Source organism: Gorilla gorilla, chromosome 13, assembly GCF_029281585.2.
Source record: "Gorilla gorilla gorilla isolate KB3781 chromosome 13, NHGRI_mGorGor1-v2.1_pri, whole genome shotgun sequence".
Lineage (NCBI taxonomy): Eukaryota > Metazoa > Chordata > Mammalia > Primates > Hominidae > Gorilla > Gorilla gorilla.
In genome coordinates this window covers 17,042,289-17,114,377 of record NC_073237.2, presented here as the reverse complement: position 1 = coordinate 17,114,377, position 72,089 = coordinate 17,042,289, and positions in this window count along the sequence as shown.

Below are 72,089 nucleotides of genomic sequence, written 5' to 3'. Positions count from 1 at the left end.
ATAGGCTATTGGTGATCAACTCCACCTGAGGCTCTCAGCCCCCCCTGGAAATTGGGGTTGAGGCTTTGCCATTCTCAGTCTGACTGAAAGAATTTACAAAAACGGAATTTCAAAACAGATGAGCACAACTGGAATCTTAATTAGATGATTGGATTACCTGGAGCCACACCTTGATATTCCTAACCCGAGCACCCTCAGCCAACGAATGCTCCACCCAACAGGCTCCCAAGTCTCTACGTGGTTCCAGAGCAAAAGAATGTTTCCACAACGCATATCTCCACCTTTTCTTCCAAGTCTTTTCGCTTACACGGAAAGACTTCTTAAACTGCCATGCATCAGGGTCAGGGGGAGGTCTTGTTACAACGCAGATCTGTGGATCTCCGGGGTTTGATTGTTGCAAGGATGCTGCTGGTGTCAAAACCACAACGTGGGAACCACAGAACCACTAGTTGGTTTTCCGTGTTTCAGTGCATACAATTCCTGAGTTATCTGTCCAAGAAAACTTGTAAGTTCTTAGATTGTCCCAAAGGTGGCGCATGAAATCTAAGCATGAGAACAGTTTCCTACGAGGTGTAGCCTGGGAAAGTTGGGGGTGACTGATGGAAAGGAGGAGTGAAGCTCCGCCCTTTCCGCTGCTAGGCTGCGCCCGAGGCTATTTAAACCCGCCCTGGCTGGCCTGTACTCAGATCTTCGCGGAGCGGATCAGCGGCCGGAGCGTTTGGTGGACTCTGCGTGGACTTGGAGCTCACAGCGTCTTGCGACTTGGAAGCGGATTCAGAGGACAGGACAGAACACTTGGGCAAGTTAATCTCTGTCTGTCTGTCTGTCTGTCTGTCTGTCTCATTGGTTGGTTGATTTCCATTTTCTTAAGGGACACATACCTCACACCGCACACACACAAACACACACACACACTCACACACACACACACACACACACACACACACACACACACTCCTTCCTTCTGCGAGTTAGAAAGTTAGTAGGGGCCCCTGGGCGCTGCAGGCTTCCTAATCATGTCTGCACCTAAGAACAGTAGGGTCTTGTCTGGCTCTTCTTATGAACGGTCCCCCAGCCCGGCCTCCCCAAGGTCCATGCCAGCCTCACCCAGCTTCTCCCTCTCCCCTCTCAGAAACTCAGGCTTAAGGGGAAGCTCCTCACCAGGGATCCGGAGCTACCATTCACCATCCCCTAGGGCTTCACCACACTCACCTCTGTCATCACCAAAATCCCACAAGCTCCCATTTCCCTGTCCTCACCGTGATGGGCAATCAATGAAGCCATTGGGCTCTCCCGTGTCCTCCTCTGAGGATTCCTCAGAGTCCCCACGTTCATCAATAATATACCGCATGTTCGTACTGCCATCACCCAGCTGCTCACCCTCAGCTCTCGGGGGGTCTCCTGTGTCTCCCAGCTACTCTCCAAACAACCCCAGATTTCAGCTGGAGTCAGCCCCCCACACCCAGGAATCACCAACAAACTCACGAGCCTCACAGTGCTCCACCCCTGTGTCTTTCATCTCTTCACCCCCAGGCCTCAGGGACTCTCCTGTGGCTCCCAGTTACTCTCCAGCCATCCCCAGGTTCCTGCGGGTGTCAGCCCCATGCACCCAGGAGTCCCCCAGACACTCACAGGTCTCGGGAGAATATGAGCGGTCCCCCAGCCCTGACTCCTCAAGATTCATGCCTGCCTCACCCAGCTTCTCCCTCTCCCCTCCCAGAAACTCACACCCAAGGGGCAGCTCCTCACCAGGGATGTGGAAGTACTCTACATCATCCCACAGGGCTTCACCACTCTCACGTCCATCATCAGCAGAATTCCACAACTTTAAGTTTCCCTTTCCTAACCAAGCAGGACAGTCACTCATGTCATCGTGTTCTCCCGTGTCCTCCACTGGAGATTCTTCACAGTCACCTCATTCATCAATAATATACCATATGTTCTTACTGCCATCATCCAGCAGCTCACCCCCAGCCACCCATGACTCTCCTGTCTGTCCCAGCTACTCTCCAACTACGCCCAGATTTCAGCGGGAGTCTGTACCCCACACCCCAGAAACACCTACAAACTCACAGACCTCAGTGAGATCCTCGCCAGTCTCTCTCACGTCTTCACCCCCAGCCCTTACGGACCCTCCAGTCTGTCCCAGCTACTCTCCAACCACGCCCACATTTCAGCGCGGGTCAGTTCCAGGAACCCAGGGATCACCACCAAGCCCGCCACTTTCACTGAGTTACTCCCCAGTCTCTAGCACGTCTTTATCTCCAACCCTCAGGGACTCGCCTGTGTGTCCCAGCTACTCTCCAAACACGCCCACACTTCAGCAGGAGTCCGTTGCAGGCACCCAGAAATCACCACCAAACTCACCAATTTCACGCGTTACTCCCCAGTCTCTCTCATGTCTTCACCAGCCGTCAGGGACTCTCCCGTCTGTCCCAGCTACTCTCCAACCACGCCCACATTTCAGCTGGAGTCAGTTCCAGGCACCCCGGAATCACCACCAAACTCACCAGTTTCACTCAGTTACTCCCCAGTCTCTAGCACGTCTTTATCTCCAACCCTCAGGGACTCTCCTGTGTGTCCCAGCTACTCTCCAACCACGCCCACACTTCAGCGGCAGTCAGTTCCTGGCACCCAGGAATCACCACCAAACTCACCAATTTCACTCAATTACTCTCCAGTCTCTCTCATGTCTTCACCAGCCCTCAGGGACTCTCCTGTCTGTCCCAGCTACTCTCCAACCACGCCCACATTTCAGCTGGAGTCCGTTCCAGGCACCCCGCAGTCACCACCAAACTCACCAGTTTCACTGAGTTACTCCCCGGTCTCTCTCATGTCTTCACCCCCAGCCCTCAGGGACTCTCCTGTGTGTCCCAGCTACTCTCCAACCATGCCCAGATTTCAGCGGGAGTCAGTTCCAGGCTCCCAGGTATCACCTACAAACTCAGCAGTTTCACTGAGTTACTCCCCAGTCTCTCTCATGTCTTCACCCCCAGCCCCCTGGGACTCTCCTGTCAGTCCCAGCTACTCTCCCACCACGCCCACATTTCAGCGGGAGTCAGCCTCCCACACTCCGGAATCACCTACAGACTCACTGACTTCACTGAGGTCCTCCCTGGTCTCTCTCAGGTCTTTGCCCTCAGCCCACAGGGACTCTTGTGTCTCTTTCAGCTACTGTCAAAACTTCTCTAGATTCCAGCTGGAGTCAGTTCCAGGCGCCCACGACACACCACCGAACTCGTGAATTTCACTGACTTACTCCCCAGTCTCCCTCATGTTCTCACCCCCAGCCCTCAGGGACTCTTCTGTCTCTCTCAGCTACTCTCCAGCCATCTCCAGATTTCACCTGGAGTCAGCTTCCCACACCCAGGAATCACCTACAAACTCACGGACCTTACTGCAACCCTCCCCCATTTCTTTCACCTCTTCACCCCCTGCCTTCAGGGACTCTCCTGTGTCTCCCAGCTTCTCTCCAGCCCTCCCCAGATTTCTGCCACAGTCAGCCCCAGGCACCCAGGACAACCCTAGACACCCACAGGCCTCACGAGCCTATCTCCCTATGACCTGGACCTATACAGGGATGGCTCCCACGCATCCCTCAGTGACCCCAAACCCATCTCCACTTACACTCAGACACTCCCAGGGCCTGACAGCTACTCCCCGTTATTGTCCTTCAGTTCGAAGCCCTGGCCAATCTACTAGCCCACGTGACGCAGTTACCTGGCCATTTCTCCACAGTTCCGGTGAGGGCCCCACACCCAGCCGCAGAAGAGCGCCTCCTGCATTCCGTCCTCACACGCAGGCCTGTCCCTCTACTTGCTACTGTCACACTCTTGCCAGCAGAAGAGGCCCCTGTCATGGCCGATATCACCACCCAGTCTATCCTCACCCCACAGCTGAGCAGTGGGACCCTCCTGCTGGCCCACGTGGCTGCCAGAGCCCATGCTGGCACGACGCTCCAGCATGTCGGCGTCCCTGCGGGCCACGCTACCGGTGACACGGCTAGCATGACCCTCCTTCCTGGCAGTGACACTGTTGATGTGAAACCCAGTTTCACATCTGTCATTTGTAAATAGGACCATTTGCCCTTTTCGCTCTCCCTTCCATTCACAGGGCTTTACATTCTCTCTGTTTCTGCCTCCGTTTCAGATATTTACTCACCTTTTTCTCTCTCACTATGTCTGCCGTGGTCTCGATGAGAGTGCGCCACATAAGATTCCCCCATTAAAAGTCATGAATTGAGTGGCTTTTAGTATACCTGTGGTTGTGCACATTCCCTTTTAATTCGCAAACCATTGTAGAACGTCTTATCACCCCCGACCAGAGAAAAACCCTGTAGACAATAGTCACTCCTCATTCTGTCTCAAACCCTCTCCCTGACCCTCAGCCCTAGGTAGCAACTACATAGTGCGATCAACCCCATATGCATAGATTTCCATATTGTGGACAATTCCTATAAACGGCATTGCACAATAGGTGAGCTTTTATGACTGACATAACACGTAGCACAATATTTTCAAGATTCATCCACATTGTAGGCTTACCCACAGGGGGAAACCAGTCTTTTTGGGGTTTTAGTAACACCGGGTGTTTTCTCCTTCCTTCCGTCCTTCTTTCCTTCTTTCCTTCCTTCCTTCCTTCCTTCCTTCCTTCCTTCCTTCCTTCTTTCCTTCCTTCCTTCCTTCCTTCCTTCCTTCCTTCCTTCTTTCCTTCCTTCCTTCCTTCCTTCCTTCCTTCCTTCCTTCCTTCCTTCCTCCTATTTCTCTCTTACTCCTTCTGCCCTCTCTCTTTCATATGCCTTAGGTGCATCCCACATTCTGCGTTTTTTTGGGGAAATCCTCCACAGGTGCAGGAAAATTGTGTTATTGTAACTATTTACCGCTATCTCTCTTTCACGACTCTCCATCAGTTGTGAACATCTATTGATTTATCCCAAGTCACTAGGCATATTTTAATTAGGTACACCTGTTTTTCTTTATACAGCTGTTTCTGGACTATAGGGTCGCATACTCCTAAACCAGTGTAACTCAGAAACGCATCTAATATTCCAATAAACCCATCATAACGTTGAAAAATCATAAATCATCCATCCTAAGTCACGGTTTGTCCGTGGATATGGGCGTCATCAATTCCATTGTATTCAATAATGCTGTACGCCATTAACAATGGCAGACTGATTGGGAGTGGAGATTGATAGCATTATAAAAATCAGTTATTAGAGGGATACTTCTTTAACCTGACTGAAGAACTGATCTAATGGCTTTAGTACAGTGCATGATTATGTGAGATGTTTTGAGACACAGTAGTACATTTGTGAATGAAATTTTATGGCTTTTTTTCACTTAGTAGGAACCATTGTGTGTGGCAAAGTGAGAAAATTGCTTTCTGCTGTAGAGTCCGGCATTCATTGTAGATTTAAGCTTCGTTTTCTGTGAGCAAATCTTATTCAATAAAATACTACTCTTTATAATAGAAAACAAAAGCACTGGTGATGTGAGGTCATTATCCTCAGCAAACTAATTCAGGGAAAAAAAATCAAACGCCACATTCTCACTTATAATGGGAGCTGAAAAATGGGATCACATGGACACAGGAAGGGGAACAACACACACTGGGGCCTTTCGGGAGGCAGAGCGTTAAGAAAAACAGCTACTGCACGCTGGGCTTAATACCTAGGTGATGGGTGGTCAGGTGCAGCAAACCACCATGGCACACGATTGTTTACCTTAGTAACAAATCTGCACATCCTGCACATATACCCCACAACTTAGAAACAAAACGAAACAAAAGAAAAGGAAAAAGCAATAGCAAAACGCTAAAGGCAAAATAAAGTTTCAAACTCAGAAAGTGACAGACCAATGTTTGCTTCCCATCATTGTTCTCAACCCAGGTGTCATAAGGTCAGGATAAAGAATTTGATTACATATTGTAAATAAGACATGCAGCAAATGACCAGAAATATTATTCTCAACATATGTGTGTCTTCTAATTCAATGGTGACGCTATCTACCGGGACATAGCATTAGATTCCAAAGGGCCGAGTCCTGCCAGACAGGCCTCCCACAATAATAACAATGGGAAGCCCTACGTTGTTTTTCCTGTGCTTCTCAGCAACTGGCTAGAAATCAGGTTGCCACCACTCCCAGATTTATTTGCTTTCATTTGCTGGAAGAGCTCACAGCACGCAGGGAAACACTTACATTTGCCTTTGTATTTTAGCGGATATTGCAAAAATTCAGAAATAAATTTGTGGCCCGGCATGTGGGGAGGGGCGCACTGCCTTCCAGGAAGTGTTATCCAGAAGCTCTCTGAACCCAGTCCTTTTGGGTTTTTATGGAGACCTCATTCTATAGGCATGATGGGTTAAACCATAGGCTATTGGTGATCAACTCCACCTGAGGCTCTCAGCCCCCCCTGGAAATTGGGGTTGAGGCTTTGCCATTCTCAGTCTGACTGAAAGAATTTACACAAACGGAATTTTAAAACAGATGAGCACAACTGGAATCTTAATTAGATGATTGGATTACCTGGAGCCACACCTTGATATTCCTAACCCGAGCACCCTCAGCCAACGAATGCTCCACCCAACAGGCTCCCAAGTCTCTACGTGGTTCCAGAGCAAAAGAATGTTTCTACAACGCATATCTCCACCTTTTCTTCCAAGTCTTTTCGCTTACACGGAAAGACTTCTTAAACTGCCATGCATCAGGGTCAGGGGGAGGTCTTGTTACAACGCAGATCTGTGGATCTCCGGGGTTTGATTGTTGCAAGGATGCTGCTGGTGTCAAAACCACAACGTGGGAACCACAGAACCACTAGTTGGTTTTCCGTGTTTCAGTGCATACAATTCCTAAGTTATCTGGCCAAGAAAACTTGTAAGTTCTTAGATTGTCCCAAAGGTGGCGCATGAAATCTAAGCAGGAGAACAGTTTCCTACGAGGTGTAGCCTGGGAAAGTTGGGGGTGACTGATGGAAAGGAGGAGTGAAGCTCCGCCCTTTCCGCTGCTAGGCTGCGCCCGAGGCTATTTAAACCCGCCCTGGCTGGCCTGTACTCAGATCTTCGCGGAGCGGATCAGCGGCCGGAGCGTTTGGTGGACTCTGCGTGGACTTGGAGCTCACTGCGTCTTGCGACTTGGAAGCGGATTCAGAGGACAGGACAGAACACTTGGGCAAGTTAATCTCTGTCTGTCTGTCTGTCTGTCTCATTGGTTGGTTGATTTCCATTTTCTTAAGGGGCACATAGCTCACACCGCACACACACAAACACACACACACACTCACACACACACACACACACACACACACACTCCTTCCTTCTGCGAGTTAGAAAGTTACTAGGGGCCTCTGGGAGCTGCAGGCTTCCTAATCATGTCTGCACCTAAGAACAGTAGGGTCTTGTCTGGCTCTTCTTATGAACGGTCCCCCAGCCCGGCCTCCCCAAGGTCCATGCCAGCCTCACCCAGCTTCTCCCTCTCCCCTCTCAGAAACTCAGGCTTAAGGGGAAGCTCCTCACCAGGGATACGGAGCTACCATTCACCATCCCCTAGGGCTTCACCACACTCACCTCTGTCATCACCAGAATCCCACAAGCTCCCATTTCCCTGTCCTCACCGTGATGGGCAATCAATGAAGCCATTGGGCTCTCCCGTGTCCTCCTCTGAGGATTCCTCAGAGTCCCCACGTTCATCAATAATATACCACATGTTCGTACTGCCATCACCCAGCAGCTCACCCCCAGCTCTCTTGGGTTCTCCTGTGTCTCCCAGCCACTCTCCAAACAACCCCAGATTTCAGCTGGAGTCAGCCCCCCACACCCAGGAATCACCAACAAACTCACGAGCCTCACAGTGCTCCACCCCTGTGTCTTTCATCTCTTCACCCCCAGGCCTCAGGGACTCTCCTGTGGCTCCCAGTTACTCTCCAGCCATCCCCAGGTTCCTGCGGGTGTCAGCCCCATGCACCCAGGAGTCCCCCAGACACTCACAGGTCTCGAGAGAATATGAGCGGTTCCCCAGCCCTGACTCCTCAAGATTCATGCCTGCCTCACCCAGCTTCTCCCTCTCCCCTCCCAGAAACTCACACCCAAGGGGCAGCTCCTCACCAGGGATGTGGAAGTACTCTACATCATCCCACAGGGCTTCACCACTCTCACATCCATCATCAGCAGAATTCCACAACTTTAAGTTTCCCTTTCCTAACCAAGCAGGACAGTCACTCATGTCATCGTGTTCTCCCGTGTCCTCCTCTGGAGATTCTTCACAGTCACCTCATTCATCAATAATATACCATGTGTTCTTACTGCCATCATCCAGCAGCTCACCCCCAGCCACCCATGACTCTCCTGTCTGTCCCAGCTACTCTCCAACTACGCCCAGGTTTCTGCGGGAGTCTGTACCCCACACCCCAGAAACACATACAAACTCACAGACCTCAGTGAGATCCTCGCCAGTCTCTCTCACGTCTTCACCCCCAGCCCTTACGGACCCTCCAGTCTGTCCCAGCTACTCTCCAACCACGCCCACATTTCAGCGCGGGTCAGTTCCAGGAACCCAGGGATCACCACCAAGCCCGCCACTTTCACTGAGTTACTCCCCAGTCTCTAGCACGTCTTTATCTCCAACCCTCAGGGACTCGCCTGTGTGTCCCAGCTACTCTCCAAACACGCCCACACTTCAGCGGGAGTCCGTTGCAGGCACCCAGAAATCACCAGCAAACTCATCAATTTCACTGCGTTACTCCCCAGTCTCTCTCATGTCTTCACCATCCCTCAGGGACTCTCCCGTCTGTCCCAGCTACTCTCCAACAACGCCCACATTTCAGCTGGAGTCAGTTCCAGGCACCCCGGAATCACCACCAAACTCACCAGTTTCACTCAGTTACTCCCCAGTCTCTAGCACGTCTTTATCTCCAACCCTCAGGGACTCTCCTGTGTGTCCCAGCTACTCTCCAACCACGCCCACACTTCAGCGGGAGTCAGTTCCTGGCACCCAGGAATCACCACCAAACTCACCAATTTCACTCAATTACTCTCCAGTCCCTCTCATGTCTTCACCAGCCCTCAGGGACTCTCCTGTCTGTCCCAGCTACTCTCCAACCACGCCCACATTTCAGCTGGAGTCCGTTCCAGGCACCCCGCAGTCACCACCAAACTCACCAGTTTCACTGAGTTACTCCCCAGTCTCTCTCATGTCTTCACCCCCAGCCCCCTGGGACTCTCCTGTCAGTCCCAGCTACTCTCCCACCACGCCCAGATTTCAGCGGGAGTCAGCCTCCCACACTCCGGAATCACCTACAGACTCACTGACTTCACTGAGCTCCTCCCTGGTCTCTCTCAGGTCTTTGCCCTCAGCCCACAGGGACTCTTGTGTCTCTTTCAGCTACTGTCAAAACTTCTCTAGATTCCAGCTGGAGTCAGTTCCAGGCGCCCACGACACACCACCGAACTCGCGAATTTCACTGACTTACTCCCCAGTCTCCCTCATGTTCTCACCCCCAGCCCTCAGGGACTCTTCTGTCTCTCTCAGCTACTCTCCAGCCATCTCCAGATTTCACCTGGAGTCAGCTTCCCACACCCAGGAATCACCTACAAACTCACGGACCTTACTGCAACCCTCCCCCATTTCTTTCACCTCTTCACCCCCTGCCTTCAGGGACTCTCCTGTGTCTCCCAGCTTCTCTCCAGCCCTCCCCAGATTTCTGCCACAGTCAGCCCCAGGCACCCAGGACAACCCTAGACACCCACAGGCCTCACGAGCCTATCTCCCTATGACCTGGACCTATACAGGGATGGCTCCCACGCATCCCTCAGTGACCCCAAACCCATCTCCACTTACACTCAGACACTCCCAGGGCCTGACAGCTACTCCCCGTTATTGTCCTTCAGTTCGAAGCCCTGGCCAATCTACTAGCCCACGTGACGCAGTTACCTGGCCATTTCTCCACAGTTCCGGTGAGGGCCCCACACCCAGCCGCAGAAGAGCGCCTCCTGCATTCCGTCCTCACACGCAGGCCTGTCCCTCTACTTGCTACTGTCACACTCTTGCCAGCAGAAGAGGCCCCTGTCATGGCCGATATCACCACACAGTCTATCCTCACCCCACAGCTGAGCAGCCGGACCCTCCTGCTGGCCCACGTGGCTGCCAGAGCCCATGCTGGCACGACGCTCCAGCATGTCGGCGTCCCTGCGGGCCACGCTACCGGTGACACGGCTAGCATGACCCTCCTTCCTGGCAGTGACACTGTTGATGTGAACCCCAGTTTCACATCTGTCATTTGTAAATAGGACCATTTGCCCTTTTCGCTCTCCCTTCCATTCACAGGGCTTTACATTCTCTCTGTTTCTGCCTCCGTTTCAGATATTTACTCACCTTTTTCTCTCTCACTATGTCTGCCGTGGTCTCGATGAGAGTGCGCCACATAAGATTCCCCCATTAAAAGTCATGAATTGAGTGGCTTTTAGTATACCTGTGGTTGTGCACATTCCCTTTTAATTCGCAAACCATTGTAGAACGTCTTATCACCCCCGACCAGAGAAAAACCCTGTAGACATTAGTCACTCCTCATTCTGTCTCAAACCCTCTCCCTGACCCTCAGCCCTAGGTAGCAACTACATAGTGCGATCAACCCCATATGCATAGATTTCCATATTGTGGACAATTCCTATAAACGGCATTGCACAATAGGTGAGCTTTTATGACTGACATAACACGTAGCACAATATTTTCAAGATTCATCCACATTGTAGGCTTACCCACAGGGGGAAACCAGTCTTTTTGGGGTTTTAGTAACACCGGGTGTTTTCTCCTTCCTTCCGCCCTTCTTTCCTTCTTTCCTTCCTTCCTTCCTTCCTTCCTTCCTTCCTTCCTTCCTTCCTTCTTTCCTTCCTTCCTTCCTTCCTTCCTTCCTTCCTTCCTTCCTTCCTTCCTCCTATTTCTCTCTTACTCCTTCTGCCCTCTCTCTTTCATATGCCTTAGGTGCATCCCACATTCTGCGTTTTTTTGGGGAAATCCTCCACAGGTGCAGGAAAATTGTGTTATTGTAACTATTTACCGCTATCTCTCTTTCACGACTCTCCATCAGTTGTGAACATCTATTGATTTATCCCAAGTCACTAGGCATATTTTAATTAGGTACACCTGTTTTTCTTTATACAGCTGTTTCTGGACTATAGGTTCGCATACTCCTAAACCAGTGTAACTCAGAAACGCATCTAATATTCCAATAAACCCATCATAACGTTGAAAAATCATAAATCAAACCATCCTAAGTCACGGTTTGTCCGTGGATATGGGCGTCATCAATTCCATTGTATTCAATAATGCTGTACGCCATTAACAATGGCAGACTGATTGGGAGTGGAGATTGATAGCATTATAAAAATCAGTTATTAGAGGGATACTTCTTTAACCTGACTGAAGAACTGATCTAATGGCTTTAGTACAGTGCATGATTATGTGAGATGTTTTGAGACACAGTAGTACATTTGTGAATGAAATTTTATGGCTTTTTTTCACTTAGTAGGAACCATTGTGTGTGGCAAAGTGAGAAAATTGCTTTCTGCTGTTAGAGTCCGGCATTCATTGTAGATTTAAGCTTCGTTTTCTGTGAGCAAATCTTATTCAATAAAATACGACTCTTTATAATAAAAAACAAAAGCACTGGTGATGTGAGGTCATTATCCTCAGCAAACTAATCCAGGGAAAGAAAATCAAACGCCACATTCTCACTTATAATGGGAGCTGAAAAATGGGATCACATGGACACAGGTAGGGGAACAACACACACTGGGGCCTTTTGGGAGGCAGAGCGTTAAGAAAAACAGCTACTGCACGCTGGGCTTAATACCTAGGTGATGGGTGGACAGGTGCAGCAAACCACCATGGCACACGATTGTTTACCTTAGTAACAAATCTGCACATCCTGCACATATACCCCACAACTTAGAAACAAAACGAAACAAAAGAAAACGAAAAAGCAATAGCAAAACGCTAAAGGCAAAATAAAGTTTCAAACTCAGAAAGTGACAGACCAGTGTTTGCTTCCCATCATGGTTCTCAACCCAGGTGCCATAAGGTCAGGATAAAGAATTTGATTACATATTGTAAATAAGACATGCAGCAAATGACCAGAAATATTATTCTCAACATATGTGTGTCTTCTAATTCAATGGTGACGCTATCTACCGGGACATAGCATTAGATTCCAAAGGGCCGAGTCCTGCCAGACAGGCCTCCCACAATAATAACAATGGGAAGCCCTATGTTGTTTTTCCTGTGCTTCTCAGCAACTGGCTAGAAATCAGGTTGCCACCACTCCCAGATTTATTTGCTTTCATTTGCTGGAAGAGCTCACAGCACGCAGGGAAACACTTACATTTGCCTTTGTGTTTTAGTCGATATTGCAAAAATTCAGAAATAAATTTGTGGCCCGGCATGTGGGGAGGGGCGCACTGCCTTCCAGGAAGTGTTATCCAGAAGCTCTCTGAACCCAGTCCTTTTGGGTTTTTATGGAGACCTCATTCTATAGGCATGATGGGTTAAACCATAGGCTATTGGTGATCAACTCCACCTGAGGCTCTCAGCCCCCCCTGGAAATTGGGGTTGAGGCTTTGCCATTCTCAGTCTGATTGAAAGAATTTACACAAACGGAATTTTAAAACAGATGAGCACAACTGGAATCTTAATTAGATGATTGGATTACCTGGAGCCACACCTTGATATTCCTAACCCGAGCACCCTCAGCCAACGAATGCTCCACCCAACAGGCTCCCAAGTCTCTACGTGGTTCCAGAGCAAAAGAATGTTTCTACAACGCATATCTCCACCTTTTCTTCCAAGTCTTTTCGCTTACACGGAAAGACTTCTTAAACTGCCATGCATCAGGGTCAGGGGGAGGTCTTGTTACAACGCAGATCTGTGGATCTCCGGGGTTTGATTGTTGCAAGGATGCTGCTGGTGTCAAAACCACAACGTGGGAACCACAGAACCACTAGTTGGTTTTCCGAGTTTCAGTGCATACAATTCCTAAGTTATCTGGCCAAGAAAACTTGTAAGTTCTTAGATTGTCCCAAAGGTGGCGCATGAAATCTAAGCAGGAGAACAGTTTCCTACGAGGTGTAGCCTGGGAAAGTTGGGGGTGACTGATGGAAAGGAGGAGTGAAGCTCCGCCCTTTCCGCTGCTAGGCTGCGCCCGAGGCTATTTAAACCCGCCCTGGCTGGCCTGTACTCAGATCTTCGCGGAGCGGATCAGCGGCCGGAGCGTTTGGTGGACTCTGCGTGGACTTGGAGCTCACAGCGTCTTGCGACTTGGAAGCGGATTCAGAGGACAGGACAGAACACTTGGGCAAGTGAATCTCTGTCTGTCTGTCTTTCTGTCTGTCTCATTGGTTGGTTGATTTCCATTTTCTTAAGGGGCACATACCTCACACCGCACACACACAAACACACACACACTCACACACACACACACACACACACACACACACACACACACACACACACTCACTCCTTCCTTCTGCCAGTTAGAAAGTTACTATGTGCCCCTGGGAGCTGCAGGCTTCCTAATCATGTCTGCACCTAAGAACAGTAGGGTCTTGTCTGGCTCTTCTTATGAACGGTCCCCCAGCCCGGCCTCCCCAAGGTCCATGCCAACCTCACCCAGCTTCTCCCTCTCCCCTCTCAGAAACTCAGGCTTAAGGGGAAGCTCCTCACCAGGGATCCGGAGCTACCATTCACCATCCCCTAGGGCTTCACCACACTCACCTCTGTCATCACCAGAATCCCACAAGCTCCCATTTCCCTGTCCTCACCGTGATGGGCAATCAATGAAGCCATTGGGCTCTCCCGTGTCCTCCTCTGAGGATTCCTCAGAGTCCCCACGTTCATCAATAATATACCACATGTTCGTACTGCCATCACCCAGCAGCTCACCCCCAGCTCTCGGGGGGTCTCCTGTGTCTCCCAGCCACTCTCCAAACAACCCCAGATTTCAGCTGGAGTCAGCCCCCCACACCCAGGAATCACCAACAAACTCACGAGCCTCACAGTGCTCCACCCCTGTGTCTTTCATCTCTTCACCCCCAGGCCTCAGGGACTTTCCTGTGGCTCCCAGTTACTCTCCAGCCATCCCCAGGTTCCTGCGGGTGTCAGCCCCATGCACCCAGGAGTCCCCCAGACACTCACAGGTCTCGGGAGAATATGAGCGGTCCCCCAGCCCTGACTCCTCAAGATTCATGCCTGCCTCACCCAGCTTCTCCCTCTCCCCTCCCAGAAACTCACACCCAAGGGGCAGCTCCTCACCAGGGATGTGGAAGTACTCTACATCATCCCACAGGGCTTCACCACTCTCACGTCCATCATCAGCAGAATTCCACAACTTTAAGTTTCCCTTTCCTAACCAAGCAGGACAGTCACTCATGTCATCGTGTTCTCCCGTGTCCTCCTCTGGAGATTCTTCACAGTCACCTCATTCATCAATAATATACCATATGTTCTTACTGCCATCATCCAGCAGCTCACCCCCAGCCACCCATGACTCTCCTGTCTGTCCCAGCTACTCTCCAACTACGCCCAGATTTCAGCGGGAGTCTGTACCCCACAACCCAGAAACACCTACAAACTCACAGACCTCAGTGAGATCCTCGCCAGTCTCTCTCACGTCTTCACCCCCAGCCCTTACGGACCCTCCAGTCTGTCCCAGCTACTCTCCAACCACGCCCACATTTCAGCGCGGGTCAGTTCCAGGAACCCAGGGATCACCACCAAGCCCGCCACTTTCACTGAGTTACTCCCCAGTCTCTAGCACGTCTTTATCTCCAACCCTCAGGGACTCGCCTGTGTGTCCCAGCTACTCTCCAAACACGCCCACACTTCAGCGGGAGTCCGTTGCAGGCACCCAGAAATCACCACCAAACTCACCAATTTCACTGCGTTACTCCCCAGTCTCTCTCATGTCTTCACCAGCCCTCAGGGACTCTCCCGTCTGTCCCAGCTACTCTCCAACAACGCCCACATTTCAGCTGGAGTCAGTTCCAGGCACCCCGGAATCACCACCAAACTCACCAGTTTCACTCAGTTACTCCCCAGTCTCTAGCACGTCTTTATCTCCAACCCTCAGGGACTCTCCTGTGTGTCCCAGCTACTCTCCAACCACGCCCACACTTCAGCGGGAGTCAGTTCCTGGCACCCAGGAATCACCACCAAACTCACCAATTTCACTCAATTACCCTCCAGTCTCTCTCATGTCTTCACCAGCCCTCAGGGACTCTCCTGTCTGTCTCAGCTACTCTCCAACCACGCCCACATTTCAGCTGGAGTCCGTTCCTGGCACCCCGCAGTCACCACCAAACTCACCAGTTTCACTGAGTTACTCCCCAGTCTCTCTCATGTCTTCACCCCCAGCCCTCAGGGACTCTCCTGTGTGTCCCAGCTACTCTCCAACCATGCCCAGATTTCAGCGGGAGTCAGTTCCAGGCTCCCAGGTATCACCTACAAACTCAGCAGTTTCACTGAGTTACTCCCCAGTCTCTCTCATGTCTTCACCCCCAGCCCCCTGGGACTCTCCTGTCAGTCCCAGCTACTCTCCCACCACGCCCAGATTTCAGCGGGAGTCAGCCTCCCACACTCCGGAATCACCTACAGACTCACTGACTTCACTGAGCTCCTCCCTGGTCTCTCTCAGGTCTTTGCCCTCAGCCCACAGGGACTCTTGTGTCTCTTTCAGCTACTGTCAAAACTTCTCTAGATTCCAGCTGGAGTCAGTTCCAGGCGCCCACGACACACCACCGAACTCGCGAATTTCACTGACTTACTCCCCAGTCTCCCTCATGTTCTCACCCCCAGCCCTCAGGGACTCTTCTGTCTCTCTCAGCTACTCTCCAGCCATCTCCAGATTTCACCTGGAGTCAGCTTCCCACACCCAGGAATCACCTACAAACTCACGGACCTTACTGCAACCCTCCCCCATTTCTTTCACCTCTTCACCCCCTGCCTTCAGGGACTCTCCTGTGTCTCCCAGCTTCTCTCCAGCCCTCCCCAGATTTCTGCCACAGTCAGCCCCAGGCACCCAGGACAACCCTAGACACCCACAGGCCTCACGAGCCTATCTCCCTATGACCTGGACCTATACAGGGATGGCTCCCACGCATCCCTCAGTGACCCCAAACCCATCTCCACTTACACTCAGACACTCCCAGGGCCTGACAGCTACTCCCCGTTATTGTCCTTCAGTTCGAAGCCCTGGCCAATCTACTAGCCCACGTGACGCAGTTACCTGGCCATTTCTCCACAGTTCCGGTGAGGGCCCCACACCCAGCCGCAGAAGAGCGCCTCCTGCATTCCGTCCTCACACGCAGGCCTGTCCCTCTACTTGCTACTGTCACACTCTTGCCAGCAGAAGAGGCCCCTGTCATGGCCGATATCACCACCCAGTCTATCCTCACCCCACAGCTGAGCAGCGGGACCCTCCTGCTGGCCCACGTGGCTGCCAGAGCCCATGCTGGCACGACGCTCCAGCATGTCGGCGTCCCTGCGGGCCACGCTACCGGTGACACGGCTAGCATGACCCTCCTTCCTGGCAGTGACACTGTTGATGTGAACCCCAGTTTCACATCTGTCATTTGTAAATAGGACCATTTGCCCTTTTCGCTCTCCCTTCCATTCACAGGGCTTTACATTCTCTCTGTTTCTGCCTCCGTTTCAGATATTTACTCACCTTTTTCTCTCTCACTATGTCTGCCGTGGTCTCGATGAGAGTGCGCCACATAAGATTCCCCCATTAAAAGTCATGAATTGAGTGGCTTTTAGTATACCTGTGGTTGTGCACATTCCCTTTTAATTCGCAAACCATTGTAGAACGTCTTATCACCCCCGACCAGAGAAAAACCCTGTAGACATTAGTCACTCCTCATTCTGTCTCAAACCCTCTCCCTGACCCTCAGCCCTAGGTAGCAACTACATAGTGCGATCAACCCCATATGCATAGATTTCCATATTGTGGACAATTCCTATAAACGGCATTGCACAATAGGTGAGCTTTTATGACTGACATAACACGTAGCACAATATTTTCAAGATTCATCCACATTGTAGGCTTACCCACAGGGGGAAACCAGTCTTTTTGGGGTTTTAGTAACACCGGGTGTTTTCTCCTTCCTTCCGTCCTTCTTTCCTTCTTTCCTTCCTTCCTTCCTTCCTTCCTTCCTTCCTTCCTTCCTTCTTTCCTTCCTTCCTTCCTTCCTTCCTTCCTTCCTTCCTTCCTTCCTTCCTTCCTTCCTCCTATTTCTCTCTTACTCCTTCTGCCCTCTCTCTTTCATATGCCTTAGGTGCATCCCACATTCTGCGTTTTTTTGGGGAAATCCTCCACAGGTGCAGGAAAATTGTGTTATTGTAACTATTTACCGCTATCTCTCTTTCACGACTCTCCATCAGTTGTGAACATCTATTGATTTATCCCAAGTCACTAGGCATATTTTAATTAGGTACACCTGTTTTTCTTTATACAGCTGTTTCTGGACTATAGGGTCGCATACTCCTAAACCAGTGTAACTCAGAAACGCATCTAATATTCCAATAAACCCATCATAACGTTGAAAAATCATAAATCAAACCATCCTAAGTCACGGTTTGTCCGTGGATATGGGCGTCATCAATTCCATTGTATTCAATAATGCTGTACGCCATTAACAATGGCAGACTGATTGGGAGTGGAGATTGATAGCATTATAAAAATCAGTTATTAGAGGGATACTTCTTTAACCTGACTGAAGAACTGATCTAATGGCTTTAGTACAGTGCATGATTATGTGAGATGTTTTGAGACACAGTAGTACATTTGTGAATGAAATTTTATGGCTTTTTTTCACTTAGTAGGAACCATTGTGTGTGGCAAAGTGAGAAAATTGCTTTCTGCTGTTAGAGTCCGGCATTCATTGTAGATTTAAGCGTTGTAGAATAAGCAAATCTTATTCAATAAAATACTACTCTTTATAATAAAAAACAAAAGCACTGGTGATGTGAGGTCATTATCCTCAGCAAACTAATCCAGGGAAAGAAAATCAAACGCCACATTCTCACTTATAATGGGAGCTGAAAAATGGGATCACATGGACACAGGAAGGGGAACAACACACACTGGGGCCTTTCGGGAGGCAGAGCGTTAAGAAAAACAGCTACTGCACGCTGGGCTTAATACCTAGGTGATGGGTGGACAGGTGCAGCAAACCACCATGGCACACGATTGTTTACCTTAGTAACAAATCTGCACATCCTGCACATATACCCCACAACTTAGAAACAAAACGAAACAAAAGAAAACGAAAAAGCAATAGCAAAACGCTAAAGGCAAAATAAAGTTTCAAACTCAGAAAGTGACAGACCAATGTTTGCTTCCCATCATGGTTCTCAACCCAGGTGCCATAAGGTCAGGATAAAGAATTTGATTACATATTGTAAATAAGACATGCAGCAAATGACCAGAAATATTATTCTCAACATATGTGTGTCTTCTAATTCAATGGTGACGCTATCTACCGGGACATAGCATTAGATTCCAAAGGGCCGAGTCCTGCCAGACAGGCCTCCCACAGTAATAACAATGGGAAGCCCTACGTTGTTTCTCCTGTGCTTCTCAGCAACTGGCTAGAAATCAGGTTGCCACCACTCCCAGATTTATTTGCTTTCATTTGCTGGAAGAGCTCACAGCACGCAGGGAAACACTTACATTTGCCTTTGTGTTTTAGCGGATATTGCAAAAATTCAGAAATAAATTTGTGGCCCGGCATGTGGGGAGGGGCGCACTGCCTTCCAGGAAGTGTTATCCAGAAGCTCTCTGAACCCAGTCCTTTTGGGTTTTTATGGAGACCTCATTCTATAGGCATGATGGGTTAAACCATAGGCTATTGGTGATCAACTCCACCTGAGGCTCTCAGCCCCCCCTGGAAATTGGGGTTGAGGCTTTGCCATTCTCAGTCTGACTGAAAGAATTTACACAAATGGAATTTTAAAACAGATGAGCACAACTGGAATCTTAATTAGATGATTGGATTACCTGGAGCCACACCTTGATATTCCTAACCCGAGCACCCTCAGCCAACGAATGCTCCACCCAACAGGCTCCCAAGTCTCCACGTGGTTCCAGAGCAAAAGAATGTTTCTACAACGCATATCTCCACCTTTTCTTCCAAGTCTTTTCGCTTACACGGAAAGACTTCTTAAACTGCCATGCATCAGGGTCAGGGGGAGGTCTTGTTACAACGCAGATCTGTGGATCTCCGGGGTTTGATTGTTGCAAGGATGCTGCTGGTGTCAAAACCACAACGTGGGAACCACAGAACCACTAGTTGGTTTTCCGTGTTTCAGTGCATACAATTCCTAAGTTATCTGGCCAAGAAAACTTGTAAGTTCTTAGATTGTCCCAAAGGTGGCGCATGAAATCTAAGCAGGAGAACAGTTTCCTACGAGGTGTAGCCTGGGAAAGTTGGGGGTGACTGATGGAAAGGAGGAGTGAAGCTCCGCCCTTTCCGCTGCTAGGCTGCGCCCGAGGCTATTTAAACCCGCCCTGGCTGGCCTGTACTCAGATCTTCGCGGAGCGGATCAGCGGCCGGAGCGTTTGGTGGACTCTGCGTGGACTTGGAGCTCACAGCGTCTTGCGACTTGGAAGCGGATTCAGAGGACAGGACAGAACACTTGGGCAAGTGAATCTCTGTCTGTCTGTCTTTCTGTCTGTCTCATTGGTTGGTTGATTTCCATTTTCTTAAGGGGCACATACCTCACACCGCACACACACAAACACACACACACTCACACACACACACACACACACACACACACACACACACACACACACACTCCTTCCTTCTGCGAGTTAGAAAGTTAGTAGGGGCCCCTGGGCGCTGCAGGCTTCCTAATCATGTCTGCACCTAAGAACAGTAGGGTCTTGTCTGGCTCTTCTTATGAACTGTTCCCCAGCCCGGCCTCCCCAAGGTCCATGCCAGCCTCACCCAGCTTCTCCCTCTCCCCTCTCAGAAACTCAGGCTTAAGGGGAAGCTCCTCACCAGGGATCCGGAGCTACCATTCACCATCCCCTAGGGCTTCACCACACTCACCTCTGTCATCACCAGAATCCCACAAGCTCCCATTTCCCTGTCCTCACCGTGATGGGCAATCAATGAAGCCATTGGGCTCTCCCGTGTCCTCCTCTGAGGATTCCTCAGAGTCCCCACGTTCATCAATAATATACCACATGTTCGTACTGCCATCACCCAGCAGCTCACCCCCAGCTCTCGGGGGGTCTCCTGTGTCTCCCAGCCACTCTCGAAACAACCCCAGATTTCAGCTGGAGTCAGCCCCCCACACCCAGGAATCACCAACAAACTCACGAGCCTCACAGTGCTCCACCCCTGTGTCTTTCATCTCTTCACCCCCAGGCCTCAGGGACTCTCCTGTGGCTCCCAGTTACTCTCCAGCCATCCCCAGGTTCCTGCGGGTGTCAGCCCCATGCACCCAGGAGTCCCCCAGACACTCACAGGTCTCGGGAGAATATGAGCGGTCCCCCAGCCCTGACTCCTCAAGATTCATGCCTGCCTCACCCAGCTTCTCCCTCTCCCCTCCCAGAAACTCACACCCAAGGGGCAGCTCCTCACCAGGGATGTGGAAGTACTCTACATCATCCCACAGGGCTTCACCACTCTCACGTCCATCATCAGCAGAATTCCACAACTTTAAGTTTCCGTTTCCTAACCAAGCAGGACAGTCACTCATGTCATCGTGTTCTCCCGTGTCCTCCTCTGGAGATTCTTCACAGTCACCTCATTCATCAATAATATACCATATGTTCTTACTGCCATCATCCAGCAGCTCACCCCCAGCCACCCATGACTCTCCTGTCTGTCCCAGCTACTCTCCAACTACGCCCAGATTTCAGCGGGAGTCTGTACCCCACACCCCAGAAACACCTACAAACTCACAGACCTCAGTGAGATCCTCGCCAGTCTCTCTCACGTCTTCACCCCCAGCCCTTACGGACCCTCCAGTCTGTCCCAGCTACTCTCCAACCACGCCCACATTTCAGCGCGGGTCAGTTCCAGGAACCCAGGGATCACCACCAAGCCCGCCACTTTCACTGAGTTACTCCCCAGTCTCTAGCACGTCTTTATCTCCAACCCTCAGGGACTCGCCTGTGTGTCCCAGCTACTCTCCAAACACGCCCACACTTCAGCGGGAGTCCGTTGCAGGCACCCAGAAATCACCACCAAACTCACCAATTTCACTGCGTTACACCCCAGTCTCTCTCATGTCTTCACCAGCCCTCAGGGACTCTCCCGTCTGTCCCAGCTACTCTCCAAACACGCCCACATTTCAGCTGGAGTCAGTTCCAGGCACCCCGGAATCACCACCAAACTCACCAGTTTCACTCAGTTACTCCCCAGTCTCTAGCACGTCTTTATCTCCAAACCTCAGGGACTCTCCTGTGTGTCCCAGCTACTCTCCAACCACGCCCACACTTCAGCGGGAGTCAGTTCCTGGCACCCAGGAATCACCACCAAACTCACCAATTTCACTCAATTACTCTCCAGTCTCTCTCATGTCTTCACCAGCCCTCAGGGCCTCTCCTGTGTGTCCCAGCTACTCTCCAACCATGCCCAGATTTCAGCGGGAGTCAGTTCCAGGCTCCCAGGTATCACCTACAAACTCAGCAGTTTCACTGAGTTACTCCCCAGTCTCTCTCATGTCTTCACCCCCAGCCCCCTGGGACTCTCCTGTCAGTCCCAGCTACTCTCCCACCACGCCCACATTTCAGCGGGAGTCAGCCTCCCACACTCCGGAATCACCTACAGACTCACTGACTTCACTGAGCTCCTCCCTGGTCTCTCTCAGGTCTTTGCCCTCAGCCCACAGGGACTCTTGTGTCTCTTTCAGCTACTGTCAAAACTTCTCTAGATTCCAGCTGGAGTCAGTTCCAGGCGCCCACGACACACCACCGAACTCGCGAATTTCACTGACTTACTCCCCAGTCTCCCTCATGTTCTCACCCCCAGCCCTCAGGGACTCTTCTGTCTCTCTCAGCTACTCTCCAGCCATCTCCAGATTTCACCTGGAGTCAGCTTCCCACACCCAGGAATCACCTACAAACTCACGGACCTTACTGCAACCCTCCCCCATTTCTTTCACCTCTTCACCCCCTGCCTTCAGGGACTCTCCTGTGTCTCCCAGCTTCTCTCCAGCCCTCCCCAGATTTCTGCCACAGTCAGCCCCAGGCACCCAGGACAACCCTAGACACCCACAGGCCTCACGAGCCTATCTCCCTATGACCTGGACCTATACAGGGATGGCTCCCACGCATCCCTCAGTGACCCCAAACCCATCTCCACTTACACTCAGACACTCCCAGGGCCTGACAGCTACTCCCCGTTATTGTCCTTCAGTTCGAAGCCCTGGCCAATCTACTAGCCCACGTGACGCAGTTACCTGGCCATTTCTCCACAGTTCCGGTGAGGGCCCCACACCCAGCCGCAGAAGAGCGCCTCCTGCATTCCGTCCTCACACGCAGGCCTGTCCCTCTACTTGCTACTGTCACACTCTTGCCAGCAGAAGAGGCCCCTGTCATGGCCGATATCACCACCCAGTCTATCCTCACCCCAGAGCTGAGCAGCGGGACCCTCCTGCTGGCCCACGTGGCTGCCAGAGCCCATGCTGGCACGACGCTCCAGCATGTTGGCGTCCCTGCTGGCCACGCTACCTGCGACACGGCTAGCATGACCCTCCTTCCTGGCAGTGACACTGTTGATGTGAACCCCAGTTTCACATCTGTCATTTGTAAATAGGACCATTTGCCCTTTTCGCTCTCCCTTCCATTCACAGGGCTTTACATTCTCTCTGTTTCTGCCTCCGTTTCAGATATTTACTCACCTTTTTCTCTCTCACTATGTCTGCCGTGGTCTCGATGAGAGTGCGCCACATAAGATTCCCCCATTAAAAGTCATGAATTGAGTGGCTTTTAGTATACCTGTGGTTGTGCACATTCCCTTTTAATTCGCAAACCATTGTAGAACGTCTTATCACCCCCGACCAGAGAAAAACCCTGTAGACATTAGTCACTCCTCATTCTGTCTCAAACCCTCTCCCTGACCCTCAGCCCTAGGTAGCAACTACATAGTGCGATCAACCCCATATGCATAGATTTCCATATTGTGGACAATTCCTATAAACGGCATTGCACAATAGGTGAGCTTTTATGACTGACATAACACGTAGCACAATATTTTCAAGATTCATCCACATTGTAGGCTTACCCACAGGGGGAAACCAGTCTTTTTGGGGTTTTAGTAACACCGGGTGTTTTCTCCTTCCTTCCGTCCTTCTTTCCTTCTTTCCTTCCTTCCTTCCTTCCTTCCTTCCTTCCTTCTTTCCTTCCTTCCTTCCTTCCTTCCTTCCTTCCTTCCTTCCTTCCTTCCTTCCTCCTATTTCTCTCTTACTCCTTCTGCCCTCTCTCTTTCATATGCCTTAGGTGCATCCCACATTCTGCGTTTTTTTGGGGAAATCCTCCACAGGTGCAGGAAAATTGTGTTATTGTAACTATTTACCGCTATCTCTCTTTCACGACTCTCCATCAGTTGTGAACATCTATTGATTTATCCCAAGTCACTAGGCATATTTTAATTAGGTACACCTGTTTTTCTTTATACAGCTGTTTCTGGACTATAGGGTCGCATACTCCTAAACCAGTGTAACTCAGAAACGCATCTAATATTCCAATAAACCCATCATAACGTTGAAAAATCATAAATCAAACCATCCTAAGTCACGGTTTGTCCGTGGATATGGGCGTCATCAATTCCATTGTATTCAATAATGCTGTACGCCATTAACAATGGCAGACTGATTGGGAGTGGAGATTGATAGCATTATAAAAATCAGTTATTAGAGGGATACTTCTTTAACCTGACTGAAGAACTGATCTAATGGCTTTAGTACAGTGCATGATTATGTGAGATGTTTTGAGACACAGTAGTACATTTGTGAATGAAATTTTATGGCTTTTTTTCACTTAGTAGGAACCATTGTGTGTGGCAAAGTGAGAAAATTGCTTTCTGCTGTAGAGTCTGGCATTCATTGTAGATTTAAGTTTCGTTTTCTGTGAGCAAATCTTATTCAATAAAATACTACTCTTTATAATAAAAAACAAAAGCACTGGTGATGTGAGGTCATTATCCTCAGCTAACTAATCCAGGGAAAGAAAATCAAACTCCACATTCTCACTTATAATGGGAGCTGAAAAATGGGATCACATGGACACAGGAAGGGGAACAACACACACTGGGGCCTTTCGGGAGGCAGAGCGTTAAGAAAAACAGCTACTGCACGCTGGGCTTAATACCTAGGTGATGGGTGGACAGGTGCAGCAAACCACCATGGCACACGATTGTTTACCTTAGTAACAAATCTGCAAATCCTGCACATATACCCCACAACTTAGAAACAAAACGAAACAAAAGAAAACGAAAAAGCAATAGCAAAACGCTAAAGGCAAAATAAAGTTTCAAACTCAGAAAGTGACAGACCAATGTTTGCTTCCCATCATGGTTCTCAACCCAGGTGCCATAAGGTCAGGATAAAGAATTTGATTACATATTGTAAATAAGACATGCAGCAAATGACCAGAAATATTATTCTCAACATATGTGTGTCTTCTAATTCAATGGTGACGCTATCTACCGGGACATAGCATTAGATTCCAAAGGGCCGAGTCCTGCCAGACAGGCCTCCCACAATAATAACAATGGGAAGCCCTACGTTGTTTTTCCTGTGCTTCTCAGCAACTGGCTAGAAATCAGGTTGCCACCACTCCCAGATTTATTTGCTTTCATTTGCTGGAAGAGCTCACAGCACGCAGGGAAACACTTACATTTGCCTTTGTATTTTAGCGGATATTGCAAAAATTCAGAAATAAATTTGTGGCCCGGCATGTGGGGAGGGGCGCACTGCCTTCCAGGAAGCTTCCAGAAGCTCTCTGAACCCAGTCCTTTTGGGTTTTTATGGAGACCTCATTCTATAGGCATGATGGGTTAAACCATATGCTACTGGTGATCAACTCCACCTGAGGCTCTCAGCCCCCCCTGGAAATTGGGGTTGAGGCTTTGCCATTCTCAGTCTGACTGAAAGAATTTACACAAACGGAATTTTAAAACAGATGAGCACAACTGGAATCTTAATTAGATGATTGGATTACCTGGAGCCACACCTTGATATTCCTAACCCGAGCACCCTCAGCCAACGAATGCTCCACCCAACAGGCTCCCAAGTCTCTACGTGGTTCCAGAGCAAAAGAATGTTTCTACAACGCATATCTCCACCTTTTCTTCCAAGTCTTTTCGCTTACACGGAAAGACTTCTTAAACTGCCATGCATCAGGGTCAGGGGGAGGTCTTGTTACAACGCAGATCTGTGGATCTCCGGGGTTTGATTGTTGCAAGGATGCTGCTGGTGTCAAAACCACAACGTGGGAACCACAGAACCACTAGTTGGTTTTCCGTGTTTCAGTGCATACAATTCCTAAGTTATCTGGCCAAGAAAACTTGTAAGTTCTCAGATTGTCCCAAAGGTGGCGCATGAAATCTAAGCAGGAGAACAGTTTCCTACGAGGTGTAGCCTGGGAAAGTTGGGGGTGACTGATGGAAAGGAGGAGTGAAGCTCCGCCCTTTCCGCTGCTAGGCTGCGCCCGAGGCTATTTAAACCCGCCCTGGCTGGCCTGTACTCAGATCTTCGCGGAGCGGATCAGCGGCCGGAGCGTTTGGTGGACTCTACGTGGACTTGGAGCACACAGCGTCTTGCGACTTGGAAGCGGATTCAGAGGACAGGACAGAACACTTGGGCAAGTGAATCTCTGTCTGTCTGTCTGTCTGTCTGTCTCATTGGTTGGTTGATTTCCATTTTCTTAAGGGGCACATACCTCACACCGCACACACACAAACACACACACACAGTCACACACACACACACACACACACACACACACACACACACACACACACACTCCTTCCTTCTGCGAGTTAGAAAGTTAGTAGGGGCCCCTGGGCGCTGCAGGCTTCCTAATCATGTCTGCACCTAAGAACAGTAGGGTCTTGTCTGGCTCTTCTTATGAACGGTCCCCCAGCCCGGCCTCCCCAAGGTCCATGCCAGCCTCACCCAACTTCTCCCTCTCCCCTCTCAGAAACTCAGGCTTAAGGGGAAGCTCCTCACCAGGGATCCGGAGCTACCATTCACCATCCCCTAGGGCTTCACCACACTCACCTCTGTCATCACCAGAATCCCACAAGCTCCCATTTCCCTGTCCTCACCGTGATGGGCAATCAATGAAACCATTGGGCTCTCCCGTGTCCTCCTCTGAGTATTCCTCAGAGTCCCCACGTTCATCAATAATATACCACATGTTTGTACTGCCATCACCCAGCAGCTCACCCCCAGCTCTCGGGGGTTCTCCTGTGTCTCCCAGCTACTCTCCAAACAACCCCAGATTTCAGCTGGAGTCAGCCCCCCACACCCAGGAATCACCAACAAACTCACGAGCCTCACAGTGCTCCACCCCTGTGTCTTTCATCTCTTCACTCCCAGGCCTCAGGGACTCTCCTGTGGCTCCCAGTTACTCTCCAGCCATCCCCAGGTTCCTGCGGGTGTCAGCCCCATGCACCCAGGAGTCCCCCTGACACTCACAGGTCTCGAGAGAATATGAGCGGTCCCCCAGCCCTGACTCCTCAAGATTCATGCCTGCCTCACCCAGCTTCTCCCTCTCCCCTCCCAGAAACTCACACCCAAGGGGCAGCTCCTCACCAGGGATGTCGAAGTACTCTACATCATCCCACAGGGCTTCACCACTCTCACATCCATCATCAGCAGAATTCCACAACTTTAAGTTTCCCTTTCCTAACCAAGCAGGACAGTCACTCATGTCATCGTGTTCTCCCGTGTCCTCCTCTGGAGATTCTTCACAGTCACCTCATTCATCAATAATATACCATATGTTCTTACTGCCATCATCCAGCAGCTCACCCCCACCCACCCATGACTCTCCTGTCTGTCCCAGCTACTCTCCAACTACGCCCAGGTTTCAGTGGGAGTGTGTACCCCACACCCCAGAAACACCTACAAACTCACAGACCTCAGTGAGATCCTCGCCAGTCTCTCTCACGTCTTCACCCCCAGCCCTTACGGACCCTCCAGTCTGTCCCAGCTACTCTCCAACCACGCCCACATTTCAGCGCGGGTCAGTTCCAGGAACCCAGGGATCACCACCAAGCCCGCCACTTTCACTGAGTTACTCCCCGGTCTCTAGCACGTCTTTATCTCCAACCCTCAGGGACTCGCCTGTGTGTCCCAGCTACTCTCCAAACACGCCCACACTTCAGCGGGAGTCCGTTGCAGGCACCCAGAAATCACCACCAAACTCACCAATTTCACTGCGTTACTCCCCAGTCTCTCTCATGTCTTCACCAGCCCTCAGGGACTCTCCCGTCTGTCCCAGCTACTCTCCAACCATGCCCACATTTCAGCTGGAGTCAGTTCCAGGCACCCCGGAATCACCACCAAACTCACCAGTTTCACTCAGTTACTCCCCAGTCTCTAGCACGTCTTTATCTCCAACCCTCAGGGACTCTCCTGTGTGTCCCAGCTACTCTCCAACCACGCCCACACTTCAGCGGGAGTCAGTTCCTGGCACCCAGGAATCACCACCAAACTCACCAATTTCACTCAATTACTCTCCAGTCTCTCTCATGTCTTCACCAGCCCTCAGGGACTCTCCTGTCTGTCCCAGCTACTCTCCAACCACGCCCACATTTCAGCTGGAGTCCGTTCCAGGCACCCCGCAGTCACCACCAAACTCACCAGTTTCACTGAGTTACTCCCCGGTCTCTCTCATGTCTTCACCCCCAGCCCTCAGGGGCTCTCCTGTGTGTCCCAGCTACTCTCCAACCATGCCCAGATTTCAGCGGGAGTCAGTTCCAGGCTCCCAGGTATCACCTACAAACTCAGCAGTTTCACTGAGTTACTCCCCAGTCTCTCTCATGTCTTCACCCCCAGCCCCCTGGGACTCTCCTGTCAGTCCCAGCTACTCTCCCACCACGCCCACATTTCAGCGGGAGTCAGCCTCCCACACTCCGGAATCACCTACAGACTCACAGACTTCACTGAGGTCCTCCCTGGTCTCTCTCAGGTCTTTGCCCTCAGCCCACAGGGACTCTTGTGTCTCTTTCAGCTACTGTCAAAACTTCTCTAGATTCCAGCTGGAGTCAGTTCCAGGCGCCCACGACACTCCACCGAACTCGCGAATTTCACTGACTTACTCCCCAGTCTCCCTCATGTTCTCACCCCCAGCCCTCAGGGACTCTTCTGTCTCTCTCAGCTACTCTCCAGCCATCTCCAGATTTCACCTGGAGTCAGCTTCCCACACCCAGGAATCACCTACAAACTCACGGACCTTACTGCAACCCTCCCCCATTTCTTTCACCTCTTCACCCCCTGCCTTCAGGGACTCTCCTGTGTCTCCCAGCTTCTCTCCAGCCCTCCCCAGATTTCTGCCACAGTCAGCCCCAGGCACCCAGGACAACCCTAGACACCCACAGGCCTCACGAGCCTATCTCCCTATGACCTGGACCTATACAGGGATGGCTCCCACGCATCCCTCAGTGACCCCAAACCCATCTCCACTTACACTCAGACACTCCCAGGGCCTGACAGCTACTCCCCGTTATTGTCCTTCAGTTCGAAGCCCTGGCCAATCTACTAGCCCACGTGACGCAGTTACCTGGCCATTTCTCCACAGTTCCGGTGAGGGCCCCACACCCAGCCGCAGAAGAGCGCCTCCTGCATTCCGTCCTCACACGCAGGCCTGTCCCTCTACTTGCTACTGTCACACTCTTGCCAGCAGAAGAGGCCCCTGTCATGGCCGATATCACCACCCAGTCTATCCTCACCCCAGAGCTGAGCAGCGGGACCCTCCTGCTGGCCCACGTGGCTGCCAGAGCCCTTGCTGGCACGACGCTCCAGCATGTCGGCGTCCCTGCGGGCCACGCTACCGGTGACACGGCTAGCATGACCCTCCTTCCTGGCAGTGACACTGTTGATGTGAACCCCAGTTTCACATCTGTCATTTGTAAATAGGACCATTTGCCCTTTTCGCTCTCCCTTCCATTCACAGGGCTTTACATTCTCTCTGTTTCTGCCTCCGTTTCAGATATTTACTCACCTTTTTCTCTCTCACTATGTCTGCCGTGGTCTCGATGAGAGTGCGCCACATAAGATTCCCCCATTAAAAGTCATGAATTGAGTGGCTTTTAGTATACCTGTGGTTGTGCACATTCCCTTTTAATTCGCAAACCATTGTAGAACGTCTTATCACCCCCGACCAGAGAAAAACCCTGTAGACAATAGTCACTCCTCATTCTGTCTCAAACCCTCTCCCTGACCCTCAGCCCTAGGTAGCAACTACATAGTGCGATCAACCCCATATGCATAGATTTCCATATTGTGGACAATTCCTATAAACGGCATTGCACAATAGGTGAGCTTTTATGACTGACATAACACGTAGCACAATATTTTCAAGATTCATCCACATTGTAGGCTTACCCACAGGGGGAAACCAGTCTTTTTGGGGTTTTAGTAACACCGGGTGTTTTCTCCTTCCTTCCGTCCTTCTTTCCTTCTTTCCTTCCTTCCTTCCTTCCTTCCTTCCTTCCTTCCTACCTTCCTTCTTTCCTAACTTCCTTCCTTCCTTCCTTCCTTCCTTCCTTCCTTCCTCCTATTTCTCTCTTACTCCTTCTGCCCTCTCTCTTTCATATGCCTTAGGTGCATCCCACATTCTGCGTTTTTTTGGGGAAATCCTCCACAGGTGCAGGAAAATTGTGTTATTGTAACTATTTACCGCTATCTCTCTTTCACGACTCTCCATCAGTTGTGAACATCTATTGATTTATCCCAAGTCACTAGGCATATTTTAATTAGGTACACCTGTTTTTCTTTATACAGCTGTTTCTGGACTATAGGGTCGCATACTCCTAAACCAGTGTAACTCAGAAACGCATCTAATATTCCAATAAACCCATCATAACGTTGAAAAATCATAAATCAAACCATCCTAAGTCACGGTTTGTCCGTGGATATGGGCGTCATCAATTCCATTGTATTCAATAATGCTGTACGCCATTAACAATGGCAGACTGATTGGGAGTGGAGATTGATAGCATTATAAAAATCAGTTATTAGAGGGATACTTCTTTAACCTGACTGAAGAACTGATCTAATGGCTTTAGTACAGTGCATGATTATGTGAGATGTTTTGAGACACAGTAGTACATTTGTGAATGAAATTTTATGGCTTTTTTTCACTTAGTAGGAACCATTGTGTGTGGCAAAGTGAGAAAATTGCTTTCTGCTGTAGAGTCTGGCATTCATTGTAGATTTAAGTTTCGTTTTCTGTGAGCAAATCTTATTCAATAAAATACTACTCTTTATAATAAAAAACAAAAGCACTGGTGATGTGAGGTCATTATCCTCAGCAAACTAATCCAGGGAAAGAAAATCAAACGCCACATTCTCACTTATAATGGGAGCTGAAAAATGGGATCACATGGACACAGGAAGGGGAACAACACACACTGGGTCCTTTCGGGAGGCAGAGCGTTAAGATAAACAGCTACTGCACGCTGGGCTTAATACCTAGGTGATGGGTGGACAGGTGCAGCAAACCACCATGGCACACGATTGTTTACCTTAGTAACAAATCTGCACATCCTGCACATATACCCCACAACTTAGAAACAAAACGAAACAAAAGAAAACGAAAAAGCAATAGCAAAACGCTAAAGGCAAAATAAAGTTTCAAACTCAGAAAGTGACAGACCAATGTTTGCTTCCCATCATGGTTCTCAACCCAGGTGCCATAAGGTCAGGATAAAGAATTTGATTACATATTGTAAATAAGACGTGCAGCAAATGACCAGAAATATTATTCTCAACATATATGTGTCTTCTAATTCAATGGTGACGCTATCTACCGGGACATAGCATTAGATTCCAAAGGGCCGAGTCCTGCCAGACAGGCCTCCCACAATAATAACAATGGGAAGCCCTACGTTGTTTTTCCTGTGCTTCTCAGCAACTGGCTAGAAATCAGGTTGCCACCACTCCCAGATTTATTTGCTTTCATTTGCTGGAAGAGCTCACAGCACGCAGGGAAACACTTACATTTGCCTTTGTATTTTAGCGGATATTGCAAAAATTCAGAAATAAATTTGTGGCCCGGCATGTGGGGAGGGGCGCACTGCCTTCCAGGAAGTGTTATCCAGAAGCTCTCTGAACCCAGTCCTTTTGGGTTTTTATGGAGACCTCATTCTATAGGCATGATGGGTTAAACCATAGGCTATTGGTGATCAACTCCACCTGAGGCTCTCAGCCCCCCCTGGAAATTGGGGTTGAGGCTTTGCCATTCTCAGTCTGACTGAAAGAATTTACACAAACGGAATTTTAAAACAGATGAGCACAACTGGAATCTTAATTAGATGATTGGATTACCTGGAGCCACACCTTGATATTCCTAACCCGAGCACCCTCAGCCAACGAATGCTCCACCCAACAGGCTCCCAAGTCTCTACGTGGTTCCAGAGCAAAAGAATGTTTCTACAACGCATATCTCCACCTTTTCTTCCAAGTCTTTTCGCTTACACGGAAAGACTTCTTAAACTGCCATGCATCAGGGTCAGGGGGAGGTCTTGTTACAACGCAGATCTGTGGATCTCCGGGGTTTGAATGTTGCAAGGATGCTGCTGGTGTCAAAACCACAACGTGGGAACCACAGAACCACTAGTTGGTTTTCCGTGTTTCAGTGCATACAATTCCTAAGTATCAAATATTTTATGTACTGTATATAATATATATTTAGAGTTCTTTCATACTTTATGTATAGTATATAATATATACTTGGTGAAATTTGATATTTAATGTACAGTATATAATATATATATGGCGAAATTTGATATTTTATGTACACTATATAATATATATTTGTTGAAATTTGATATTTTATGTACAGAGTATAATATATATTTGGTGAAATTTGATATTTTATGTACAGTATATAATATATATTTAGTGAAATTTGGCATTTTATGTACAGTTATAATATATATTTCGTGTACTTTGATATTTTATGTACAGAATATAATATATATTTAGTATTCTTTCATATTTTATGTACAGTACATAATATATATCTGGTGAAATTTGATATTTTATGTACAGTATAATATATATATTTGGTGAAATTTGATATTTTATGTACAGTATATAATATATATTTCCTGTACTTTCATATTTTATGTACAGTATACAATATATATTCAATGTACTTTCATATTTTATGTACAATATCTAATATATATTTGATGTAATTTGATATTTTATATACAGTATATAATATATATTAGGTTAAATTTCCTATTTTATGTACAGTATATAATATATATGTTGAAATTTGATATTTGTGCAGAGTATTTAATATATATTTCGTGAAATATGATATTTTATGCATGGTGTCTAATATATATTTAGTGTAGTTTCATATTTTAAGTACAATATATTATATATGTTTGATATACTTTCATATTTTATGTACAGTAGATAATATATATGGTGATATTTGATATTTTATGTACAGTATATAATATATATTTAGTGAAATTTGATATTTTATGTACAGTAAATAATATATATTGGGTGTACTTTGATATTTTAAGTACAGAATATAATATATATTAATATTCTTTCATATTTTATGTACAGTGTATAATATATATCTGGTGAAATTTGATATTTTATGTACAGTATAATATATATGTTTAGTGAAATTTGATATTTTATGTACAGTATATAATGTATATTTCGTGTACTTTCGTATTTTATATACAGTATATAATATATATTCAATGTACTTTCATATTTTATGTACAATATATAATATATATTTGATGTAATTTGATGTTTTTTATACAGTATATAATATATATTAGGTTAAATTTTCTATTTTATATACAGTGTATAATATCTATGGTGAAATTTGATATTTTGTGTACAGTACATAATATTGATTTGGTGAAATTTGATATTTTATGAACAGTATGTAATATATATATGTTGAAATTTGATATTTTATGTACAGTATGTGATATATATTTGGCGTAATTTGATATTTTATGTACAGTAAATAATATACATTTGGTGAAATTTGATATTTTATGTACAGTACATAATATATATTTGGTGTACTTTGATATTTAATATACAGTATATAATATATATTTAGTATACTTTCATATTTTATGTACAGTATATAATATATATTTGTTGAAATTTGATATTTTATGTACAGTATATAATATATTTTTCCTGAAATTTGATATTTTATGTACTGTATATAATATATATTTGGTGAAATATGATATTATATGTGCAGAATATAATACATATTTCGTGTACTTTCATATTTTATGTACAGTAGATAATATATATTTGGTGAAATTTGATATTTTATATAGAGTATGTAATATATATTAGGCTAAATTTCCTATTTTATGTACAGTATATAATATATATTTTGTGAAATTTGATATTTTATGTACAGTATATAATATATGTTTGGTGAAATTTGGTATATTATGTACAGTGCATAATATGTATTTGGTGAAATTTAATATTGTCTGTAGAGTATGTAATATATATTTGGTGAAATTTGATATTTTATGTACAGTATATAACATATATTTGGTGAAATTTGATATTTCATGTACATTATAAAATATATATTTAGTGTACTTTCATATTTTATGTACAGTATATAATATGTATTTGGTGAAATTTGATATTTTATGTACAGTATATAATATATAATTGGTGAAATTTGATATTTTATATACAGTATATAATAAATATTTGTTGAAATTCGATATTTTATATACAGTATTTAATATTTATTTGGTGAAACGTGATATCTTATATACAGTATAAAATATATATTTGGTGAAGTTTGATATTTCATGTACAGAATATAATATATATTTGGTGAAATTTATTATTTTATGTATGGTGTATAATATATATTTAGTTTACTTTCATATTTTATGTACAGTATATAATATATATTTGATGTACTTTCATATTTTATGTACAGTAGATAATATATATTTGGTGAAATTTGATATTTTATATACAATACTTAATATATATTCCCCTAAATTTCCTATTTTATGTGCAGTATATGATATATATTTGGTGAAATTCGATATTTTATGTACAGTATATAATATATATTTGGTGAAATTTGATATTTTATGTATAGTGTGTAATATGTATTTGGTGAAATTTGATATGTTCTGTACAGTATGTAATATATATTTGGTGAAATTTGATATTTTATGTACAGTATATAATATATATTTGGTGAAATTTGATATTATATGTACAGTATGTAATATATATTTAGTGTAGTTTCATATTTTATGTACAGTATATAATATGTATTTGGTGAAATTTGATATTTTATGTACAGTATACAATAAATATTTGGAGAAATTTGATATTTTACATACAGTACATAATATATATTTGGTGTACTTTCGTATTTTATTTACATTATATAACGCATGTTTGGTGAAATTTGATATTTTATGTACAGTATATAATATATATATGGTGAAATTTGATATTTCATGTGCAGTATATTAAGTATTTGTTGAAATTTGATATTTTATGTAGAGTATTTAATATATATTTGGTGAAATGTGATATTTTACGTACAGTATATAATATATGTTTCGTGAAATTTGATATTTTTTGTACAGTATATTATTTATTTTTTGAAATTTGGTATTTTATGTACAGTATATAAGATATATTTGGTGAAGTTTGATATTTTATGTACAGTGTATGATACGTATTTGGTTAAATTTGATATTTTATGTACAGTATATAATATATATTTAGTGAAATTTGATATTTTATATACAGTATATAATAAATATTTGTTGAAATTTGATATTTTATGAACAATATTTAATATGTATTTGGTGAAATGTGATATTTTATATACAGTATAAAATATATATTTGGTGAAATTTGATATTTCATGTACAGAATATAATATATATTTCGTGAAATTTGATATTTTATGTATGGTGTATAATATATATTTAGTGCACTTTCATATTTTATGTACAGTATGTAATATATATTTGATGTACTTTCATATTTTATGTACAGTAGATAATATATATTTGGTGAAATTTGATATTTTATATACAGTATATAATATATATTTAGTGTAGTTTCATATTTTATGTACAGTATATAATATGTATTTTGTGAAATTTGATATTTTATGTACGGTATATAATATATATTTGTTGAAATTTGATATTTTATGTACTGTATATAATATATATTTGGTGAAATTTGATATTTTATGTACAGTATATAATATATATTTAGTATACTTTAATATTTTATGTACAGTATATAATATATTTTTGGTGCAATTTGATATTTTATGTACAGTATATAATATATATTTGGTGAAATTTGATATTATATGTACAGTATATAATATATATTTCGTGTACTTTCATATTTTATGTACAGTATATAATATATATTTAGTATACTTTCATATTTTATGTACAGTATATAATATATATTTGGTGTACTTTCATATTTTATTTACATTACATAATGCATATTTGGTGAAATTTGATATTTTATGTACAGTATACAATATATAATAGGTGAAATTTGATATTTTATATACAGTATAATATAAATATTTGTTGAAATTTGATATTTTATGTACAGTATTTAATATGTATTTGGTGAAATGTAATATTTTATGTACAGTATATAATATAAGTTTGGAGAAATTTGATATTTTATGCACCGTATATAATATATATTTCGTGTACTTTCATATTTTATGTACAGTATATAACATATATTCAATCTACTTTCATATTTTATGTACATTAGATAATATATATTTGGTGAAATTAGATATTTTATATACAGTATATAATATATATTAGGCTAAATTTCCTATTTTATGTACATTATATAATATATATTTGGGGAAATCTGATATTTTGTGTACAGTATATAATATATATTTTTGGAAATTTGATATTTTATGTACAGTATATAATCTATATTTGGTGAAATTTGATAGTATACCTACAGTACATAATATATATTTGTTGTACTTTCATATTTTATTTACATTATATAATATATATTTGGTGAAATTTGATATTTCATATACAGTATATAATAAATATTTGTTGCAATTTGATATTTTATGTACAGTATTTAACATGTGTTTGGTGAAAAGTGATATTTTATGTATGGTGTATAATATATATTTAGTGTACTTTCATATTTTATGTACAGTATATATAATATGTTTGATGTACTTTCATATTTTATGTACAGTAGATACTATATGTGGTGAAATTTGATATTTTATGTACAGTATATAATATATATTTAGTGAAATTTGATATTTTATGTACAGTATATATTATATATTTGGTGTACTTTGATATTTTATGTACAGAATATAATATATATTTAGTATTCTTTCATATTTTATTTACAGTATAAAATATATATCAGGTGAAATTTGATATTTTATGTACAGTACATAATATATATTTCGTGTACTTTCATATTTTATGAACAGTATATAATATATATTCAATGTACTTTCATATTTTATGTACAATATATAATATATATTTGATGTAATTTGATATTTTATATACAGTATATAATATATATTAGGTTAAATTTCCTATTTTACGTACAGTGTTTAATATCTATGGTGAAATTAGATATTTTATGTACAGTATATAATATATATTCGGTGAAATTTGATATTTTATGAACAGAATGTAATATATATATGTTGAAATTTGATATTTTATGTATGGTATATGATATATATTTGGCATAATTTGGTATTTTATGTACAGTATATAATATAAATTTGGTGAAATTTAATATTTTATGTACAGTATATAATATATATTTGGTGTACTTTGATATTTAATATACAGTATATGATATATATTTAGTATACTTTCATATTTTATATACAGTATATAATATATATTTGGTGAAATTTGATATTTTATGTACAGTGTATAATATGTATTTGGTGAAATTTGATATTTTATGTACAGTATGTCATATATATTAGGCTAAATTTCCTATTTTATGTATAGTAAATAATATATATTTGGTGAAATTTGATATTTTATGTACAGTGTATAATATGTATTTGGTGAAATTTGATATTTTATGTACAGTATATAATATATATTTAGTGAAATTTCATATTTTATGTACGGTATATTATTTATATTTGGTGTACTTTGATATTTTATGTACAGAATATAATATATATTTAGTATTCTTTCACATTTTATGTACAGTATATAATATATATCTGGTGAAATTTCATATTTTATGTACAGTATAATATACATATTTGGTGAAATTTGATATTTTATGTACAGTATATAATATGTATTTCCTGAACTTTCATATTTAATGTACAGTATATAATATATATTCAATGTACTTTCATATTTTATGTACAATATCTAATATATATTTGATGTAACTTGATATTTTATATACAGTATATATTATATGTTAGGTTAAATTTCCTATTTTACGTACAGTGTATAACATCTGTGGTGAAATTTGATATTTTGTGTACAGTATATAATATATATTTGGTGAAATTTGATATTTTATGAACAGTGTGTAATATATACATGTTGAAATTTGATATTTTATGTACAGTATATGATATATATTTGGCATAATTTGATATTTTATGTACAGTATATAATATACATTTTGAGAAATTTGATATTTTATGTACAGTACATAATATATATTTGGTGAAATTTGATCTTACTTGTACATTATAAAATATATATTTAGTGTACTTTCATGTTTTATGTACAGTATGTAATATGTATTTGGTGAAATTTGATATTTTATGTACAGTATATAATATATATTTGGTGAAATTTGATATTATACCTACAGTACATAATATATATTTGTTATACTTTCATATTTTATTTACATTATGTAATGCATATTTGGTGAAATTTGACATTTTATGTACAGTATATAATATATATTTGGTGAAATTTGATATTTTATATACAGTATATAATAAATATTTGTTGAAATTTGATATTTTATGTACAGTATTTAATATGTATTTAGTGAAATGTGATATATTATATACAGTGTAAAATATATATTTGGAGAAATTTGATATTTCATGTACAGAATATAATATATAATTGGTGAAATTTAATATTTTATGTATGATGTATAATATATATTTAGTGTACTTTCATATTTTATGTACAGTTTTTAATTTATATTTGATGTACTTTCATATTTTATGTACAGTAGATAATATATATTTGGTGAAATTTGATATTTTATATACAGTATAGAATATATATTAGGCTAAGTTTCCTATTTTATGAACAGTATATGATTTATATTTGTTGAAATTTGATATTTTATGTACAGTATATAATATTTGGTGAAATTTCATATTTTATGTACAGTGTATAATATGTATTTGGTGAAATTTGATATGTTCTGTAGGATATGTAATATATATTTGGTGAAATTTGATATTTTATATACACCATATAATATATATTTGGTGAAATTTGATATTATATATACAGTATATAATATATATTTAGTGTAGTTTCATATTTTATGTACAGTATATAATATGTATTTGGTGAAATTTGATATTTTATGTACAGTATGTAATATATATTTGGTGAAATTTGATATTTTACATACAGTACATAATATATATTTGGTGTACTTTCATATTTTAGTTACATTATATAATGCATATTTGGTGAAATTTGATATTTTATGTATATTATATAATATATATATGGTGAAATTTGATATTTTATGTACAGTATATTAAATATTTGTTGAAATTTGATATTTTATGTAGGGTATTTAATATATATTTGGTGAAATGTGATATTTTATGTGCAGTATATAATATATATCTGGTGAAGTTTGATATTTTATGTACAGTGTATAATATGTATTTGTTTAAAATTGATATTTTATGTACAGGAGATAATATATATTTGGTGAAATTTGATATTTTATATACAGTATATAATAAATATTTGTTGAAATTTGATATTTTATGTACAGTATTTAATATGTATTTGGTGAAATGTGATGTTTTATATATAGAATAAAATATTTATTTGGTGAAATTTGATATTTCATCTACAGAATATAATATATATTTGGCGAAATTTGATATTTTATGTATGGTGTATAGTATATATTTAGTGTGCTTTCATATTTTATGTACAGTATATAATATATATTTGATGTACTTTCATATTTTATGTACAGTAGATAATATATATTTGGTGCAATTTGATATTCTATGTACGGTATATAATATATATGGTGAAATTTCATATTTCTTGTACAGTATATAATATATATTTCTTGAAATTTGATATTTTATATACAGCATATAATATGTATTTTTTGAAATTTGATATTTTATGTACAGTATATAATATATATTTAGTATGCTATAATATTTTAAGTACAGTATAAAATATATTTTTGGTGAAATTTCATATTTTATGTACAGTATATAATATATATTTGGTGAAATTTGATATTTTATATACACTATATAATATATATTAGGCTAAATTTCCTATTTTATGTACAGTGTATAATACATATTTGGTGAAATTTGATATTTTATGTACCATATATAATATATATTTGGTGAAATTTGATATTTTATTTACAGTGTATAATATGTATTTGGTTACATTTGATATGTTCTGTACAGTATGTAATATATATTTGGTGAAATTTGATATTTTATGTACAGTATATAATATATATTTGGTGAAATTTGATATTATATGTACAGTAGATAATATATATTTAGTGTAGTTTCATATTTTATGTACAGTATATAATATTTATTTGGTGAAATTTGATATTTTATGTACAGTATATAATATATATTTGGTGAAATTTGGTATTTTACATACAGTACATAATATATATTTGGTGTACTTTCATATTTTGTTTACATTATATAATGCATGTTTTGTGAAATTTGATATTTTATGTACAGTATGTAATATATATTAGGCTAAATTTCCTATTTTATGTATAGTATATAATATATATTTGGTGAAATTTGATATTTTATGTACAGTGTATAATATGTATTTGGTGAAATTTGATATTTTATGTACAGTATATAATATATATTTAGTGAAATTTGATATTTTATGTACAGTATATTATTTATATATGGTGTACTTTGATATTTTATGTACAGAATATAATATATATTTAGTATTCTTTCACATTTTATGTACAGTATATAATATATATCTGGTGAAATTTCATATTTTATATACAGTATAATATACATATTTGGTGAAATTTGATATTTTATGTACAGTATATAATATGTATTTCCTGAACTTTCATATTTTATGTAGAGTATATAATATATATTCAATGTACTTTAATATTTTATGTACAATGTCTAATATATATTTGATGTAACTTGATATTTTATATACAGTATATATTATATGTTAGGTTAAATTTCCTATTTTACGTACAGTGTATAACATCTGTGGTGAAATTTGATATTTTGTGTACAGTGTATAATATATATTTGGTGAAATTTGATATTTTATGAACAGTGTGTAATATATACATGTTGAAATTTGATATTTTATGTACAGTATATGATATATATTTGGCATAATTTGATATTTTATGTACAGTATATAATATACATTTGGAGAAATTTGATATTTTATGTACAGTACATAATATATATTTGGTGAAATTTGATCTTACTTGTACATTATAAAATATATATTTAGTGTACTTTCATATTTTATGTACAGTATGTAATATGTATTTGGTGAAATTTGATATTTTATGTACAGTATATAATATATATTTGGTGAAATTTGATATTATACCTACAGTACATAATATATATTTGTTATACTTTCATATTTTATTTACATTATGTAATGCATATTTTGTGAAATTTGACATTTTATGTACAGTATATAATATATATTTGGTGAAATTTGATGTTTTATATACAGTATATAATAAATATTTGTTGAAATTTGATATTTTATGTACAGTATTTAATATGTATTTAGTGAAATGTGATATATTACATACAGTGTAAAATATATATTAGGAGAAATTTGATATTTCATGTACAGAATATAATATATAATTGGTGAAATTTGACATTTTATGTAAGATGTATAATATATATTTAGTGTACTTTCATATGTTATGTAGAGTTTTTAATTTATATTTGATGTACTTTCATATTTTATGTACAGTAGATAATATATATTTGGTGAAATTTGATATTTTATATACAGTATAGAATATATATTAGGCTAAATTTCCTATTTTATGAACAGTATATGATTTATATTTGGTGAAATTTGATATTATATGTACAGTATATAATATATATTTAGTGTTGTTTCATATTTTATGTACAGTATATAATATGTATTTGGTGAAATTTGATGCTTTATGTACAGTATGTAATATATATTTGGAGAAATTTGATATTTTACATACAGTACATAATATATATTTGGTGAACTTTCATATTGTATTTACATTATATAATGCAAGTTTAGTGAAATTTGATATTTTATGTACAGTATATTATATATATTTAGTTTAATTTCATATTTTATGTACAGTATATAATATGTATTTGGTGAAATTTGATATTTTATGTACAGTATATAATATAAATTTGGTGAAATTTGACATTTTACATACAGTACATAATATATATTTGGTGTACTTTCATATTTTAGTTACATTATATAATGCATATTTGGTGAAATTTGATATTTTATGTATATTATATAATATATATATGGTGAAATTTGATATTTTATGTACAGTATATTAAATATTTGTTGAAATTTGATATTTTATGTAAGGTATTTAATATATATTTGGTGAAATGTGATATTTTATGTGCAGTATATAATATATATTTGGTGAAGTTTGATATTTTATGTACAGTGTATAATATGTATTTGGTTAAAATTCATATTTTATGTACAGGAGATAATATTTATTTGGTGAAATTTGATATTTTATATACAGTATATAATAAATATTTGTTGAAATTTGATATTTTATGTACAGTATTTAATATGTATTTGGTGAAATGTGATGTTTTATATACAGAATAAAATATTTATTTGGTGAAATTTGATATTTCATGTACAGAATATAATATATATTTGGCGAAATTTGATATTTTATGTATTGTGTATAGTATATATTTAGTGTGCTTTCATATTTTATGTACAGTATATAATATATATTTGATGTACTTTCATATTTTATGTACAGTAGATAATATATATTTGGTGCAATTTGATATTCTATGTACGGTATATAATATATATGGTGAAATTTCATATTTCTTGTACAGTATATAATATATATTTCTTGAAATTTGATATTTTATATACAGCATATAATATGTATTTTTTGAAATTTGATATTTTATGTACAGTATATAATATATATTTAGTATGCTATAATATTTTATGTACAGTATATAATATATTTTTGGTGAAATTTCATATTTTATGTACAGTATATATTATATATTTGGTGAAATTTGATATTTTATATACACTATATAATATATATTAGGCTAAATTTCCTATTTTATGTACAGTGTATAATACATATTTGGTGAAATTTGATATTTTATGTACCGTATATAATATATATTTGGTGAAATTTGATATTTTATTTACAGTGTATAATATGTATTTGGTGAAATTTGATATGTTCTGTACAGTATGTAATATATATTTGGTGAAATTTGATATTTTATGTACAGTATATAATATGTATTTGGTGAAATTTGATATTATAGGTACAGTAGATAATATATATTTAGTGTAGTTTCATATTTTATGTACAGTATGTAATATTTATTTGGTGAAATTTGATATTTTATGTACAGTATATAATATATATTTGGTGAAATTTGGTATTTGGCATACAGTACATAATATATATTTGGTGTACTTTCATATTTTTTTTACATTATATAATGCATGTTTTGTGAAATTTGATATTTTATGTACAGTATATAATATATATATGGAGAAATTTGATATTTTATGTACAGTATATTAAATATTTGTTGAAATTTGATATTTTATGTAGAGTTTTTAATATATATTTGGTGAAATGTGATATTTTATATACAGTATATAATATATATTTCGTGAAATTTGATATTTTTTCTTCAGTATATTATCTATTTGGTGAAATTTGGTATTTTATGTACAGTATGTAATATATATTTGGTGAAGTTTGATATTTTATGTACAGTGTATAATATGTATTTGGTTAAATTTGATATTTTATGTACAGTATATAGTATATATTTAGTGTACTTTAATATTTTATGTATAGTATATAATACATATTTGGTAAAATTTGATATTTCGTGTACAGTATATAATTTATATTTGGTGAAATTTGATATTATAAGTACCATATATAATAAACATTTAGTGTACTTTCATATTTTATGTACAGTATATAATATGTATTTGGCGAAATTTGATATTTTATATACAGTATATAATATGTGTTTGGTGAAATTTGATATTTTACATACAGTATATAATATATATTTAGCATATTTTCATATTTTATGTACAGTATATAATACATATTTGGTGCAATTTGATATTCTATATACACTATATAATATATATGGTGAAATTTGATATTTCTTATACAGTATATAATATATATTTGTTGAAATTTGATATTTTATGTACAGCGTTTAACATATATTTGGTGAAATTTCATATTTTACATGCAGTACATAATATAAGTTTGGTGTAATTTCTTATTTTATTTACATTATGTAATGCATATTTGGTGGAATTTGATATTTTATGTACAGTATATAATATATAATTGGTGTAATTTGATATTTTATATACAGTATATAATAAATATTTGTTGAAATTTCATATTTCATGTACAGTATTTAATATGTATTTGGTGAAATGTGATATATTATGTACAGTATATAATATATGTTTGGAGAAATTTGATATTTTACGTACAGTACATAACATATATATGGTGTACTTTCAAATTTTATTTACATTATATAATGCATATTTGGTGAAATTTGATATTTTATGTACAGTATACAATATATAATTGGCGAAATTTGATAATTTATGAACAGTATATAATATATATTTAGTATACTTTCATATTTTATGTACAGTATATAATACATATTTGGTGTAATTTGATATTTTATGTACGGTATATTATATATTTGATGAAATTTGATATTTTATGTACAGTATATAATATATATTTGGTGAAATTTGATATTTTGTGTACAGTATAAAATATATATTTGGTGTACTTTGATATCTTATGTAAAGGATATAATATACATTTGGTGTACTTTGATATTTTATGTACAGAATGAAATATATATTTGGTGTACCTTGATACTTTATGTAGAGTATATAATATATATTTGGTGAAATTTGATATTTTATGTACAGTACATAATATATATTTAGTTTTCTTTCATACTTTAACTATAGTATATAATATATATTTGGTGAAATTTGATATTTTATGTACAGTACATATTATATATATGGTGAAATTTGATATTTCATGTACAGTATATAATATCTATTTGGTGTACTTTGATATTTTATGTAAAGTATATAATATACATTTGGTGTACTTTGATATTTATGTACAGCATATAATATATATTTGGTATATGTTCATATTATATGTATAGTATATAATATATATTTGCTGAAATTTCATATTTTGTGAACAGTACATAAAATATTTTGTGAAATTTGATATTTTATGTACAGTATATTATATATATTTGGTGTACTTTGATATTTTATGTACAGTATAAAATATATATTTTGTGAAATTTGATATTTTATGTACAGTTCATAATTTATATTTTGTGAAATTTGATATTTTATGTACAGTGTATAATATGTATTTGGTGAAATTTGATATTTAATGAACAATGTATAATATATATTTGTTATACTTTGATATTTTATGTACACCATACAATATATATTTGGTGAAATTTGATATTTTATGTACACTATATAATATATATTTGGTGTACTTTCATGTTTTATGTACAGTGTATAATATATATTTGGTGAAATTTGATATTTTATGTAGTGTATATTATGTATTTTGAGATATTTGGTATTTTTTGTACTGTATATAATATGTATTTCCTGAAGTTTCATATTTTATGTACAGTATATAATATATATTTGGTGAAATTTGATATGTTATGCACAGTATTTAATTTATATTTGTTGAAATTTGATATTTTATGCACACTATATAATATATATTTAGTGTACTTTTATATTTTATGTATAGTATATAATGCATATTTGGTGAAATTTGATATTTTATGTACAGAATATAATATATATTTGGTGAAAGGTGATATTTTATATACATTATATAATATGCATTTGGTGTACTTTCATATTTTATTTACAATACATAATATATATGGGGAAATTTGGTATTTTATGTACAGTATATAATATATATTTCGTGAAGTTTGATATTTTATGAACAGTATATAATATATATTTTGTATACTTTCATATTTTATGTACAGTATATGATACATATTTGGTGAAGTTTGATATTTTATGTACAGTATATAATATATATTTGGTGAAAGTTGATATTCTGTGTACAGTATATAATATATATTTGGTGTACTTTGATATCATATGTACAGTATATAATATATATTTGGTATACTTTGATATTTTATGTACAGTATAAAATACATATTTGGTGTACCTTGATACTTTATGTAGAGTATATAATATATATTTGGTGAAATTTGATATTTTATGTACTGTATAAAATATATTTTTGGTGAAATTTTATATTTTATGTACAGTATTTAATATATATTTTGTGAAATGTGTTATTTTATGTACAGTATATAATATATATTTGGTGAAATTTGATATTTTAACTAGAGTATATTATGTATTTGGTGAAATTTGGTATTTTTTGTACATTATATAATATATATTTCGTGAACTTTCATATTTAATGTACAGTATATAATATATATTTGGTGAAATTTGATATGTTATGCACAGTGTTTAATTTATATTTGGTGAAATTTGATATCTTATGGACAGTATATAATATATGTATAGTGTACTTTCATATTTTATGTACAGTATATAATACATATTTGGTAAAATTTGATATTTTATGAACAGTATATTATATATTTGGTGAAATTTGATATTTTATGTACAGTATATCATATATATTTGGTGAAATTTGATATTTTATGTATTGTATACAATATATATTTCGTGAAATTTGTTATTTTATGTACAGTATGTAACATATATTTGCTGAAATTTGATATTCTATGTACAGTATATAGTATATTTGGTGAAATTTGATATTTTATGTTCAGTATATAATATATATTTACTGAACTTTCATATTTTATTCACAGTATATAATACGTATTTGGTGAAATTTGATATTTTATGTACAGAATATAATATATATTTGGTGAAATTTAATATTTTATATACATTATATAATATATATTTGGTGTATTTTCATACTTTATTTACTGTACTTAATACATACATGATAAAATTTGATATTTTATGTACAGTATATTATATATATTTTTTGAAATTTGCTATTTTATGTACAGTATATAATATATTGTTAGTGTGCTTTCATATTTTATGTACAGTATGTAAAATATATATGGTGTCATTTGATATTTTATGTATAGTATATAATATATATTTGGTCAAATTTTGTATTTTATGTACAGAATATAATATATATTTGGTGAAATTTGGTATTTTATGTACAGTATATACAGTATATAATATATATTTGGTGAAGTTTGATATTTTATGTACAGTGTCTAATATAAATTTTGGGAAATTTGTTATTTTCTGTACAGTATGTAATGTATATTTGGTGAAATTTGATATTTTATGTACAAAATATAATATATATTTGTTGAAATTGGATATTTTATGTACAGTATATAATATATATTTAGTGTACTAATATATTTTATGTACAGTATGTAATATATATTTGGTGAAATTTGATGTTTTATGTACAGTATATAATATATATTTAGTTAAATTTGATAACTTATGTAAAGTATATAATATATATTTGGTGTTTTTGATATTTTATGTACAGTATATAATAGGTATTTGGTGGAATTTGATATTTTATGTACAATATATAATATGTATTTGGTATACTTTCGTATCTTATGTACAGTATATAATATATATTTGGTGTACTTTCATATTTTATCTTCAGTACATAACATATATTTGGTGAAATTTGACATTTAATTTACTGTATGTAGTATTTATTTGGTGAAATTTGGTATGTAATGTGCAGTATATAATATATTTTTGGTGTACTTTCTTATTTTATGTACAGTATATAATATACATTTGGTGAAATTTGATATTTTATGTAGAGTATATTATGTATTTTGAGAAATTTTGTATTTTCTGTACAGTTTATAATATATATTTCGTGAAGTTTGATATTTTATGAACAGTATATAATATATATTTGGTGAAATTTCATATGTTATGCACAGTATTTAATTTATATTTGGTGAAATTTGATATTTTATGTACAGTATATAGTATATATTTGGTGAAATTTGATATTTTATGTACAGAATATAAAATATATTTGGTGAAATTTGATATTTTATATACATTATGTAACATATATTTGGTGTACTTCCATATTTTATTTACAATACGTAATACATATATGGTGAAATTTGATATTTTACGTACAGTATAATATATATTTGGTGAAATTTGATATTTTATGTACAGTATATAATATATATTTATAGTACTTTCATATTTTATGTACAGTATATACAACATATATTGTGTAATTTGATATTTTATGTAGAGTATATTATATATTTGGTGAAATTTGAAAATCTATGTAGAGTATATAATATATATTTGGTGAAATTTGATAATTTAAGTACAGTATATAATATATATTTAGTGTACTTTCATATTTTATGTAAAGGATATAATGCATATTTGGTGAAATTTGATATTTTATGTAGAGAATATAATATATATTTGGTGAAATTTGATATTTTATATACATTATATAATATATATTTGGTGTAGTTTCATATATTATTTACAATACATAATACATGTATGGTGAAATTTGATATTTTACGTACAGTATATTATATATATTTGGTGAAATTTGATATTTTATGTACAGTATATAACATATAGTTAGTGTACTTTCATATTTTATGTACAGTTTATAAAACATATATTGTGTAATTTGATATTTTATGTACAGTATATTATATAGTTGGTGAAATTTGATATGTTATGTACAGTATATAATATATATTTGGTGCACTTTCATATTTTATGTACAGTATATAGTATATCTTTGGTGAAATTTGATATTTTTGGTACGGTATATAATGTACATTTGATGAAATTTGATATTTCATCTGCAGAATGTAATATATAATTGGTGAAATTTGGTATTTTATATACAGAATATAATATATATTTCGTGTACTTTCATATTTTATGTACAGTATATAATACATAATTGGTGAAATTTCGTATTTTGTGTACAGTATATAATATATATTTGGTGAAATTTGGTTTTTCTTGTACAGAATATAATATATATTTGTTGAAATTTGGTATTTTATGTACAGTATTTAATATGTATTTGGTGAAGTTTGATATTTTATATACAGTGTATAATATATATTTTGTGAAATTTGATATTTTCTTTACAGTATGCAATGTATATTTAGTGAAATTTGATATTTCATATACAGAATATAATATATATTTGGTGAAATTTGATATTTTATGTACACTATATAATATATATTTAGTGTACTTTCATATTTTATGTACAGTATGTAATATGTATTTGGTGAAATTTTATGTTTTATATACAGTATATAATATATATTTGGTTAAATTTGATACTTTATGTAAAGTATATAATATATTGAGTGTAATTTTATATTTTATGTACACTATATAATATGTATTCGGTGGAATTTGATATTTTATGTACAATATATAATATATATTTAGTGTACTTTGATATATTATGTATAGTATATAATGCATATTTGGTGAAATTTGATATTTTATGTACAGAATATAATATGTATTTTGTGAAATTTGATATTTTATATACATTATATAATAAATATTTGGTGTACTTTCATATTTTATTTACAATACGTAATACATATATGGTGAAATTTGATATTTTACGTACAGTATATTATATATATTTGGTGAATTTTGATATTTTATGTACAGTATATAATATATAGTTAGTGAACTTTCATATTTTATGTACAGTATGTAAAACATATATTGTGTAATTTGATATTTTATGTACAGTATATTATATATTTGGTGAAATTTGATATTCTATGTAGAGTATATAATATACATTTGGTGAAATTTGATATTTTATGTACAGTATATAATATTGTTGGTGAAATTTGTTATGTTATTTACAGTATATAATATATATTTGTTGCACTTTCATATTTTATTTACAGTATATACAATATATTTGGTGAAATTTGATATTTTTGGTAGGGTATATAATGTATATTTGATGAAATTTGATATTTCATCTATAGTATGTAATATATCATTGGTGAAATTTGGTATTTTATAAACAGAATATAATATATATTTCATGTAATTTCATATTTTATGTACAGTATATAATACATAATTGGTGAAATTTGGTATTTTGTGTACAGTTTATAATATATATTTGGTGAAATTTGGTATTTTATGTACAGAATATAATATATATTTAGTGAAATTTGGTATTTAATGTACAGTATATTATATATATTTGGTGAAGTTTGATATTTTATATACGGTGTATAATATATAATTGGTGAAATTTGATATTTTCCGTACAGTATGTAATAGATATTTGGTGAAATTTGATAATTTATGAACAGTATATAATATATATTAACATACGTTCATATTTTATGTACAGTATATAATACATATTTGGTGTAATTTGATATTTTATGTACAGTATATTATATATTTGGTGAAGTTTGATATTTTATGTACAGTATATAATATATATTTGGTGAAATTTGATATTTTGTGTACAGTATATAATATATATTTGGTGTACATTCATATCTTAAGTACAGTATATAATATATATTTGGTGTACTTTGATATTTTATGTACAGAATAAAATATATATTTGGTGTACCTTGATACTTTATGTAGAGTATATAATATATATTTGGTGAAATTTGATATTTTATGTACAGTACATAATATATATTTAGTTTTCTTTCATACTTTATCTATAGTATGTAATATATATTTGGTGAAATTTGATATTTTATGTACAGTATATAATATATTTGGTGAAATTTGATATTTTATGTACAGGACATATTATATATATGGTGAAATTTGATATTTCATGTACAGTATATAATATATGTTTGCTGTACTTTGATATTTTATGTAACGTATATAATATACATTTGGTGTACTTTGATATTTATGTACAGCATATAATATATATTTGGTATATGTTCATATTATATGTACAGTATATAATATATATTTGCAGAAATTTCATATTTTGTGAACAGTACATAATATATTTTGTGAAATTTGATATTTTATGTACAGTATATAATATATATTTGTTGTACTTTGATATTTTATGTACATTATAAAATATATATTTTGTGAAATTTGAAATTTTATGTACAGTTCATAATTTATATTTTGTGAAATTTGATATTTTATGTACAGTGTATAATACGTATTTGGTGAAATTTGATTTTTAATGAACAATATATAATACATATTTGGTATACTTTGATATTTTATGTACACCATACAATATATATTTGGTGAAATTTGATATTTTATATACAGTATGTAATATATATTTGGTGTGCTTTCATGTTTTATGTATAGTATATAATGTATATTTGGTGAAATTTGATATTTTATGTAGTGTATATTATGTATTTTGATATATTTGGTATTTTTTGTACTGTATATAATATGTATTTCATGAAGTTTGATATTTTATGTACAGTATATAATATATATTAGTGTACTTTCATATTGTATGTACAGTATGTAATATGTTTTTGGTGAAATTTGATATTTTATGTACAGTATATAATATATATTTGGTGAAATTTGATATTTTACATTTAGTATATAATATATATTTGGTGTACTTTCATATTTTATTTACGGTATATAATGCATATTTGGTGAAATTTGATATTTTATGCACAGTATATAATAGATATTTGGTGAAATTTGATATTTTATGAACAGTATATAATATATATTTAGTATACTTTCATATTTTATGTATAGTATATAATATCTATTTGGTGTAATTTGATATTTTATGTACAGTATATTATATATTGGGTGAAGTTTGATATTTTACGTACAGTATATAATATACATTTTGTGAAAGTTGATATTTTGTGTACAGTATGTAATATATATTTGGTGTACTTTGATGTTTCATGTACAGTTTATAATATATATTTGGTGTACTTTGATATTTTATGTGCAGTATAAAATACATATTTGGTGTTCCTTGATATTTCATGTAGAGTATATAATATATTTTTGGTGAAATTTCATATATTATGTACTGCATATAATATATTTTAGGTGAAATTTGATATTTTATGTACAGTATTTCATATATATTTGATGAAATGTGATATTTTATGTACAGTATATAATATATAGTTGGTGTACTTTGATATTTTATGTACAGTATAAAATATATATTTTGTGAAATTTGATATTTTATGTACAGTATATAATATATATTTGGTAAAGTTTGATATTTTATGTACAGTATAAAATATGTATTTGGTGAAATTTCATATTTTAATCAGTATATAATATATATTTGCTGTACTTTCATATTTCATTTACAGTACTTAACACATATTTGGTGAAATTTGATATTTTATCTTCTGTGTATAATATATATTTGGCGAAATTTGATATTTTACATACCGTATATAATATATATTTGGTGTACTTTCATATTTTATTTCAACTATATGATGCATATCTGGTGAAATTTGCTATTTTATGTACAGTATATAATAGATATATGGTGAAATTTGATATTTTATGCACAGTATATAATATATACTTAGTATACTTTCATATTTAATGTACAGTATATAATACATATTTGGTGTAATTTGATATATTATGCACAGTATGTTATATATTTGGTAAAGTTTGATATTTTATGTACAGTATATAATATATATTTGGTGATATTTGATATTTTGTGTACAGTACATATTATATATTTGGTGTACCTTCATATCATATGTGCAGTATATAATATATATTCGGTGTACTTTGATATTTTATGTACTGTATATAATATATATTTAGTGAAATTTAGTATTTTATGTACAGCATATAATAAATATATGGCGAAATTTGATATTTTATGTAATGTATGTAATATATATTTGGTGAAATTTGATATATTAGGTACAGTATATAATATATATTTGGTGAAATTTGATAAGTTATGTACAGTCTGTAATATATTCTTGGTGAAATTTGCTAATTTATGTACAGTATATAATAAATATTTGGTGAAATTTGATATTTTATATACAGTATATAATATATATTTGGAGAAATTTGATGTTATGTACAGTATATAATATTTATTTGGTGAAATTTGATATATTATGTACAGTATATAATATCTATTTTGTGTAGTTTGATATTTTATGTACAGTATACGGTATATACTTTGTGTAGTTTGTTATTTTATGTACAGTATGTAATATATACTTGGTGAAGTTTGATATTTTATGTACAGTATATAATGTATATTTGATGTACTTTCACATTATATGTACAGTATACAATATATATTTGTTGTACTTTCATATTTTAGGTACGTAATGTAATATATGTTTAGTGAAATTTGATATTTTATGTACAATATGTAATACATATTTGGTGAAATTTGATATTTTATGTACAGAATGTAATATATATTTGGTGAAATTTGATATTTTGTGTACATTACATAATATATCTTTGGTGAACTTTGATATTTCTTGTACAGTATATAATATATTTTGGGTGTACATTGATATTTTATATACAGCATATCATATATATTTGGTGTAGTTTGATATTTCTTGTACGGTATATACTATATATTTGGTGAAATTTGATATTTTATGTACAGTATATAACATATTTTTGAAGAAATTTGATATTTTATATACAGTACATAATATATATTTGGTGAAATTTGTCATTTTTTGTACAGTATATAGTATATTTTTGGTGAAATTTGATATTTTATATACAGTATATAATACATATTAGTTGAAATTTGATATTTTATGTACAGTACATAATATTTATTTGGTGTCGTTTGATATTCTATGCACAGTATATAATATATATTTGTTGAAATTTGATATTTTATGTACAGTATATAATATATATTTGGTGAAATTTGATATTTTATGTACAGTATATAATATATATTTGGTGAAATTTCATATTTTATGTACAGTATATAATATATATTTGGTGAAATTTGATATTTAATGAACAATATATAATATATTTGGTATACTTTGATATTTTATGTACACCATATAATATATATTTGGTGAAATTTGATATTTTATGTACAGTATATAATATATATTTGGTGTACTTTCATGTTTTATGTACAGTATATAATATATATTTGGTGAAATTTGATATTTTATGTAGTGTATATTATGTATTTTGAGATATTTGGTATTTTTTGTACTGTATATAATATATATTTCGTGAAGTTTGATATTTTATGTACAGTATATAATATATATTTGGTGAAATTTGATATGTTATGCACAGTATTTAATTTATATTTGGTGAAATTTGATATTTTATGTACAGTATATAATATACATTTAGTGTACTTTCATATTTTATGTATAGTATATATTGCATATTTGGTGAAATTTGATATTTTTTGTACAGAATATTATATATATTTGGTGAAATTTGATATTTTATATACATTATATATTATATATTTGGTGTACTTTCATATTTTATTTACAATACATAATATATATGGTGAGATTTGATGTTTTATGTACAGCATATAATATAAATTTGGTGAAATTTGATATTTTATGTACAGTATATAATATATATTTGGTGTAGTTTCATATTTTATGTACAGTATATAGTATATATTTGGTGTAGTTTGATATTTTATGTGCAGTACAAAATATAAATTTGGTGAAATTTGATATTTGATATGCAGTGTATAATATATATTTGGTGTAGTTTGATGTTTTATGTACAGTATATAATAAGTATTTGGTGAAATTTGATATTTGATGTACAGTATATAATATATATTTGGTGTACTTTGATATTTTATGTACAGTATTTTATATATTTGGTGTACTTTGATATTTTATGTTCAGTACATAATATATATTTGTTGTCGTTTGATATTCTATGTAGAGTATATAATATATATTTGGTGAGATTTTATATTTTATGTGCAGTATATAATATATATTTGGTGAAATTTTATATTTTATGTACAGTATGTAATATATACTTGGTGAAATTTGATATTTTATGTACAGTATATAATATATATTTGGTGAAATTTGCTGTTTTATATACAGTATATAATAAATATTTGGTGAAATTTGATATTTTATGGAAAGTATAGAAAAGACATTTGCTGAAATTTGATATTTTAAGTAGAGTACATAATATATATTTGGTGAAATTTGATATTATATGAACAGTATATAATATAAACTTGGTGAAATTTGATATATTATGTACAGTATATAATATATATTTGGTGTACTTTGATATTTTATTTTCAGTACATAATATATATTTGGTGTCATTTGATATTGTATGTACAGTATATAATATATATTTCGTGAAATTTGATATTTAATGTTCAGTATATTATATATATTTGGTGAAATTTGATATTTTATGCACAGTATATTATATATTTGGTGAAATTTGATATTTTATGTACAGTATATAATATATATTTGGTGAAATTTCATATTTTATGTACAGTGTATAATATATATTTGGTGAAATTTGATATTTAATGAACAATATATAATATATATTTGGTGTACTTTGATATTTTATGTACACCATATAATATATATTTGGTGAAATTTGGTATTTTATGTACAGTATATAATGTATATTTGGTGTACTTTCATGTTTTATGTACAGTATATAATATATATTTGGTGAAATTTGATATTTTATGTAGTGTATATTATGTATTTTGGGATATTTGGTATTTATGTACTGTATATAATATATATTTCGTGAAGTTTGATATTTTATGTACAGTATATAATATATATTTGGTGAAATTTGATATGTTATGCACAGTATTTAATTTATATTTGGTGAAATTTGATATTTTATGTACAGTATATAATATATATTTAGTGTACTTTCATATTTTATGTATAGTATATAATGCATATTTGGTGAAATTTGATATTTTATGTACAGAATATAATATATATTTGGTGAAATTTGATATTTTGTGTACAGTATATAATATATATTTAGTGTACTTTCATATTTTATGTATAGTATATAATGCACATTTTGTGAAATTTGATATTTTATGTACAGAATATAATATATATTTGGTGAAATTTGATATTTTATATACATTATATAATATATATTTGGTGTACTTTCATATTTTATTTACAATACATAATATATATGGTGAAATTTGATATTTTATGTACAGCATATAATATAAATTTGGTGAAATTTGGTATTTTATGTACAGTATATAATATATATTTGGTGTAGTTTCATATTTTATGTACAGTATATAGTATATGTTTGGTGTAGTTTGATATTTTATGTGCAGTACAAAATATGAATTTGGTGAAATTTGATATTTGATATGCTGTGTGTAATATATATTTGGTGTAGTTTTATATTTTATGTACAGTATATAATAAGTATTTGGTGAAATTTGATATTTGATGTAGAGTATACAATATATATTTGGTGTACTTTGATATTTTATGTACAGTATTTTATATATTTGGTGTACTTTGATATTTTATGTTCAGTACATAATATATATTTGTTGCCGTTTGATATTCTATGTAGAGTATATAACATATATTTGGTGAGATTTTATATTTTATGTACAGTATATAATATATATTTGGTGAAATTTTACATTTTATGTACAGTATGTAATATAAACTTGGTGAAATTTTATATTTTATGTACAGTATGTAATATATATTAGATGAAATTTCCTTTTTTATATACAGTATGTAATAAATATTTGGTGATATTTGATATTTTATGGAAAGTATAGAAAAGACATTTGCTGAAATTTGATACTTTAAGTAGAGTACATAATATATATTTGGTGAAATTTGATATTATATGAACAGTATATAATATAAACTTGGTGAAATTTGATATATTATGTACACTATATAATATATATTTGGTGTACTTTGATATTTTATTTACAGTACATAATATATATTTGGTGTCATTTGATATTGTATGTACAGTACATAATATATATTTCGTGAAATTTGATATTTAATGTACAGTATATAATATATATTTGGTGTAGTTTCATATTTTATGTACAGTATATAGTATATATTTGGTGTAGTTTGATATTTTATGTGCAGTACAAAATATAAATTTGGTGAAATTTGATATTTGATATGCAGTGTATAATATATATTTGGTGTAGTTTGATATTTTATGTACAGTATATAATAAGTATTTGGTGAAATTTGATATTTGATGTACAGTATATAATATATATTTGGTGTACTTTGATATTTTATGTACAGTATTTTATATATTTGGTGTACTTTGATATTTTATGTTCAGTACATAATATATATTTGTTGTCGTTTGATATTCTATGTAGAGTATATAATATATATTTGGTGATATTTTATATTTTATGTACAGTATATAATATATATTTGGTGAAATTTTATATTTTATGTACAGTATGTAATATATACTTGGTGAAATTTGATATTTTATGTACAGTATGTAATATAAATTTGGTGAAATTTGCTGTTTTATATACAGTATATAATAAATATTTGGTGAAATTTGATATTTTATGGAAAGTATAGAAAAGACATTTGCTGAAATTTGATATTTTAAGCAGAGTACATAATATATATTTGGTGAAATTTGATATTATATGAACAGTATATAATATAAACTTGGTGAAATTTGATATATTATGTACAGTATATAATATATATTTGGTGTACTTTGATATTTTATTTTCAGTACATAGTATATATTTGGTGTCATTTGATATTGTATGTACAGTATATAATATATATTTCGTGAAATTTGATATTTAATGTTCAGTATATTATATATATTTGTTGAAATTTGATATTTTATGCACAGTATATTATATATTTGGTGAAATTTGATATTTTATGTACAGTATATAATATATATTTGGTGAAATTTCATATTTTATGTACAGTGTATAATATATATTTGGTGAAATTTGATATTTAATGAACAATATATAATATATATTTGGTATACTTTGATATTTTATGTACACCATGTAATATATATTTGGTGAAATTTGGTATTTTATGTACAGTATATAATATATATTTGGTGTACTTTGATATATTATGTACATTATTTTATGTATTTGGTGTACTTTGATATTTTATGTTCAGTACATAATATATATTTGTTGTCGTTTGATATTCTATGTAGAGTATATAATATATATTTTGTGAGATTTTATATTTTATTTACAGTATATAATATATATTTGGTGAAATTTTACATTTTATGTACAGTATGTAATATATACTTGGTGAAATTTGATATTTTATGTACAGTATGTAATATATATTAAGTGAAATTTGCTGTTTTATATACAGTATATAATAAATATTTGGTGAAATTTGATATTTTATGGAAAGTATAGAAAAGACATTTGCTGAAATTTGATATTTTAAGTAGAGTACATAATATATATTTGGTGAAATTTGATATTATATGAACAGTATATAATATAAACTTGGTGAAATTTGATATATTATGTACAGTATATAATATATATTTGGTGTACTTTGATATTTTATTTTCAGTACATAATATATATTTGGTGTCATTTGATATTGTATGTACAGTATATAATATATATTTCGTGAAATTTGATATTTAATGTTCAGTATATTATATATATTTGGTGAAATTTGATATTTTATGCACAGTATATTATATATTTGGTGAAATTTGATATTTTATGTACAGTATATAATATATATTTGGTGAAATTTCATATTTTATGTACAGTGTATAATATATATTTGGTGAAATTTGATATTTAATGAACAATATATAATATATATTTGGTGTACTTTGATATTTTATGTACACCATATAATATATATTTGGTGAAATTTGGTATTTTATGTACAGTATATAATGTATATTTGGTGTACTTTCATGTTTTATGTACAGTATATAATATATATTTGGTGAAATTTGATATTTTATGTAGTGTATATTATGTATTTTGGGATATTTGGTATTTATGTACTGTATATAATATATATTTCGTGAAGTTTGATATTTTATGTACAGTATATAATATATATTTGGTGAAATTTGATATGTTATGCACAGTATTTAATTTATATTTGGTGAAATTTGATATTTTATGTACAGTATATAATATATATTTAGTGTACTTTCATATTTTATGTATAGTATATAATGCATATTTGGTGAAATTTGATATTTTATGTACAGAATATAATATATATTTGGTGAAATTTGATATTTTGTGTACAGTATATAATATATATTTAGTGTACTTTCATATTTTATGTATAGTATATAATGCACATTTTGTGAAATTTGATATTTTATGTACAGAATATAATATATATTTGGTGAAATTTGATATTTTATATACATTATATAATATATATTTGGTGTACTTTCATATTTTATTTACAATACATAATATATATGGTGAAATTTGATATTTTATGTACAGCATATAATATAAATTTGGTGAAATTTGGTATTTTATGTACAGTATATAATATATATTTGGTGTAGTTTCATATTTTATGTACAGTATATAGTATATGTTTGGTGTAGTTTGATATTTTATGTGCAGTACAAAATATGAATTTGGTGAAATTTGATATTTGATATGCTGTGTGTAATATATATTTGGTGTAGTTTTATATTTTATGTACAGTATATAATAAGTATTTGGTGAAATTTGATATTTGATGTAGAGTATACAATATATATTTGGTGTACTTTGATATTTTATGTACAGTATTTTATATATTTGGTGTACTTTGATATTTTATGTTCAGTACATAATATATATTTGTTGCCGTTTGATATTCTATGTAGAGTATATAACATATATTTGGTGAGATTTTATATTTTATGTACAGTATATAATATATATTTGGTGAAATTTTACATTTTATGTACAGTATGTAATATAAACTTGGTGAAATTTTATATTTTATGTACAGTATGTAATATATATTAGATGAAATTTCCTTTTTTATATACAGTATGTAATAAATATTTGGTGATATTTGATATTTTATGGAAAGTATAGAAAAGACATTTGCTGAAATTTGATACTTTAAGTAGAGTACATAATATATATTTGGTGAAATTTGATATTATATGAACAGTATATAATATAAACTTGGTGAAATTTGATATATTATGTACACTATATAATATATATTTGGTGTACTTTGATATTTTATTTACAGTACATAATATATATTTGGTGTCATTTGATTTTGTATGTACAGTACATAATATATATTTCGTGAAATTTGATATTTAATGTACAGTATATAATATATATTTGGTGTAGTTTCATATTTTATGTACAGTATATAGTATATATTTGGTGTAGTTTGATATTTTATGTGCAGTACAAAATATAAATTTGGTGAAATTTGATATTTGATATGCAGTGTATAATATATATTTGGTGTAGTTTGATATTTTATGTACAGTATATAATAAGTATTTGGTGAAATTTGATATTTGATGTACAGTATATAATATATATTTGGTGTACTTTGATATTTTATGTACAGTATTTTATATATTTGGTGTACTTTGATATTTTATGTTCAGTACATAATATATATTTGTTGTCGTTTGATATTCTATGTAGAGTATATAATATATATTTGGTGATATTTTATATTTTATGTACAGTATATAATATATATTTGGTGAAATTTTATATTTTATGTACAGTATGTAATATATACTTGGTGAAATTTGATATTTTATGTACAGTATGTAATATAAATTTGGTGAAATTTGCTGTTTTATATACAGTATATAATAAATATTTGGTGAAATTTGATATTTTATGGAAAGTATAGAAAAGACATTTGCTGAAATTTGATATTTTAAGCAGAGTACATAATATATATTTGGTGAAATTTGATATTATATGAACAGTATATAATATAAACTTGGTGAAATTTGATATATTATGTACAGTATATAATATATATTTGGTGTACTTTGATATTTTATTTTCAGTACATAGTATATATTTGGTGTCATTTGATATTGTATGTACAGTATATAATATATATTTCGTGAAATTTGATATTTAATGTTCAGTATATTATATATATTTGTTGAAATTTGATATTTTATGCACAGTATATTATATATTTGGTGAAATTTGATATTTTATGTACAGTATATAATATATATTTGGTGAAATTTCATATTTTATGTACAGTGTATAATATATATTTGGTGAAATTTGATATTTAATGAACAATATATAATATATATTTGGTATACTTTGATATTTTATGTACACCATGTAATATATATTTGGTGAAATTTGGTATTTTATGTACAGTATATAATATATATTTGGTGTACTTTGATATATTATGTACATTATTTTATGTATTTGGTGTACTTTGATATTTTATGTTCAGTACATAATATATATTTGTTGTCGTTTGATATTCTATGTAGAGTATATAATATATATTTGGTGAGATTTTATATTTTATTTACAGTATATAATATATATTTGGTGAAATTTTACATTTTATGTACAGTATGTAAAATATACTTGGTGAAATTTGATATTTTATGTACAGTATGTAATATATATTAAGTGAAATTTGCTGTTTTATATACAGTATATAATAAATATTTGGTGAAATTTGATATTTTATGGAAAGTATAGAAAAGAGATTTGCTGAAATTTGATATTTTAAGTAGAGTACATAATATATATTTGGTGAAATTTGATATTATATGAACAGTATATAATATAAACTTGGTGAAATTTGATATATTATGTACAGTATATAATATATATTTGGTGTACTTTGATATTTTATTTACAGTTCATAACATATATTTGGTGTCATTTGATATTGTATGTACAGTATATAATATATATTTCTTGAAATTTTATATTTAATGTTCAGTATATTATATATATTTGGTGAAATTTGAGATTTTATGCACAGTATATAATATATATTTGGTGAAATTTGATATTTTATGTACAGTATATAATATATATTTGTTGAAATTTCATATTTTATGTACAGTATATAATATATATTTGGTGAAATTTGATATTTAATGAACAATATATAATATATTTGGTATACTTTGATATTTTATGTACACCATATAATATATATTTGGTGAAATTTGATATTTTATGTACAGTATATAATATATATTTGGTGTACTTTCATGTTTTATCTACAGTATATAATATATATTTGGTGAAATTTGATATATTATGTAGTGTATATTATGTATTTTGAGATATTTGGTATTTTTTGTACTGTATATAATATATATTTCGTGAAGTTTGATATTTTATGTGCAGTATATAATATATATTTGGTGAAATTTGATATGTTATGCACAGTATTTAATTTATATTTGGTGAAATTTGATATTTTATGTACAGTATATAATATATATTTAGTGTACTTTCATATTTTATGTATAGTGTAAAATGCATATTTCGTGAAATTTGTTATTTTATGTACAGAATATAATATATATTTGGTGAAATTTGATATTTTGTGTACAGTATATAATATATATTTAGTGTACTTTCATATTTTATGTATAGTATATAATGCATATTTGGTGAAATTTGATATTTTATGTACAGAATATTATATATATTTGGTGAAATTTGATATTTTATATACATTATATAATATATATTTGGTGTACTTTCATATTTTATTTAGAATACATAATATATATGGTGAGATTTGATATTTTATGTACAGCATATAATATAAATTTGGTGAAATTTGATATTTTATGTACAGTATATAATATATATTTGGTGTAGTTTCATATTTTATGTACAGTATATAGTATATATTTGGTGTAGTTTGATATTTTATGTGCAGTACAAAATATAAATTTGGTGAAATTTGATATTTGATATGCAGTGTATAATATATATTTGGTGTAGTTTGATATTTTATGTACAGTATATAATAAGTATTAGGTGAAATTTGATATTTGATGTACAGTATATAATATATATTTGGTGTACTTTGATATTTTATGTACAGTATTTTATATATTTGGTGTACTTTGATATTTTATGTTCAGTACATAATATATATTTGTTGTCGTTTGATATTCTATGTAGAGTATATAATATATATTTGGTGAGATTTTATATTTTATGTGCAGTATATAATATATATTTGGTGAAATTTGATATTTTTGTACAGTATATAATATATATTTGGTGAAATTTGCTGTTTTATATACAGTATATAATAAATATTTGGTGAAATTTGATATTTTATGGAAAGTATAGAAAAGACATTTGCTGAAATTTGATATTTTAAGTAGAGTACATAATATATATTTGGTGAAATTTGATATTATATGAACAGTATATAATATAAACTTGGTGAAATTTGATATATTATGTACAGTATATAATATATATTTGGTGTACTTTGATATTTTATTTTCAGTACATAATATATATTTGGTGTCATTTGATATTGTATGTACAGTATATAATATATATTTCGTGAAATTTGATATTTAATGTTCAGTATATTATATATATTTGGTGAAATTTGATATTTTATGCACAGTATATTATATATTTGGTGAAATTTGATATTTTATGTACAGTATAAAATATATATATGATGGAATTTCATATTTTATGTTCAGTGTATAATATATATTTGGTGAAATTTGATATTTAATGAACAATATATAATATGTATTTGGTGAAATTTGATATTTTATGTACAGTATATTATATATATTTGATGTACTTTCACATTACATGTACATTATGTAATATATATTTGGTGTACTTTCATATTTTATGAAGAGTATATCACATATATTTGCTCTAGTTTGATACTTCTTCAACAGTATATAATATATATTTGGTGAAATTTGATATTTTATGTACAGTGTATAATATATATTTGAAGAAATATGATATTTTATGTACAGTACATTATATATATTTGGTGAAGTTTGTTATCTTATGTACAGTATATAGTATATTCTTGGTGAAATTTGATATTTTATGTACAGTATATAATATATATTTGGTGAAATTTCGTATTTTATGTACAGTCTGTAGTATACATTTGATGAAATTTGATATTTTGGTTACAGTATACAATATAAATTTGGTGAAATTTGATATTTTATGTAGAGTATATAATGTATATTTCGGGTAGTTTGATATTTTATGTACAGTATACAGTATATATTTGGTGTAGTTTGATATTTTATTTACAGTATATAATATATATTTGGTGAAATTTGATATTTTATGTAGAGTATATAATATATATTTGGTGAAATTTGATATTTTACGTACAGTACATAATATATGTTTGGTGTCGTTTGATATTCTATGTAGAGTGTATAATATATATTTGGTGTAGTCTGATATTTTATGTACAGTAAATAATATATATTTGGTGAAATTTGATATTTTATGTACAGTATATAATATATATTTCACGAAATTTGACATTTTATGTTCAGTATATAATATATATCTGGTGAAATTTGATATTTTATGTACAGTATATAATATATTTGGTGAAATTTGATATTTTATGTACAGTATATAATATACATTTGGTGTACTTTGATATTTTGTGTTCAGTAGATGATATATATTTAGTGAAATTTGATATTTTACGTACAGTATATAATAAATATTTGGCGAAATTTCATATTTTATGTATATATATAATATATATTTGGTTAAATTTGATATTTTAGGAGCGTTATATAATGTATATTTGGTGAAATTTGATATTTTATGTACAGTCTGTAATATATACTTGCTGAAATTTGCTAATTTATGTACAGTATATAATAAATATTTGGTGAAATTTGAAATTTTATGTACTGTATATAATACATATTTGGTGAAATTTGATATTTTATGTACAATATATAATATATATTTGGTGAAATTTGATATTTTATGTACAGTATATAATATATATTTGGTGTAGTTTGATATTTTATGCACAGTATACAGTATATACTTCGTGTAGTTTGTTATTTTATGTACAGTGTATAATATATATTTGGTGAAATTTGATATTTTATGTAGAGTATATAATATATATTTGGTGTACTTTCTCATTATATGTACAGTATATAATATATATTTAGTGTTCTTTCATATTTTATGCACAGTATGTAATATATATTTAGTGAATTTTGATATTTTATGTACAGTATGTAATACATATTTGGTAAAATTTGATATTTTATCTACAGTATGTAATACATGATTTGGGAAATTTGATATTTTATGTACAGTATATAGTATATATTTAGTGAAATTTGATATTTTATGTACAGTATAAAATATATAATTGGTGAAATTTGATATTTTATGCACAGTACATAATATATATTTGAAGAAATATGATATTTTATATACAGTACATAATATATATTTGGTGAAATTTGTTATTTTATGTACAGTATATAGTATATTTTTGGTTAAATTTGATATTTAATGTACTGAATATAATATATATTTAGTGAAATTTCATATTTTATGTACAGTCTGTAATATACATTTGATGAAATTTGATATTTTGAGTACGGTATACTATATAAATTTGGTGAAATTTGATGTTATATGTACAGTATATAATATATATTTCGGGTAGTTTGATATTTTATGTACAGTATATAGTATATATTTTGTGTAGTATGATATATTATGTACAGTATATAATATATATTTGGTGAAATTTCATATTTTATGTACAGTATATAATATATATTTGAAGAAATATGATATTTTATGTACAGTACATAATATATATTTGGTGAAGTTTGTTATTTTATGTACAGTATATAGTATATTCTTGGTGAAATATGATATTTTATGTACAGTATATAATATATATTTGTTGAAATTTCATATTTTATGTATAGTCTGTAGTATACATTTGATGAAATTTGATATTTTGGTTACAGTATACAATATAAATTTGGTGAAATTTGATATTTTATGTACAGTATATAATATATATTTCGGGTAGTTTGATATTTTATGTACAGTATATAGTATATATTTGGTGTAGTTTGATATTTTATGTACAGGATATAATATATATTTGGTGAAATTTGATATTTTATGTAGAGTATATAATATATATTTGGTGAAATTTGATATTTTATGTACAGTATATAATATATATTTTGCATAGTTTGATATTTTATGTACAGTATATAGTATATATTTGGTGTAGTCTGATATTTTATGTACAGTATATAATATATATTTCATGAAATTTGACATTTTATGTTCAGTATATTATATATATCTGTTGAAATTTGATATTTTTTGTACAGTATATAATATACTTGGTGAAATTTGATATTTTATGTACAGTATATAATATATATTTGGTGTACTTTGATATTTTATGTACAGTACCTGATATATATTTATTGTACTTTCATATTTTATGTACAGTATGTAATATATATTTAGTGAAATTTGATATTTTATGTACAGTACGTAATACATATTTGGTAAAATTTGATATTTTGTGTACAGTATGTAATACATATTTGTTAAAATTTGATATTTTATTTACAGTACATTATATATATTTGGGGAAATTTGATATTTTATGTACAGTATATAAAGTATATTTGGTGAAATTTGATATTTTATGTACAGTATATAATATATATATGGTAAAATTTGATATTTTTAGTACTGTATATAATATATATTTGGTGTACTTTGATATTTTATGTAGAGTACATCATATATATTTGCTGTAGTTTGATATTTGTTCAACAGTACATAATATATATTTGGTGAAATTTGATATTTTATGTACAGTACATAATATATATTTTGTATAGTTTGATATTTTATGTACAGTATATAGTATATATTTGGTGTAGTCTGATATTTTATGTAGAGTATATAATATATATTTGGGGAAATTTGATATTTCATTTTCAGTACATAATATATACTTCATGAAATTTGACATTTTATGTTCAGTATATAATATATATCTGGTGAAATTTGATATCTTATGTACAGTATGTAATATATTTGGTGAAATTTGATATTTTATGTACAGTATATAATATATGTTTTGTGTACTTTGATATTTTATGTACAGTAGATGATATATATTTAGTGAAATTTGATATTTTATGAACAGTATATAATAAATATATGGCGAAATTTCATATTTTATGTAAATATGTAATATATATTTGTTGAAATTTGATATTTTATGTACAGTATGTAATATATATTTGGTGAAATTTGATATTTTAGGAGCATTGTATAATATGTATTTGGTGAAATTTGATATTTTATGTACAGTCTGTAATATATACTTGGTGAAATTTCCTAATTTATGTACAGTATATAGTAAATATTTGGTGAAATTTGAAATTTTATATACAGTATATAATATATATTCGGTGAAATTTGATATTTTATGTACAGTATATAATATATATTTGGTGTAGTTTGATATTTTATGTACAGTATACAGTATATACTTGGTGTAGTTTGTTATTTTATGTACAGAATATAATATATATTTGGTGAAATTTGATATTTTATGTACAGTATATAATATATATTTGGTGTACTTTCTCATTATATGTGCAGTATATAATATATATTTGGTGTCCTTTCATATTGTATGTACAGTATTTAATATATATTTAGTGAAATTTGATATTTTATGTACAGTATGTAATACATATTTGGTGAAATTTGATATTTTATGTACAGTATATAATATATATTTGGTGAAATTTGATATATTATGTACAGTATATAATATATATTTGGTGAAATTTGATATACTTTGTACAATATGTTATATATTTGTTGTACTTTGATATTTTATGTAGAGTATATCATACATATTTGCTCTAGTTTGATATTTCTTCAACAGTATATAATATATATTTGGTGAAATTTGATATTTTATGTACAGTATATAATATATATTTGAAGAAATATGATGTTTTATGTACAGTACATAATATATATTTGGTGAAATTTGTTATTTTATGTACAGTATATAGTATATTTTTGGTGAAACTTGATATTTTATGTACAGTATATAATATATATTTAGTGAAATTTGATATTTTATGTACAGTCTGTAGTATACATTTGATGAAATTTGATATTTTGGGTACGGTATACAATTTAAATTTGGTGAAATTTGATAATTTACGTACAGCATATAATATATATTTTGGGTAGTTTGATATTTTATGTACAGTATATAGTATATATTTGGTGTAGTCTGATATTTTATGTATAGTACGTAATATATATTTGATGTACTTTGATATTTTTTGTACAGTATATCAGATATATTTGGTGTACTTTGATATTTTTTGTATAGTATACCATATATATTTGGTGTACTTTGATATTTTATGTACAGCATATCATATATATTTTAGTGTAGTTTGATATTTCTTGTACAGTATATAATATATATTTGTTGAAATTTGATATTTTATCTACAGTATATAATATATATTTGAAGAAATTCGATATTTTATGTACAGTACATAATATATATTTGGTGAAACTTCTTATTTTATATACAGTATACAGTATATTTTTGGTGAAATTTGATATTATATGTACAGTATATAATATATATTTGGTGAAATTTGATATTTTATGTACAGTAGATAATATATATTTGGAGAAATTTGATATTTTGGGTACAGTATGCTATATAAATTTGGTGAAATTTGGTGTTTTATGTACAGTATATAATATATATTTCGTGTAGTATGATATTTTATGTACAGTATATAGTATATATTTGGTGTAGTTTGATATTTTATGAACAGTATATAATATATAATTGGTGAAATTTGATATTTTATGTACAGTACATAATATATATTTGGTGAAATTTGATATTTGATGTACAGTGTATAATATAGATTTGGTGTACTTTGATATTTCATGTACAGTTTATAATAAATATTTGGTGAAATTTGATATTTTATGTACAGTACATAATATATAATTGATGTCATTTGATATTTTATGTACAGTATATAATATATTTGGTGAAACTTGATATTTCATGTAGAGTATATAATATATATTTGGTGAAAGTTGATATTTTATGTACAGTATATTATATATATTTGATGTACTTTCCTCTTGTTTGTGCAGTGTATAATATATATTTGGTGTACTTTCATATTTTATGTGCAGTAAGTAATATATATTTAGTGAAATTTGATATTTTATGTATAGTATGTAATACATCTTTGGTAAAATTTGATATTTTATGTACAGTATGTAACGGATATTTGGTGAAATTTGATATTTTATGTACAGTATATAATATATATTAGGTGAAATTTGATATTTTAGGCACGTTATATAATATATATTTGGTGAAATTTGATATTTTATGTACAGTCTGTAATATATACTTGGTGAAATTTGCTAATTTATGTACAGTATATAATAAATATTTGGTGAAATTTGATATTTTATGTACAGTATATAATATGTATTTGTAGAAATTTGATATTTTATGTACTATATATAATATATGTTTGGTGAAATTTGATATTTTATGTACAGTAGATAATATATATTTGGTGTTCTTTCATGTTATATTTAGAGTATATAATATATACTTGGTGTACTTTCATATTTTATGTACAATATGTAATATATATTTAGTGAAATTTAATATTTTATGAACAGTATGTAATACATATTTGGTGAAATTTGATATTTTATGTACAGTATATAATATACATTTGTTGAAAGTTGATATTTTTTGTACAGTATGTAATATATATTTGGTGAAATTTGATATTTTAGGAGCATTGTATAATATATATTTGGTGAAATTTGATATTTTATGTACAGTCTGTAATATATACTTGGTGAAATTTCCTAACTTATGTACAGTATATAATAAATATTTGGTGAAATTTGAAATTTTATGTACAGTATATAATATATATTTGGGGAAATTTGATATTTTATGCACAGTATATAATATATATTTGGTGTAGTTTGATATTTTATGTACAGTATACAGTATATACTTGGTGTAGTTTGTTATTTTATGTACAGTATATAATATATATTTGGTGAAATTTGATATTTTATGTACAGTATATAATATATATTTGGTGTACTTTCTCATTATATGTACAGTATATAATATATATTTGGTGTACTTTCATATTTTATTTATAGTATGTAATATATATTTAGTGAAATTTGATATTTTATGTACAGTATGTAATACATATTCTGTAAAATTATATATTTTGTGTACAGTATGTAATACATATTTGGTGAAATTTGATATTTTATGTAAAGTATATGATATATATTTGGTGATATTTGATATTTTTTCTACAGTCTGTAATATACATTTGATGAAATTTGATATTTTGTGTATGGTATACAATATAAATTTGGTGAAATTTGATATTTTATGTACTGTATATAATATATATTTCGGGTATTTTGATATTTTATGTACAGTTGATTGTATATATTTGGTGTAGTTTGATATTTTGTGAACTGTATATAATATATATTTGCTGAAATTTGGTATTTTATGTACAATGCATAACATATATTTGGTGAAATTTGATATTTGACGTACAGTGTATAATATATATTTGGTGTACTTTGATATTTTATGTAGTGTATAAAAATAAATATTGGGTGAAATTTGATATTTTATGTATAGTACATAATATATATTTGGTGTCGTTTGATATTCTATGTAGAGTACATTATATATATTTGTTGAAATTTGATATTTTATGTACAGTATATAACATATATTTGGTGAAATTTGATATTTTATGTACAGTGTATAATATCTATATCATGAAATTTGATATTTTATGTTCAGTATATAATATATGTTTGGTGAAATTTGATATTTTATCAAGAGTACATAATATATATTTGGTGTCATTTGATATTCTATGTACAGTATATAATATATATTTGTTGAAATTTGATATTTTATGTACAGTATATAATATATATTTGGGGAAATTTGATATTTTATGTACAGTATATAATATATATTTGGTGAAATTTGATATTTTATGTACAGTATATAATATATATTTTGTGAAATTTGATATTTTATGCACAGTGTATAATATATATTTGGTGTACCTTGATATTCTTTGTACAGTATATAATACATATTTGGTATACTTTGATATTTTACGAACAGTATGTCATATATATGTGGTGTAGTTTGATATATCTTGTGTAGTATATAATATATATTTGGTGAAATTTGATATTTTATGTACAGTATATAATATATATTTGAAGAAATTTGATATTTTATGTACAGTACATAATATATATTTGGTGAAATTTGTTATTTTATGTACAGTATATGATATATATTTGGTGAAATTTGATATTTTTTGTACAGTATATAATATATATTTCGGGTAGTTTCATATTTTATGTACAGTTGATAGTATATATTTGGTGTAGTTTGATATTTTGTGAACAGTATATAATATATATTTGGTGAAATTTGGTATTTTATGTACAGTGCATAATATATATTTGGTGAAATTTGATATTTCATGTACAGTGTATAATATATATTTGGTGTACTTTGATATTTTATGTAGTGTATAATAATAAATATTGGGTGAAATTTGATATTTTATGTATACTAGATGATATATATTTAGTGAAATTTGATATTTTATGTACAATATATAATAAATATTTGGCGAAATTTCATATTATATGAAAAGTATGTAATATATATTTGGTGAAATTTGATATTTTATGTACAGTATGTAATATATATTTGGTGAAATTTGATATTTTAGGACCGTTGTATAATATATATTTGGTGAAATTTGATATTTTATGTACAGTCTGTAATATATCCTTGGTGAAATTTCCTAATTTATG